This window comes from Cibotium barometz, chromosome 8, assembly GCF_041138505.1.
Source record: "Cibotium barometz isolate CiBa-2024 chromosome 8, ASM4113850v1, whole genome shotgun sequence".
NCBI classification, from domain to species: domain Eukaryota; kingdom Viridiplantae; phylum Streptophyta; class Polypodiopsida; order Cyatheales; family Cibotiaceae; genus Cibotium; species Cibotium barometz.
The window spans coordinates 42,582,195-42,654,283 of NC_141053.1; the positions used below are offsets into that span (position 1 = coordinate 42,582,195).

The 72,089-nt window shown below is 40.8% G+C and overlaps 1 protein-coding gene across 6 annotated transcripts; it reads left to right on the forward strand.

The window, feature by feature from the left end:
- The first annotated feature begins 18,059 nt into the window (after positions 1 to 18,059).
- On the forward strand, positions 18,060 to 31,022 carry LOC147636294 (PTI1-like tyrosine-protein kinase At3g15890). Of its 6 annotated transcripts, none has more exons than XM_086801739.1 (5): positions 18,060 to 18,245; positions 18,561 to 18,976; positions 29,085 to 29,226; positions 29,576 to 29,838; positions 29,969 to 31,022. In XM_086801739.1, the coding sequence occupies exons 2-5, from the start codon at positions 18,933 to 18,935 to the stop codon at positions 30,594 to 30,596; spliced, it is 1,077 nt and encodes a 358-aa protein (XP_086657865.1). In that variant the 5' UTR covers positions 18,060 to 18,245; positions 18,561 to 18,932; the 3' UTR covers positions 30,597 to 31,022. The 6 variants fall into 6 exon arrangements, with proteins under 6 accessions (XP_086657865.1, XP_086657866.1, XP_086657868.1 ...); XM_086801740.1 differs by having other exon boundaries at positions 18,610 to 18,976; XM_086801742.1 differs by having other exon boundaries at positions 18,060 to 18,976; positions 29,085 to 29,130.
- The last annotated feature ends 41,067 nt before the right edge of the window (positions 31,023 to 72,089 follow it).

A 72,089-nucleotide genomic window follows, 5' to 3' on the forward strand; every position in this document is an offset into this window, starting at 1 on the left:
TATACGTGTGCAGCTTGTGAGTACTGCTTTTGTGACCATTTGATGGACGGGCTTATGGAATTGTAAAAAGTCCTTCTATCTTTGTTGTATATGCTCCAAGAGTGAATAAAGTTGAAACCTTTGTTCTCGTCTTGAGTCTTGCTCTCTTTGAGACTTTCCTTGGTGGTTAATCTTAATTAGATTTTCTCTTAGTCTCATATTCGTGCATCTTGCGAAATTATCCCCAGTTTGCGAGATGAGGACATCTTGCGTTTTTCAAGTGGGAGAGAATGTAAGATTCCTCCCCAGCCTCTCAAGATGTCCATCATCTTTCCGTGTAATTAAATCCCTCTTCAGAAATATAAAAGACCTTGTTTCTAACTATTTTAACCTAGAGAGAGAATATTCAGATTTTTAATATTTTTGGATAGAAAATTATCTCATCTTATTAAAATAAGTTCTCCTGAAACATAAATTCAAAAAGAACTTTCCAATGTGCAATTGGAATTAATTGAAAATAGGTATAAAGAACCTTAGTCTAAGGGTCTAGATTTTCAAAAATCTTTGGATTATGGTCCAATTAAGGTTCCTGTGGGCCAATAGGATCAATCCATGTGTGGGAAGGAGATAAATCCAATTTTGTAAAAGAAGATACCCAAAAAATGAGTAAATGCTCACATAAGATGAAGAGTTGACTATGTACAAAGTTTATTAGTAAGAAACTATGAGTAATTTTAATAGTATGAGATATTTGGGTATAATGATTTCATTTTGACACATATGTAAGGAAGGGGAGTCCCTTCAATACTCACATAAGATAAAGAGTTGAAAATGTACAAGGTTTATTAGTAAAAAACTATGAGCAATATTAAAAATATGAGATATTTTGGGTATCCAATAATGAATAAATACTCACATAAGATGAAGAGTTGAAAATGTTATTAGTAAAAAACTATGAGCAATATTAAAAATATAAGATATTTTGGGTATAATCATTCCATTTTGGCACATATGTAAGGAAGGGGAGTCCATTAAAGGAGGTGCATATTTCACATGCTTGAATGAGTTTTAAACTCAAAGATAATGTAATATTTTTATCTCTCCTCTCTCTTGAACCAAACCAAATAAAAAAGCAACCAAACCGAATCAAAAAAGTAACCAAACTAGGTCCAAATCTAGTCCAAATTTAACCAAACTGAATCTGGAAAATTCTAGAAATCAAATAGCCTTGGTTAGAGCCTCCCTCTCCTATAAATAGAACATGAGTCCTTTGAAAAAAAGGAGGAGAATTTTACTATTCTAGAACTATGCTGAAATAATGCTAATATTTACTATTCTCTAAAATTCTCTCCAATTTGTAAGAAATTGGAGCTTCCCTCTTTCTTCAATCTCCATTGGTGGCTCCATCAACATACTAAACCAATTGATTGGTTGGGGGCCTCTACCGTGAAGAATCAAGCAATTTATAAAGTAAGTGGTGAATTTTGATCTTTTCTATAATTTCTCAATGTTTCTCTCTTCTCAACCCCTCTCAAGCTTGAGAAGCTTAATTGGAATGGTTTTTGAATGCTATTGAAGTTAATTGATGAATGATAATGCTATAGAAGTAATTAATGAATGTTAGTAAAGAATTACATAAATTTTCATTTATGCTTAATTCTAATGGTTTTTATGTAATATCTCTCTCTCACTCAAGAAATGGTCGTACTCATGACCTATTCTCAATCCAAATGAAGCTTTTCATAAAGCTTTTCCTTAATCCAAGATTAATCTATGCTTAAGACCAAATTAATGGCTTTTCCTATGCTTTTAGTTTATGTATTTCATGAATGTTGATGATTCAATCCATTATGGGTTAATGATCTAATTAGGGATCATTCTAATCATTTTCTTAATAATAAACTTTATCTTTTAAGATAATTGAGATTTATCAGTCATAGCAGCGGAGCTATGGTAAAATTTTTATAAAAATTACATATAAAATAATTTCATTCAAAGCATGAAAAGAGGACTTCCTACCCTATTCTAGGAATTATCATCCTAGATTAATTAAAAGAATTTTATTGTAATCATGGAGATGTGATGTATGCACGTAGATGTAGATGTAAAGATGTGGATGTGAATGTGGAGGTGGATGTATGCATGTAGATGTAGATGTATGGATGTGAATGTGAATGTGGATGTGGATGTATGCATGGAGATATAGATGTATAGATGTGGATGTGAATGTGGAGGTGGATGTATGCATGTAGATGTAGATGTATAGATGTGGATGTGAATGTGGAGGTGGATGTATGCATGTAGATGTAGATGTATGGATGTGAATGGGAATGTAGATGTAGATGTATAGATGTGGATGTCAATGTGGAGGTGGATGTATGCATGTAGATGTATATGTATGGATGTGAATGGGAATGTAGATGTCGATGTATGCATGGAGATGTGGATGTATGCATGTAGATATAGATGTATAGATGTGGATGTGAATGTGGAGGTGGATGTATGCATGTAGATGTAGATGTATGGATGTGAATGGGAATGTAGATGTAGATGTATAGATGTGGATGTGAATGTGGAGGTGGATGTATGCATGTAGATGTAGATGTATGGATGTGAATGTGAATGTGGATGTGGATGTATGCATGGAGATGTGATGTATGCATGTAGATATAGATGTATAGATGTGGATGTGAATGTAGAGGTGGATGTATGCATGTAGATGTAGATGTATAGATGTGAATGTGAATGTGGATGTGGATGTATGCATGGAGATATGGATGTATGCATGTAGATGTAGATGTATAGATGTGGATGTGAATGTGGAGGTGGATGTATGCATGTAGATGTAGATGTATGGATGTGGATGTGAATGTGGATGTGGATGTATGCATGGAGATGTGGATGTATGCATGTAGATGTAGATGTATGGATGTGAGTGTGAATGTGGATGTGGATGTATGCATGGAGATGTGGATGTATGCATGTAGATGTAGATGTATGGATGTGAGTGTGAATGTGGAAGTGGATGTATGCATGGAGATGTGGATGTATGCATGTAGATGTAGATGTATAGATGTGGATGGAGATGTGGATGTATGCATGTAGATGTAGACGTGTGGATGTGAGTGTGAATGTGGATGTGGATGTATGCATGGAGATGTGGATGTATGCACGTATGTAGATGTAGATGTATGGATGTGAATGTGAATGTGGATGTGGATGTATGCATGGAGATGTGGATGTATGATGGGGAAAAAAGCGTTCCCAATGATCCAAGTGCAAGTTTCTTCCTTGATCCGACCGAGTATCTTTATAGGTGCAGTCGGATCAGCGTGATCAGTAATAATCTTGACTACGTTAGAGTAAAAAGTTATCCTAGTGGAATCGCCCGTGTTTTCCGGGTAAGGAAAGTTTTTCCGGGTTCGGTTTTGGAAAAAGCCGACGGATTAGTCTCTTGTCCGAAAATCCGTGGACGAGGCCCCGAGTGTGGGATCCTTCCCCGCGCAAGATGTGCTACTTCCGTTGCTAGTACCCCGAATCCGTTGCGCGGTGGGAACAGGGATCTCACAATTGGTATCAGAGCCAGGTTGGCTAATAAAGATCAACTGAGAAGACAAATATGTCAAAAATTTATCAAGAAACACAAAAAGGTTGTAATTGTGTGATATAAGTCATACAATTTGATATTCAAACTGAAATTCGTAATTTGGTAATTGGGTCTTCAGATGGAAGTACCGCAATTATATAGAATCCCTGACTTGCTTGAGGCCTAGACATGATGGTATTTACCTTATAATTCCAAGGGCCGTGACTACCCGTATATACGAGAGTATAACTGCAGCTCTTTACTGACAGTATATACGAGTAAATCTAAGACTTGAAATTATAAGCATTAATGCTATCCAGATGATGATTTCGAATGTGGTTGATATGATTTTTAATTCTGTTTGAGAATTGAGGAATTGATTTGGATTCTGATTGAAAAATGATGATTTTTAAAATTTAGTTGAAATATAATAACCTGAGCGAAACCACAATGAGGATTAATGGGACGAGTCCCTATGATGATATTCATAACTGGAATGATGATAATGAATTCAGCAAATCACTATGAGATTAGTGGATTGTGCTGTCAGATTGCTACTGTTAACACTTGACCAGTAGATCAAGTTAAGGGATGACAAATTGAGAACTTGCTTGACTGAAATTCCCGTGGAGGAATGTTCAGAAGGAAATTTTTCGGTCTAATGGACCATTATCATGTTAAAGATATGAATGATATGATCTGAATGAATTGTTATTTAATGATGAGTTCTATATAAGGGATATTTATCCCAGTATTCTGTGGGGTTGACCAAAATATAAGGAACCCCAGAATAAAATTGGATCTTAAGAAAAAGAGTTGTCCTCTACCTTGCGAGATGAGGACATCTCACACTTTTTTAAGTGGGGTAGAATGTAAGATTCCTCCCCAGCCTTCGAGGTATACAGGAGTAAGAATCTCCTTTTTTGATCTTATAATTATTCCCTCTCTAAAATAAAAGAAAGATTCTGTTTAAAAAAGGAAGACCCTTTTCCTAGGATACTTCTCAGGAGTCCCACCTGTTTTAGGATTCAGAACAATGAGTTCAGAAGTAAAAATCGGTGTTTTGGATACCAAGGTTTTGGTCTTCATTCGAGTACGGCCCAAAAGAAGTTCTTTATCTCTTGGGGAGTATAAGAAGTTATCCCCCAGATATTGTGAGCCTTATCTGAATTCAAAGAAAGTAAGTAACTTAGCTTACGAGCTTCTTTTACCTCCTCATCTCAAAGTTCATAATGTATTTCATGTAAGCCTTCTATAGAAATATGTGCCAAACCCAAATCATGGAAAGACGGTAAAACTTCAGTGGCAAGATATCGTTCGCTTCTAGGTTACACTAACTCCTTTCTTTATATAAGTCATAACTTTTACTTGTCGCTCACAGTAATCTTACTTCCATCGATCCCCTTTCTTTCTTAATCTCCTTCATGGCTTGGCAGCAGGAATTGGTCAATACAATAGGTCAAACAGCAGGAATCCACCTCAATACAACAGGTCAAACAGCTGGCCACGTGCATTTATGCAACAAATGACCCAACACTAGAGAGAACCGACCAAGGCCGAGATCGGGTTTGTGAACCCCATCTCTACCCTAAGAGAGAGCTAGTGTGATGCTCGATTTGTTGAGCTAACCATACTAGCATGAATAAAGTGTCCACATCTGTGCGACCTCGTCCCACCCTCTACTACACATACTGCCAAAGATGGGGCAATCATGAAATCACAAATTGCTATCAGCAAAGGGCTACTCAAGCTCGTGCCCTGCCTCAACCCCTTCCAACAACCTACACTTCACAACGCACCTCAACCGCCTCAAACCCAACCGCTGGCCTTGCCAGCACCTACACTTCACAACGCACCTCAACCAAGCTAGGAAGTAGCCTAAAGAGGAATCCTTAGTGTACTAGAGATGCCCTTACCACCCCCAGTACTCCCACCTCAATCTCCATTACCACAAGTCACACCTGTTCGTCAGCTAACCCTGACGAAAATTTTCAAAGAAGGGGAGGAGGGGGAATTTGCTGAAGGTCCCACTTATAAGCCTCTAGAGCCAAATAGTCCACCCTCTCATATTTTAAGCCACTACATGATGGAGGGAAACCAAATGTTCCCTATATACTTAGCTACCCCAATTCCATGGGGACAGGACATGAATACTATAGCTAAACGACCACCCATGCAATGTTACCATTACACACAGGACCTCACCGAGTAGCTGAGTGTCCAATCAAAAAAGGGATGGCAAGCACCTATGTAGGCACTTCCACATTAACCCCTTTATGCGTTGGGTGTGGGATAGACCACATGTGTAAGGATTGTCCGCTAAGAGCAGGGATAGTAGGAAAAGCTCGTGAAGCTAATCCCAGCACCAACATTAACTTGCTAAGTGTAAGAGATGGCTTCATCCATATGGTCCCTCTCAATGCGCAGATTATTGAACAGACAGAGGGCCACAGCTCATGCTACAAAGGCATCAACCTCGTGAAACCCGGGACACGCAAAGGTTTTATCTTCAAAGAATGTCCCCAAATAAGCGCGCTAACTAGACACTCGCGAAAGAAAACCACAAAAATCGACAAAGGGGATAGCCAGGTAGTTATTAACAATGGTTCAGAAGATGGCACAACCACCCATGCATGAACCTCTTCATTACAAGAGGAACATCTGCTACCTTTAGCCACCTGCCAAGGATCCAATTAACACTAACCAATTCCCTAAAAAGCTAGCCGAATACCCTAATCCCATCGAGGAAAGGAAAAGGCTCTTGGCAACCCAAGAATTGGTCAAGGACTACTAAGCTCAGATAGAAGATGAGCCTCCAATAGCTTTAGAGCCATGTGCCTTGGTCTCCAACATGCAACCTACTAAAGAGGCTCAGGTATATAATAGATAGCTCCTAAACCAATCACCCCCTAATAGGCCAACACAAGTAGTAGCACCCACTGCTGCGACAGCTATCCCCCACTAGGGAAACCAAGTGGCTGAATATCTCAAAACCTAGGGGATGATCATCCCAAAAGAACAGATGCAGAGACCCAAATCCCAATACCCTATACGAATAAGAGCTTGAGGACAAGCCAAGGTGACCTTCCTCAAGGAATAGCATCTGCTCCTGGAGACATTGCAGGTCTCTCTACCTTCCTCTCTTCTCAGATCCAGATCCCCATTGGCACCTTGCTTCAAGGTAGCCCAAGCTTATGGAAGGATATAAAAGATTGGATGTAGAGATGCCTTGTGGCAGGAATGTAGGAATCCGTGGAGCTAGATAGCTCTGATGAGACTAAGGAAGATGAACTCATTGAAGCCCATGAGATCATTGGCACCCCCATGGTTTGAGTCAATAAACTCGGACAATATTTTGAAGGTGATAAACTCAATGCTGCATTGCCAATAACCTTCAAGACAGCCTCCGGGTTACTGCAATCTTGGATAGGGGGGGAGGAGTGAGCATTATCACCAAATAATGCTGGGAAAATGGAGGGGGGGGCACCAACCATGGATGACCCCACAAGGCGTAGTGCACATAGAGACACTCGACAACGTCAAGATAGCAGGATATTTCAATGGTAACAAATTAAAACGCTACTATGGCCCACTAACCAAAACCACCCTCGGGGCCATTCATGACAAAAAACAAAGAAAAAATGAACATGAAGAAATGAAAGGGGGAAAAACATTATGGTCAACATGGCCAAGTTATAGACCTTAAAGAAGAAGAGTAGGAGGTGAAGCGTACTCGGTTATGGTTAGGAATGACCACCCCAACAAGCTTCACCCAAAAATTAGCTCTTGTAGATATAGGGGATAATTACAACTTAATGTCTTATGACACGTGGCATTCCCTCGGGAATTAAAAGAGACTCCTACCACGATCACAACATTGGCCTCTCAAGAATTTCACTATTTAGGCACAATTGTAATCTTATTCCACATTGGAAATAATCCCTTGGAAGGGAAGTTTTATGTGATGCCTGCAGGAACTATGTGTGAGGAGATTCTTCTCGAAAGAGGTTGGATGATGGGACACAATCGGTGCAACATCAACTGGGATGCAAGGACTACCACCCTACAACTAGCCTCCGACCAAGTTATAATCCTAATGATGGACAAAGAACTTGTGCCCTTTGCTCCCTCATGCCAGAATGATACTCCTCCTTTCACCGCCGTTATTCTGCCCTCCATCACCGGTCCATACCACTCAAAAAGAGGCTGCTCCCCACTTTGGACACTCCACTGCCCCGTGTATCCTCTCAACTACCCCACTTGGCTGATAGCCCAATTTGAACTCTCAAAAGCCACCACCGCTGCTAAACCCCCCCCCCCCCAAAACTCTAACCAATGCACACAAGGCAAGCACTCTTGATGGTGGGTACCTAAAAGGCTTCTCACAACCCAAGGGTATTATGAAGGTACTACCACTCTGTGGATCCCCCACCAATCCACTTCCCATACTCATATACTGGCAAAACAAGGTTCTCATCCCTGTCGAAGGCAACCCATTCGACAACCCCAAGCTCATAGGGTATAGGACAATCATCGGCCCAAATGCTCCCCGAGGCCAAACCATCCTCACTCACAACCTAAGCCTTGCCCAACAACAAATTACCGGTGGATCCCAAAGCCTCTGCTTCAGGCTCAACATTACTATGAGGAAAATCGCCAAATTTGGGTCCCCAAATCACCAAGGTACCAACTCCCTTTTGCAGTTACCAACCCTCCAATGGCCAAAGCGGCCTCTACCCACTAATACTACACAAGAGAAAGGGAAGAAAAAACTTCACGACAACCCCTTGCCCCCCCAATAGAAGCCCACGGTCCATAACAATGATATACCCTCGACTTCAGCTCCTCCCCCACCCGTCATTATCAGCCTACCTTTGAGTACTCCCACCACTCCCTTAACCTCTACATTCTCAGCTAATCTCTTGTTATACAAGCCTCTGAACTCCCCAGGGAGATACCAACCTCGCCATCACCCAATTGGAACCGTCTTCTCCATTTGGCGAGCTGGTCACGGAGTCAATACAAAACCTGCAATGAGGTGCTGGCTACTTAGCTTGGGGGTACAAAACATGTTTGTAGGGTGCCCAAAAAAAATCTTGCCACGATCATACCAAATAGAAGCCACAACCGTACCAAAAAAATCTTGCCACAATCATACCAAACAGAAGCCACGGCCATACCAAAAGAAGCCACGATCGCACCATTCTCATTCAACTTTACCACGGCTATACCATTCTCATTAAACTTTGCCACGGTCGTCCCAAGCCACGGCCATACCATTTTGCACCTCAATTGTGCCACAACTATACCAAAAGAAGCCACGGTCATACCAACTTTGCCATGCCCATACCAATTTAGAAGCGTACGCCTGTTCCCTGGAGTTGCCATGGCCGTACCAACCTCTACCTCAACTACCAACGACTACCTCAACTACCAACGACTGTACCAACTTTGCCACACCCATACCAGTTCAGAAGCGTATGCCTTTTCCCTGGAGTTGCCACGGCCGTACCAACCTCTACCTCAACTACCAACGACTGTACCAACTTTGCCACACCCATACCAGTTCAAAAGTGTACGCCCATACCCTGGAGTTGCCACACCCATTCCAAATTTTGCCATGACCGTGTCCTTCTGAAAACCTATAAATATGGGCCCACCACTCCTTTTTCCTCACTTCTTGCTCTTAGCCTAGATAAACTCTAACAAATCTTTGTCCTGAGCCTGCACTTCATGTCCCCTATCCTTCACTCCATGGTAGAGACCTCTGACTCCTCCTTGGAGGTCGACAAGCACACCAACCAAAAAAAGAAGTGCCCAATAGGGGGACGCTTTGAGGAGTATGGACGCTATCCCACACAGTAGTCACACCTCGAGGACAACTTGATGAAGCAAATCAGTGGACACACTATCCACAGCTTGATGAAGAACAATCATAAGGTGGAGCATAAGTTCCTTTACTACATAGGGCCCTGTTATCGAGCTGTTTGCCGATCCAACCATAGTCGCATGCCTGGAGTAGATTGGGCTCGACGGGCTACCAATTTTGGAACCCTGGGGCCCTGACCTTTTTAATTGCCTCTATTTCACAGAGACTTACGATGCACATGATGCAACTCGTTAGGTGTTGGATGCCACAAGTCAAACCCAGACGCCAAACGACTAGAACAACCTTATGTGCGGCTCACCAATGCCAACCGATTGGACATGCGGCCTCTTCCGAGGCTTCACCACCAAAGATGGGGTGGAATGGGGCAACATCACACAAGAGGAGCTCTTAATTTCTAGCCAGGGCCTTATCATTTTTTCTCACAACCTAGTGGACTGATAGGTTCAGCAAGTGCAGTCTCTCCACATTGGCAAGGGTCCACCAGGGCACGCCCATGAACTAGGTAAAATATCTACATAGGGACCTGCATTCTATCTGTGCCAACCCCCAAGGAAAGCTCGCAACCGCATCCATATTAACTAAGGTACTATACCATGCTGCTGGATGGAGGGCAATTCAGCAACATGGCCCGATGTTGTGCCAATATCTCTCCCTCCACCCTAATCCTCTCCCACCTCTCCACCCCCAAAGCGCCATCACCCGAAAACAAAATAGCAAGAGAAAATTCCCAATCCAACCAGGGCCCGAACGCTGAGGAGATTGCTGCTAAAGCAGCCTAATGGAAATCTCATGAGGAGGAAGCCCACTGGATTTCCACTCCAAATGCCTTAACGACTCTAACTCAGGTAACAATAACACTGACGAGCGGAGGATCCCCAGGCACCCAACCACCTCAGCAACCCCCATCTTCATCTCCCCCCCATCAACCTACTCCTCCCAGCTCCTCTAACCCCAGCACAAGCACACAACCACCCGCACCCCCGCCTGGCACCACCGCCTGGCACCACAACACTAACTCTCTTCCCCTCATAGTCCCCTACACCCCCCCATCTCCCCACTCCACCTCCCTCACCTACCACTTTAACCCTCGACTTAGGCTTGCCCAAATCTATCACTGATTTACCCTCAACATCGGCCATGCCTCCCCCCATTACTTAGTCCAAGCCTCGCCCACCATCCCCTTGACATCAACCACCCCTCATTACTTAGTCCGAATCGCCACCCAAATCCCCTCCCCCCACCCTTGGAAGAAGGAGAATTCCCACTGCCACCACCAGGAGAGCAGGAGGAAATCAACCCTTCGCTCAACCCCCTCAATTGGCATGATCCACTCGATCGCACGGAGTTCGAGCATGCCATACGAATCTTGCTCAGTCGACAACTCCAAGTGGCGCCCATCACCAGAGATTCAGTGATCACATGGACCTCCACGTCCTGCGACCCTACCTCAATGCCAAAGCATTGCAATTGGAAGCGCGAGCACCCACCTCGACAAAACGACGGCTACCATAGGCCACCCGCCCGCTGCCGTCCCATCACGTTCGATCTCATGGGCGAGCAGTCGGCCTGGTGACATCCATTCCTTCTCAACCTCGGGCATCCTGCTGATCTGCCACCGCCCAATGGGCATGGAATCTTTTCTATGAGGAGTAGTCTAAGAACCCAAAACTCCTTTACAATTTCCCGTGGTTCGCTCCTCCGATGCCACTAAACCCATGCACCGAAGCCAACCTGCTCAAGCGCCTACATGACATAATTAGCAGATACAAGCAAGTGCCAGATCCCGATGTGGTCGCCACAATTAGATTCTTCAATTTGATCATCACACTATTAGACCTTCCCAGATTGGAGCCATTACCACGAAAGCAATCAAGGTTTGGCCTTCGACATCAACAAAGGCCCAACACTGAAGCAACTATTTGGTTACTCTACAAGCGCATCCAGTGGATGTTTCCTGGTGCCTCCAAACCTTTGAGGATATGATGGAGACAACCTTCTGGGACGAGTTACCGAGTCTTCCACATTGAGCCCCCCCACATCCTACCTTGTAATGCGACTTTTTCCACACGTACTCGATCTACTGCTATTTGCCCCAGCTACAAGGACGGGCCTGAATTAGGGAGGGAGGTATGTTACCCACTCCGATTAACATTATTTTTCAAGCGTGGCCATGCTTCTTGTAACCTATCATTTTGTAACCACACAAAGCGCTTATTGATAAAAGATATATGGGATGACCAAGCTTATGGCTTGTGTAATGCCGGTCGTAAGAATGAGCTAGATGCACATAGAGCTAGAAAGCCAATTTTGGGCCCCCACCAATAGTAAATGGGTGACCGACCATTGTAAAAGTAAGCTCATGTATATCATTTTATGGAATATAAAAAGGGACAATCCCATTTGTCTCAATTAACTCTCTCTCTCTCTCTCTCTCTCTCTCTCTCTCTCTCGCTTATGGTTGCATGCTTGTGTTGTGAATGCTTGCTTGCTTGATTGTTGTGTATGCATGGAGGGTATGGTGTTAATCTAGCTTCTCTTCTCCTCTCCCTTCTCTTGTGTCTCTCTCAAGATCCCTCTTGCATTCACATTGGCATTGAGTGGAGGTAGAGCTTTCCATAGCTCCCTTCTTCTTTGCTTATTACCTAGCTTGTGGATCTCCACTTGGGTGGCACAAGTGGTGGTGGAGTGAGCCCCTAGCGACCTCACATAGGGGAGTTAACCCTCATTAGGGTTGGCTAAATGCTATTCTCTGAATCAACCCTTGCATGGTTTCATTCTCTTCTTCTCTCCCTCTCTTGTGCAAGGTAGTATGTTTAGGTTAACATCGACCACTTCATCATTGCATCACTACATTATCGAGAGGATTGTTAGCTCGACCACTTCATCACTTGGAGAGGACTATCAACTCCACAAGCCTTGCCATGTTATGTTACTTTCAAAACCATTATATGAGGCAAGCCAATAACAAAGGGGCTTAACATTTTTACCTTTTAGACCAAGAGGATCCCCAACATCTTTAAGGGTGACATCCTCCCATTGTGTTAAAGGATGATCAACAGCACTGGGCCAAGAAGACACTAGGTTGGTGAGGTGGAGGCTAGAAGAACAATAGATGGCCTCTGGAAATATGCTAAAACTTAAGCCACCATCCACTCAAGGATGACAATGATTGGCCACAATAATGGGGGCAAGGAAGCACACTATATCCTCATTCCTCATTAGGTAATACACGTGTAGTGTCATGCCCACAACTATACACGTAGACTATGTGCATAAACTGCTGCCCACCACTACTAGAGGACGTTACTAAAGTATGGTGGGACCCCTAGAAATTTTAGAGAAGAGGCATGAAAACTAGATATACGTTGAAGGCTTGTCATGGGCAAGGACTAGCATGGGTTGAGGGTTTATTACAGTGAGTTGGAAGATGGGTATTGTTACCTCAAGGTAAGACAATAGGGTTATAGTGGGCAGGGAGCTACCATGGCTTGAGGTTCATTACACAAAGGTGGGAGAGGGATATTGTTACCTCCAACTAAGATAACAAGGATTCCCATACAAATGCAGCCCATGAAGTGTTGGGCCTAGCTCCATCAGTAGGAGTAAGGGGAAGAGGCATGGGGGTGGTGGAGGAGAAGGGGAAAGGCATGAGGGGTGGTTAAGGATCAAGAGCTAGCTCCATGATAGTCATGAGCTCCTAGATGGTAGCCTCACATCCTAAATGCATCTTCTAACTTCATCCTAATATAAAACTAGAGAAAAAGGAGCCATGCTAGTGGATGCCTCATTGAGAGAAAAAGGAGATCATGAGAGGAGTCATGCTAGCAGCATCAACAAATGCCTCACTGAGATAAAGGGGATCATGAGATGCCAAGTTTTGCAAGGGAAAATCATCACCCATGGTCAACTCTCCAACCAAGTTTTGCAAGGGAAAATCATCACCCATGGTCAACTCTCCAACCAAGTTTTGCAAGGGAAAATCATCACCCATGGTCAACTCTCCAACCAAACTAATGGTAGTATTTGACAAGGCTTCTTCCTTATTTTAGTGTCATAGTAAGCAAGGGGATATGGTAAGGGGATGGAGTAGGGTAGGTCATTTTGTTGATAATTCTTCTTGCAAGTTCAGCTCCTAACCCCCATGACGTGCATGTGATATCTAAGACAAAAAATTCATTAGTGCCTCATCGCCCCATCACCCCATGATCTACATGTGACCTCTAAGACAAAATTAATCAGTGCCTCATCACCCCATTAGCATCTCTTTATTTGTTCCAAAACTACTCCATCTAAAACAATGCAAAACAATGATTACCCATGGCTACATTGCCCTCATGTAAAGCTTACAAGCTTGGGTACATACTAGCATAAACCCTGAGAAGTACCTTGACCAACACACATCATGGTTGAATTATGTCCATCATCCCATCATCAAAGCTTATAGCTGATTGTGGAGTTTTCTCCTCCACATTCTTGAGGGTCTTTAATTGAGCCTCCCTTAGGCTTGACAAAAGACCCATAACATCATCACAAAGCTCTACCTTGGGTTTTGCAAACCTTTATCATGTGACACTCTATGAATACACGATCTAGAAGACACACACACACCTATATCTTTTTCAAAGTTAATCTAGTGTTAACACACCTGAGGATCCTACATCTATAACCATTGGGTGCACCACCTCTGCGGGGCTATCTCTTCTGACAAGTTGGGATGGTTGCTTAATATTTAGGGTTCATTTAATAAGGTCATTTACTTCACAGGCCTTGATCCCTCAATGATTAGAATTATGTGGTGAACAACCTATGGGCGGCACCTTTCATATTATTATAGGTCCAAGTTCAACCTGTGGTAGCAAGGGGGGTGTTGAGAAAAGTGGTGCCAAGCGTATCACTAGGAAATTTTCATAAAATGAAGGTCCTCCATCACCTTAAGGTTTTAGGGTCTGAATGGCTAGACCAACTTGTGGAAACATCTAGTTAAGCATGTATTGATGTGCACACAAATGGGATGGGTGACCTCCCAAGACTTGGACCCCTACCTAATTTCCAACAAAATATAAGTTAAGCACGCATTGATGTGAACACAACTAGGATGGGTGACCTCCTATGGGGATTGGCCCCCCACCCAATTTCCAACATGGTATTAAAGCCATGGGTTGAAGTGTAACCTTTGAGCCATGAAAGAAGGCAAGCCAAGTCTCTAAGATAAGAAAATATGGACATGTTCAACCTCTGAGCTAAGAAAAAGTGGACAAGTTGGAACCAAGGGAGGGTGTTGAGAAACGTGGTGCCAAGTGTAATACTAGGAGATTTCCACCAAATGGATAGACTGGAGTTAAGCACACATTAGTGTGAACATAACTGTGATGGGGGTGACCTCTTGGGACTTGGCCCTCCACCCAAAACTCAAAACTCTAAATCCTAAACCTTGGATGGTGTCCAATTCAAACTACACATCTACAGAGGAGAAGACTCCAACCAAGCAGAAGACCAGGCTCGCCCATAAAATAGAAGATAATTGGCAAAGTGCATCAAAGTGCATGAAAGTATACTCCTAGATAAAGAAAAGTACAAAATAAGAAAGTCTACTTGCACTATCACTCACTAAAGTGTATGCAAACACTAAAGAACGAGGATGTCTAGGAAAAGTTATAGTAAAAAGTGAGTATGAAAAGGTACATCGAGACTATTGAATACCATGTCAATACAAAGCTGTACATAGAATTCTTGGCCACATACAATTAAGATATCAAAAGGGGTATGGTAACTTGTCCTAATGATAAGAAAGTACCAATTTTGTCACTGAACAGCTAATCAGAGATGCTTTGCAATTCCCAAAAGGGGGAAAGCCCACTCATTTCAATAAAAAGGGCATGGATTGCAAGGATGACCTGACAAAGTCAACAGCAACAAGGTAGAGTTCACCTTCATTAAAGACAAGAAGCTAGAGAAGGCCTGTGGGTCAATCACAATAATAATGTAGGTAAAGCCTTTTGATAAGTATAACTGTGTAGACCTGTACTACTTGCACATGGTCAAAAAGGATGATTGGGCACAAATGCTCCATAAGGATTTCAATGCATGGATGCAAGGGCATAAACCCTTACTTGATGACCAAAATTCTTAGTCATGTTAGATATACCATTATTGGCTGAACCATTGAGGGCCCCTTTTCCTCAACCCATAGACGATGTCAAGGAGATGTATCAAGATATTGGTACATGTGAAGTAATCCTTGTAGACATAAAGGATTTGTTGAAAAAGATGAGTGTGGTTGAGAGACATGCATAGTTGTAGTAGAAACTCCAAGAGAAGCAAACGAAGAAGGAAGGACAAGAGTCAAAATCCATATAACAACGGATGAAGTACACACATGTAAGGCCCCAACAACTACCACCTAACACACATCATCAATGCAGGTGTCTGTTCCACCACATAAGAAATAGCTACCACAAAAGAATAGGATGAAACCACTTTACCACCTCTTTCATCTTTAACATAATTGTAACAATTGAAAAGTGCTGATGTGGACACCTACTCACCCACCAAGGAGAACTGAAAACATGCGTGTGGTAGCCCAGTGGACAAGGTGAAGAAATAGATGCGTTGCGTGATATGCCTAGCCCCCTCATAGAAGGGAAAGTGAGATGTTGGTAATAAATATATCTGGTGAGACACTACCTATGCATGATATACCAAAGCGAATGCAAACAGTGGTTTCAGGTGTGGAGGGTATGGAAGTGGAACCCATATCGAGTGCACTACTCGATCTAGATCCTAGTGTATGAGTATAATTGAAGCAACATGAACATAGAAAAAATAATATAACAAGAATTATATTATACAAAATATCTCGCTCTTAAGTTGCAAAACCTCTAGTTGAGCTAATAGAGAAATCCAACCAAGAAGACCCACAATGGTTTATTGAGAATCAGAACAAAATAAGTTTATGAAATAAGTGGGCAAATGCCATTAGTTTTTGTAACTTTGGTTTGCAACAGTAATTTAGTATTATTTTCCATCTCTCTTGTATCAAGTTCTTTTATCTTAAGATCAAGTTCCGCAAAGTGTATTTTCTTACAAGAACATATTACCTTGGGAGGACATAATTTTTTTTCATTTCCCACTACCAAAAACAACAAGACCTTGTTTGTCTAATGTAGGCACAAGAATCAAGTTCTTTTTCAATCACGAAACATAAAAAACTTCCTTCAAGTGTTGAGTACTCTCGTTAAGAACTTTGAAGCAACAAAACCCCTTTGTATTTTTTGCACATTGAACTTGCCTTCCATTTGGTACACAATTAAGGCTACTAAAACACGCCTTTTGAGGAGTTGCATGTATGCATGTATGCTTGGAAGCACCACTATGGACATATTATGTGTACGATGCATTATTCATACACATGAGCTAAATTATGTGCATGCGAACTTCTAATGGAAGTGGAAACATCTTGGGCATCATGTCCACTGTATAGAATTACATAATCCAAATTCGATGACCCATAAATTGCACTATTGAACTCTTCCAGGATGGGAAAGTCCACTAATTTCTTATGCAGACTAGCCTTCTGCTACACCCACACCCTCATCTACCTTCTTTGTATTGTTTGCCGCATAGCCCTTGATCACTTGTTTATGCATCTCACACTCCTCCTTGCTACCTGCAAGGACCCACTTAGCTCTCGCCCCATGTCCCATTTGTAGACATAGAAATAGAGAGGAAAACCTACATGCCCTCATTATATATATATATATATAAAGAGAGAGAGAGAGAGAGAGAGACATTTATGTCCCATCCATAGAGAGAGAAGACCTGCATGAGTGCAAACGTTGGAAAGCACGGCAAAGCTATGTGTCCAATAACAAAACTAGAAAGATTTCTCTTGCTTTGTTTCTAAAAAAAAAAGAACTTTATACCTTAGAAAACGAAAGAAAAAATAAGTAAAACCTTGACGCATATGGATTAGTTGATTAATTCTACCAAACAAAACGTTTGGGTGCCTTATTAATGAAACCTAAGGTTTAAGGTTTAAACCTTAGCCGAAGGCTTAAATAGAGGTTCGACTCTCTCGCGGCGGGCCGCCTGCCAGCCCTCCATTCTCTTGCGGGCCGGGGCTTCAACCACATAGTTTTTATAACCTTCTCGGAAGACTCGAGAAGCTCGAAGCCTCCAGAAGCTCCAAGCCTAAGTAAAAAATTTTAAAAAATTAATGTGCTAGAGGCCGAACATGTTAGACCTTAGGAATTTTTTTTAAAAACCCAACTCGTAAGGTTCCTCTCTACCAACTAATTAATTAATAGGAAAGAAATATTTTGGTCCCATATTATGTATTCATGTGTGCATAGAAAACCCACAAGGGCTTTTAAAGTTAGTGTTTAGCATGTAAATATTCCATTGTCTATTTCCTAAACCTTCAAGAAGCTTATGAGATTTGAAGTAATGTGAGTTGATGTGAACATACTTTTAAAATCTTACTAATCACCTTTAAAAATTATGATTGGAGTCTTAAAAACAATAAAATTTGGTAGGTTGTAGATAAAAAAACTTTAAATTTGGAACCTTTTTTAATTTTAAAAAGCATTTTTTGAAGTTGCAATTTTCAAGGCAGGCTCATAAGAGAGCTTGATATGACTAAATTTTAAATAGATAGAGGCGCCATGGCGTGTGCCAAGCAGCCCTGCTCGTTGCCAGAAGACAAATGGCCCACTGTATACGGTGGAGATTCTCTGCCTGCCGTCCCTCCATGGATGCTCTGCTCACATGTACACCACACCACACCACACGGTACTTCGGCCGGCCATGATCTTTTCGATAGTAGCTCGCCTGTCTTACCTAAAATACAAAGCAGAAATAATAATTAGATCCTTTCTCTACTCCTATCATCTAAAGTAATTTTTGTTAATCTGTAATTTACCTGAAAATGTACATACACAAATGCTTTGTAATACATCATGGTTCATACCCCTATTGTATGGCATGCATGCATCACAAACATATATGCATCCTTGTGCAGCACTTATTCTTGGATTATGCTCTTATCTGCTATGCATTCATCACATACTTACATGCATATCTGCGCTTGTTTTGCAACCCTACTAGTTGTCTTACAGATTGCATCCAATGTGTTTCTGGGCCCATTACATTCCAGCGCATATGGGTGGACTGTGTCTTTGAGCAACAAATATAACCCGGAAGGTAGGTGTGACAGGGCCTGTACAGGACATTGAACTTGCCATTTGGGTATATAACATGCTCTTGGAAATCCCTTGAGAAAATTTGTCAGATTTTGTGAACAACTTTGATCTAAAGACATCCGCAGAGGAGCGTCGTGAGTGGCATATCGGGTTGAGGCATCACATATCTTCCCCCATCCCCTTGAAGCGTTCTATCAAAAAGCATAGGGAGAAAAGCAAACCAAGTGCAAAAAGCTTGTTTGGTTCAACACAGAAGTTGGCTCTAGGCACAAATTCAATGGCCTTTTTCGCCAAATGGTGTTGTTCGGGAGCTGAAGTCAAGTAGGTACCACTTCCTTCCCCATTTCATAAGCGATAAATGTACCTTGGTTTTGCTCCTTCATATCACTGACATGTGCATTCAAGGGTTTGTGGGTTGTGTATATATGATTTTACAATTCACCTTAGGTTTATATTCCATCCCTTTCTGTAGTTAATTAGCAAAGGCAAAAAAGGATCAGATTGCACCACTCCGCTATCATGTTCAAACCTTCTGGCCAGATAAGCAGGTTTGAAGAAAGCATTGTCTGCAGCATTGGGCTGTAGGACCTAAATTTTATGTGTTTGTGAATGCTCATCACATGGAAAGTAAGGGGGAGGGGAAGAGGAAAAACACATGGAGATGTAAGAATATAGAAGAGTAAGCGAAGGGAGACTTGGAGAAAGGAGATTGGTGAGAAGAAAGAACAAACAGAAGCTAATGTCAGCCTGAAATTGTAGGATCTGCAGGGGAAACAGCTGAAACAGCAGGGGGATCAGCTGAAATGTGTTCAGACTCCAGAGCTTTGGGCCCCCCAAAAGGGCTGAAATGGGACCAGACCTTTGGGGCCTGGGCCCCCCAAAGGGCTGAAATGGGATAAAAACCAAGTGTTCCAGTGGTTTTCCGTATCTATGATTCATGTGCTTGTTTCTGCTTTCACCCTTGCGATCTGGTTCTCATACTGTAGGTATTTTGTCATTTTGATGATGCATTTAGTTGTGTTTTTCACTTGTAGAGAGTTTGCCTTAAGGGTGTGGTGACACCCCTTTTGGAAATTCTTAGGAGAAATCGTTCTGGATCTGGAGCTGGAGCTGGTGGGTGGAGAGAGTGAGAGAGAGAGAGAGAGATTCACACGTTATAAAATCAGCATTATATTTTGACGTTTCTTGGCTCAAGACCAAAAAGGATGATGTAGACTCAAAAAGAAGGAGATTTATGAAGGTTGTAGACCTGGAGTTGTCACTTGGTGGGTGGATTTCTTACTAGATAGCCTATTCATGTCCTTTGGGGAGTCTTTGTTTCAGCAAATAATCGGAATCCCTATGGGTACTAATTGTGTTGTGTTCCTTGCAAACTTCTATCTTTTAACATTTGAATTTAAATTTAGAGAACGTTTAATTACCTCTTGAGTCGTGACACTTATCATTCTTCATAAACTATATCAAGTGTGACACTATATATAACTTATTTGTCGTTGACATTCAAGATTTCCATTAATTCATATACAAAGGTCACGACTCTTTTAGTGGTAGAATTTAACTCGTGAAACTTGTGAGCTTGTTCTTATATTTAGTGAAGATTGTTGTTTGTTCTTGGATCTTAAAATATCTCAATCTGGTATAGATTTCATAGTCGGTATTTATGACAAATGTCTCAATACCGAGTATGCTTATATAGACATGGTAAGCTGCCTTGCATTACCTTGAATATTTTTTATAAGGCTAAATATGGACTAATCACATCTTAATCTAATAGATTTTCTCATCTTCGCACAAGTAAAAATATTTTAATCACTCAGTTGTATTCGATTCTTTTACTTCTTGGCAAGGCCTACAATTGTAGGACGATCATGAACAAGGTTTGATGTGCTATTAAATAATAGTCATTATGTTTTTTGGATTTCAAAATTCGGATTCCGGAATGTTTAGGACTTTAGAAAAGAAGATTTACAGACAATGTCGGGAGCTTGTTAGAATTTTCCGGTTGTATGTTTGCAATAATGAGTTTTTCACATCTATACATATGTGCACGTTGCATTTTATGTTTTACATAGCTTTTTTCTTGCTTGCTCCATTAGTCTCTCTCTCTCTCTCTCTCTCAGAGTAATCTCGAGGAATGGCTCCGAGTCTCCAAGAGAAGCTTGAGGCCCTCGAGACGGCAATGAAGGCACTAATCAAGGAGAACAAGAAGACATCCGATTCCAACCTCAATGAGGTGGAGAACAAACTACACCGGCACATCATGGCCCTAGAAGCACGGGTCACGGACCTTGAACAAGAGAACATGGCACTCAAGGAGGAGGTGAGTGCATTGAAAGTGGAACTGGTAGCCGTCAAGAACACCGAGAAGGAAGAAGGGGAGATCAATGACAACACTCTCACGGCCATCAAAGAAGAGATCTCCAAGGAGATCACAAAGGACATGGAGGGAAAACTCGAAGCCAAGCAGTCAGGATGGGTTGAGGTGGTGAAGAAGAACATCCGTAAAGAAGTGAGGGAGGAGACTCAAAGGGAAGAACACCAAATCATTCACACCACCATTGAGGAGGAGAAGATGAGGCATGCCCGCCGCCTCAACATTCGAGTCACAGGTATAGCCGAGACACCCGACTCCACTCCCGAGAAAGATGGACAGCTTCTATGCATGAAGCTCGGCTACAGGGAAGAGGACCCTCTCCCCTTCACCAAAGCATGGAGAGCCAGGAAAGACTCAACATGCAAGCGAGCCCTCATCCTACAGTTTGCAAGAGAGACGGAGAGGGTCACCTTCATGAGGAAGAGGGTGATTCTACGAGGATTACAGGGAGATCCCATTTATTTGGATCACGACCTTACAAGGATGCAGATAGAACATAGGAAAACATGCATGCCGAGAGTCCTATAGGCCCGGAAAGAGGGCAAGAGAGCATTCTATCGTGATGGCCGTGTCATCATCGATGGCAAGGCCATCGATTAGTGCCAGACGGCCTATGGGACATCGGCTATGGAGGATCGAGATTCACACATTACTGCTTTGTGGATTTCCGCAAAGCATTTGACACGGTGCCACGAGAGACTCTTCCAGCGCCTATAGTCATTGGGGATCCCATCAGAGATGGTTTGGGGCATCTATGCTTTATATGAGCATGTCTTCGGGTGCATACGATGCCCCGGGGGGCTATCTGATGTTATTGCTAGCACCATAGGTGTGAAGCAAGGATGCCCACTCCCTCCTACACTATTTGGGCTATACATCGATGAGGTGGCTGACTTCATTGGTCATGGTGGTGGGGACGGGGTAGACATCTCAGGTACCACAGTCCACATTATGCTATATGCAGATGATATTATTTTGGTCTCTGAGTCGCGGATGGGACTACAGCACCATCTCCATGCACTCCATGACTTCTGCACACAGAGGGGGCTTACAGTGAACCTTGGGAAAACCAAGGCCATGATTTTCCACACCTCAAGGCCGGTTCGACGCGACAGGCCATCTTCACACCAGCAGGAGGATAGGTAGAGGCGGTAGACTCATATGTGTACCTGGGGATTACATTTACGACTCTGCCAGGAAGATTTACTATGGCACAGGCAGCCAGGGATAGACTCACATGAGGGTATGCAGCTCTGGCCATGCTGGAGAGACAGTGTCACCCGGCACACTTCCAGGAGCCCCGCACGAAGGGGTGGTTGTTTGACACACTAGTCACCCCTGCTTTGATGTATGTTGTAGCAGTATGGGCACTTGGGCTCGCCACCTCCACATGGTTTGAGATGGAGAGGCCTCAGATTTTCATGCTCTCACGAATGATCCGCAGCAAACCCTCCGTCCCACATGACATTGTCCGGACGAAGTTTGCTGCACCTCCTATGCTAGTAGAGGCCCTCTTCCAGACGATTTGCTTCATACAGAGGATCAGAGATGCCATCAGATCGACTCTCACATAGAGCTTTTGAGACGTCCAGGCAGCTCGCAGAGAGTGGAGATAGGAGATCATGGTATTCACAGATGATAAAGTGGCTCACTCAGCATGGTCTTGACATAGATCACCTGCCACCTTTCCAGTATGATATACATGCACCACACATCCAGCTCTCTCACAGTGAGAGGAACAGAGTCCTTCGGCAGGATTTATGGCAGCGATACACTCAAGAGACTTGGATTACTGTCACCAATTGGCCGACTTTGGTCCATCTCCAGTTTTTGTGTCTCGTTCACTTGAGGCCAGGCCGGTGTCTCATGTGAAGAGGCCAGTATTTTGCTGACATGGATGGGAGCCAGACTGGTGCCACCCGTGTGTTAGCAGGAAGGTGTCGTATGGACGGGAGCCAGACTGGTGCCACCCGTGTATGACCTGGACTGTGTTCGACCCATGGGATTGTCACGCCATGGAAGAACCAGTATTCGTGCCGTGTCTCACCTATGGGAGTGTCACTCCATAGGGAGGCTTGTGCCTGGAACTGTGTCTTACCTATGGGACTGTCACTCCATAGGAAGACCAGGATTTATGTTTTACGTCGTGCCATTTTTGTGCCGACAGATATTTTGTACTTGTTCCATGAACGGGAGATATGTCCATGATACTATTTGCACATGCACTCATGTTCTGCATGTTTGAAACTGTTTTCGCATTACTTGTATTTTTGTGTTTGCCTGCTTGACGTGTTACTTACTGAGCGGGGACGCCTGCCAGTGAGTCATGAAGTTTGCTCTGTCTTCTGACGAGTTTTGGTGCATGTGAACAGGTGGTAAGTATATTGCACATGTTAGTTTAATAGTTTATTTTCTAACCTTTTGTTTTATAAGGTTATATGTTCACACTCACTTAAAAGTGGGCACCCACTTAGGGGCCAAGGTGGGGAGCCACACTTGACTTGAGTGTGTGTGGGGGTGGGTGCATGGTCACCTACCCAACCCACCATGGAACTGGCCGCCCACATGCAAACGTGGGTAGCCAGCCAAATCACAATAGTGCAACTCCCTCTCCAAACCTTACAAAAAGGAAGCCACCACCTCCATCGTGGAGAATCAGCAATCGTTTTCCACCATCTTCGTAAAAGAGATCAGCCGGCGTTCATCCTCTGCGCGTTTTCACCAGCAGGCTGCCCTTTTTCATCTCCAACAGGTGGTTCCCTCCCCTGCACAGCGGCTGCTCTACTTCCCATACAGGCGACTGTACTTGCAGCAGGCGGCTGCACCTGTTTCCCAGCAGGCTGCGTGATCTTCTGCAGGCGGCCAAAACAGGCTGCAACCAGGCGTCTCCTCCCCTGCACAGCGGCTGCACTTCCTCACATACAGGTGGCTGCGCCTGTTTTCCTGCAGGCTGCTCTGCCTACTCAGCAGGCGGCTGCCACCACCTGAAGGCTACGTATCTGCTCTTCTATAGTCGGCTGCTCCTCCACGCCATCTTCTCTTCAGGCTACAGCCAGGCGGCTGTGTACTGCAACCAGGCGACTACAGCAACACAGGAGGAGAGGCGGCTGCTGCTCCTGCCCTGCAAGCGGCTGTTTCACCTTTGTCCATACAGGCTGCACCTGTTACTACAGGCGCCTACACCACCTGCTCTCCTGCAGGCGATGGCTGTACCCAGTACAAAAACAGCTCTTGCTTCTTCTCCCTCAGGCGACTGAACTTTTCATGCGTAGCTGCTGTACCTCCTGTTGGTAGTTGTGCTTCTGCAGCCAGGAGGCCATACCTTTCTTCAGGCAGCTACTCCTTTCGACATGCTGCTGCATCATGGTGTTTCTCTCAAGTAACTGCGTACTGACACCATGAATTTTGGTCTTCCGACTACCATCCACAAGTAAGTGAATTTTCAGATTTAAGTAAAGTTTTGTGATAAATCTGATAAGGGACTCTCTCCACGGCAACACCCGTTCGGTGCCGGGTAGTCCAAGCTATTGGAGAACCTCGGTCCAAAGGTGTTGAGATCGGGAGAGCCAGGCGTTAGTACGAGAGCGCCTGTTTGTGCGTGGTCTTGGAACACCAGTGGGGCGCTCTCCGCGGAGTCCAGTGAAAGCACAGGACCGTAGAGACTGGACCACGCTAGTGGTCGTTCTGCTTCGAATATCTACTTCGAGCCTTTTGTTTGGTATTGTATTCATTTGTACATGGACATCATCTGGTACTTGGAACCCACGGAGCATTGTATTTGTTAAATACTCCCAATAAATATATCATATATTGAGGGGGGGGGGGGGGGTCGGCCCGTTCCGGCCCCAGTGCTGGTGTCCATTTATCTTATTTCATTTCATTTCAATTTCAAGTTGTAATTAAGTTGTCCATTTCAAATTGTGGTATTAAGTTGTGCTATTACGCGTGTGGGTGTCCAACGGAGTCTTTCCCACTTGACGGGATCGGTTTCAATTACACCCAGTCAGCCTCTACCGCCGAAGATGCTATACTACAGAGATCAGTTTATGCGTATCTTAGCGGATGGATTCATACAGAGACTTGGATACATGGATGTGTACATGCCTCACAGAGCCCAAGTGGTGATTGGCCAGCTCAGAGTGTCATCACACTAGCTTGAGATTGAGGCAGGTAGGGCAGCACGGATCCCTAGAGCAGAGAGGATATGCAGACTATGCCAGGACGAGGTTGAGAGTGAGGAACATTATGTATGCAAATGCAGAGCATATAGTGTCATTAGAGAGAGATACACCACCATCTTCAATGGACATCCCTCACTCCGCCAGATCATGGAGTCCGCAGACCAGCTCAGATTTGGCCAGTTCTTGCTAGAGACAGCGCCACAGAGAGACTGCTACGGACTCATACCACATGGAGAGGTGGGCGACAGCTCCAGCTCCAGCTCACTGATTTCTTCTAGAGATCTATGCCAGTGCCTACCCTGACACAGGAGGGGGTTACACTTCAGCGCGCTGCGGACCTCGGAGCCAGATGGAGACCGAGAGCACCAGGCTCCCAGACTCCCAGACTACATCAGAGGGAGATCATAGAGATACGGGCTCGACATCAGCACCATATCCAGGAGCGGCTAGCTCACTTACACTCACACCCGGAGATCATGCTCCAAGGTATTTTTGCCTCGCCATCGCCTATGTATCACATATTACACCCCCATTATGGTACTGGTTGGAGCTAGACAGATGTGCATTGCATTCTTGTATACCCTGCGCATATAGGTTGCATACTGAGCCTCTAGCAGTAGTGCTCCATCCATCACACCCCCCCACTAGCTCAGTACTTTCATAGTTTATTTCATGTTCATTTTGTCCCTTTTTTTTTTTGGACATCCAGAAGACATTGATAGTTGTACATGGATTTGTCTCATAGGTCGAGTTCGGCCTCTAGTAGACGTTAATACAGCTTTCTTTCTTTCTTTCTCTCTCTCTCTCTCTCTCTGCACCCCCTCCCCCCTCCCCCACCTTCTTCCCCCTCTTTAAAATCTTATTTATTTACTTCTATCTTTGACTCTTTGATTTTACTTCTTAGTAAACATTGGGTCCACCAAAGTGTTGGACTCTTTCAAAACCTAGTGAACAACTTATGCTTGGGTGCTAATGAGAACCCTAGTTTCGATGAGGCACATTTCATACTTACTGGAAAGTAGGAAACATTTCAAACGTTTCATGCTGAATTTTTTCGCCGGTTTTTTTTTGGTAATGTTTAGTGGGGGCGTCATTTGATAATGACCCATCATGCTTGCATCTTGGTTTGCATAGCACCACCAGCTGCAATTATCTGGTTGTGTTTATTTTTGTACAGAAACTTCCACAAAGGTCCTCTTGGGCCTTGTGCACCCTGTTTGCGAGGTTGGTAGCCTCAGTTTTGGCTGATTTGATTTAATTTTGGCATCATAGCAATTCATATTTGGGTGCGGTTTGTTAATGTTTGAGGTTGTAACATGTGTAAAGAGTGCTAAATGATGCATTTTGTGGTGCTCCTCTATACTTCTATAGGGTTTGCTAAATGTTTAAGGGCCAAAATTGGCGTTTTTTTGGGACGTGTAGCCTTCACATACAAAAGGGAATGTATGAAATGTTCTTGAAACTTTTATGAAACATGTTTCATGAAACACTTGGCAACTATGATGAGAACATAAGTGTTTCTTGGCTCACTAAGGGGCGTTCTCTCTCTCTCTCTCTCTCTCTCTCTCTCTCTCTCTCATGTTGACGTACAATTTACTCATAGATCAAGTGTAACATTTTTTGGTCTCATAGATTGTTTGGGTCTTTTGTGTAGACGTCGATATAATCTCTCTCTCCTCTCCCTCTCTCTCTCTCTCTCTCTCTCTCCCCCCCCCCCCCCCCCCCCCCCCCCGCCCCCCCTCCCCCCTCCTTTCTCTCTCGTTTTTATAGACTAGTTTTTGTATTCTTTGCATAACGTTTTCTAGTGCTTTCCTTTTTGTGTTTGCCTGTTGCTAAATTAATGCAAATATTTTCTCAATTTTTAGGGTGGGATCTTATATATATATGTATGTACATACATACATACATATATATATGTATTCCATGCTGTACGTGTCAAAGTCTTTCACTTACCCACTTGGAGAACATTCAAGCATATAGGTTACCCTAGCATAAATGGCATTTAGGAGCATGTCTAGCAAAGAGATTAAGGCTCTAGGCCAGCCCTTGGGGGCCAGCCTATGAACCTTGCCTTGTGGGTCACCATGGGCCACACAGCAGGTATTCAGAGGGGCTAAAGAGCGAGTCGGCAGCCCTGCATCAGCAACAGCAGCCAATTGGCCAGTATTTGCAACATGGGACAATAGTCCGCCAGCAGATGCACCACACGTGTTAAGCAAGACCCGAATATTAGCATTTTTTATTTTCAGCAGTCTCTTCTTACGAGGATGGTGTCACCCCCATAATTGGAGGCCAACAAGACCACATAGACATTCTCAGAGATTATTGAGTCCGTGAAGGAGCACCTAACCAAAGCAGAGGAAGCATACATCAGGCAAGCCAACAAGTCTAGACAGATGTCAACTACAAGAAGGGAGATTGGGTATTTCTCCACATCATGAAGCAACAGTTAAAGCAAGTGGGCAAGCTCTGTCCCAAGCTATCTTTCTGAAGCTTTGGTCTCTTTCCTATTATAAAGAAGCACAACAATGTGTCCATGAAGTGCACTGAGGTGTCGTGTGACACACTGGCTCATCATTAGTGCTATACTTGTACAGAAGTCGTACCTTTTTAGGGATATTTGTCATACACCATAACCCCATTGTGAGCCCTAGTCCAGAGACATGTCAAGCACGAGCTACTCAAGCCATAGGTGTCAGCGTCTGTCACTTAACCCACTTGGAGAACATTCAAGCATATAGGGTACCCTAGCATAAATGGCATTTAGGAGCATGTCTAGCAAAGAGACTAAGGCTCTAGGCCAGCCCTTGGGGGCCAGCCTATGAACCTTGCCCTGTGGGCCACCCAACACGGTATTGAGAGAGGGGCTAACATCTAGATAGCACGACCAAGCTGTGGATTTAGGAAGTTCCTTTGTAAGCACAGTAGGTTAGGATGCATGAACCGGATCTAAGTCTAGATCCAAGAACTGTTGTAACTTGTACATATTCATGTTTTGGAATATATAGTAGATTAGGGCTACGTCTTGTCTTCTGTGTGTTTGCTAAATAGCAGGATCAGCGTTAATCTTTGTTGCTTAGCATTAATCAAGATCATGCTTCTGCAACGTATGTAACAGAAAATGCTTCAAAATATTGTTCTCAACTATGACGGTTAAGCTATTGAAAAGGCGACTAATGCAAAAAACACCAAGTGATGACCTATCCAATTCTCTCTGTCTGCTTGCAGATCTGTTTAACCTGGCCGATTGGTGCCCAACCCTGTTTGGTGCCGTGAATGCTGCCTCTTTTTGCTGTGCAGCCCATCCTTAACATAAGCTACTAATCCTGATTGTCACAGTGCAGGTGCATCACTATTTTTTTACAAGAGACTGACACCCCTGAGTATCACAAGGGGGTACCACCATTCCAAAAATTTGGTAGAGCAGAATGCTTGAGAAATTTGGGGGCTGCTACTCTGGCCGATCTGCAGGGGGAGGATCCTCTCAAACAAGGATCCAAAGTTCACAAGAATAGATTGGATGGCCTTGTTTAACAATCTGAGAAAAGATTATAATTAACCTCGAGGATCCTACTAAGGGCATCAGCAACCCGATTAGTTGCTCCCTTACGGTAACGGATCTCAATGTGCTGCCAGCCTATGCCCTTTCATTGGGCTAATTAAGGACCCCACTAGCTGTAGACATCTCTACTTTTTGCTTTATCTCCTTCTTCTTGTGCTGTGACCACGTACATGCTGGCTGTATTATGCTTCCTTTTTGTAATTTCTTTTCTTCCTTTTGTCTTTCCTTTAAAGTCATGTAGCATATTTTGGAACAATGAGAAGGCTAAGATCGGCATCTGTGTTGAGCTTATTCTCATCTGGTCCCTTGCAGTGATGACTCAGATAAGCAGAATTGGCGTCTGTTCTCATTGAAAGAGGTACTCGCAGCCACGAATAGTTTCAGTAATGCTAACAAACTGGGTGAGGGTAGTTTTGGAAGCGTTTACTGGGGTCAGCTTCCAGACGGCTCACAAGTAAGAGATAAATGTTGCATTTACCTTTCCATTGTTCACACCCTTAGTCCGTGTTGGCAAGTCAACCTACTCTTTGGGGGTATTCTGGGCACTTCGGGGTTTTACAGACATTTCCCGTGCTTAAAAGGGGAGATCTTGCCACCCACCATCCTTCATGGTTGGGAGATCTTCCCCTGCCTCTGTCGGATGGGCCGGGCGATAACTGTAAAGACCTTTAGTCTATTTTAATATATTCAAGTGTGCTAATATATATCCTATGCTCGATGAGAAGTCAAAGTTTTACTAAGAAATTTTCATCCAAAGTGAATTTGATGATAGAATCTACCTTCTTTTCCCACCTTTAATGCAGATTGCTGTCAAAAGATTGAAAGTGCTGAGCTCTAAAGCTGAGATGGAGTTTGCCGTGGAAGTAGAGATACTTGGACGAGTTCGACACAAGAACCTGCTGAGCTTGCGTGGCTACTGTGCAGAAGGGCAAGATCGTCTCATTATCTATAATTATATGCCGAATTTGAGCCTTCTGTCTCACTTACATGGGCAATACGCAGAAAATGATCACTTGAGTTGGCAAAGAAGGATGAGAATCGCCATTGGCTCTGCAGAGGGCCTAGCGTATGCCTCCACACTTAATGTCACCACACTCGATGTCAAATTGCTTCAAACTTTTTTGGAGCATCTTTTGAACCAGCTAGTTATTTTTTGCTTTCAATATTAACTCCACGCTTGGCTTTTCCCTGTTCAGATACCTACATCATCATGCCACTCCCCATATCATCCATAGGGACGTGAAAGCAAGTAACGTCCTATTGGATTCAGATTTTGAGGCGCAGGTGGCTGATTTTGGTTTTGCAAAGCTCATCCCGGAAGGTGTGTCCCATGTGACAACCCGAGTCAAAGGAACATTGGGATACCTCGCTCCAGAATATGCTCTATGGGGAAAAGTCTCCGAGAGTTGTGATGTGTATAGTTTTGGTATCTTGCTTCTAGAGCTTGTTAGCGGTAAAAAGCCACTAGAGAAGCTTTTGACAGGTAAAAAACGCACTATTGTTGAATGGGCAACACCATTGCTATCACAGGGAATGCTGAAAGAGATGGTTGACCCAAGGCTAAAAGGCATTTATAATGAACCTGAGTTACGGAGAGTGGTACGTGCAGCCACTATGTGTGCTCAAAATGAACCAGGAGGAAGACCCACTATGCTAGAGGTGGTTAAGTACTTAAAAGGAGAAGATAAGGGTGAGTTGGTGCTTATGGAAAAGAAGAATACCTTGACACTAGAAGCTGCTAACAATGATGAAGATGAGCAACTTGCAGAAGATGGTGATTCTGCTCTATTATCCAATGCTAGTGATCATGGATGGAAGCAGTGATTGCAAGGTCAATCTGCAGTGAGAGGCAGTTTTACAGTTGTGTTTTGAGTGAAGTTTTTGCATGTCGGAGAAGCCATATTTTAGTTCACACAGAGGCTGAAAGTTGACAAGGGAAAAATATCCTAGCTTTTTTGTGAGCCATCTTTTATTTTTGCATCATCCTGCATAAAAAGTTCACCATGCTAGTTATGGCAATGCTTGTGTGCAAGCAAGCATGCACGCACTTGTGCGCGTGCGCGCACACGTGTGCACATGCTGAGAGAGTCTCATTTTGCATGGCAAACTTGAACTATTCCTTCAGAAATGAGGGCTATAACTGAATCAATCTTTTTCAAGTGGCAAGCTATCATTGTAAGGATCTCCAACTCGGAGGGGAATCTTGCAGATATTTTCAGAATATTCAATATTTAGAAAAACCCCTTAAAATTTCTACATCGCTGTTAAGGAAAATCCTGTTGGGCACGACTCTACCATGATGGTATTGTTATGCGAAGACAAAATGTGATGACGTTTGTCTGGATGGTGGTGTTTGATAAATGAAATAAACATGGAGGGTATGATTTGAGAAATTGCAATACAATTTTGTTTAGAGATTTGAGAGGAGGTGCTTTGGAAAGAGAGTGGAATGCTAATTTACTATGAGCACTAAAAAATATTGGCTGAAAGATGAGATGTGGGTGGTCCTTGAGATTTCTTGAATAGGCCAAAATAGTGTAACATGAGTGTGCTTGACTCAGCTGTATAATGATGCCATTAGTAATATTATCATTATGAAATCATTCTAACCTAGCCACTCCATTCAATGTTCTTTGAATTATGAACATTGAAGCATTTTAGAAGACAATTCAATGGCAACTCGTTGCATAAAGATATTTAGCACCGAAAAACTAGAAACTAGTCAAGAAATGGATGAAGGAAGTTTCAATGATAGAGGTTTATTCTCTACAAACGACGTAATTCTAGCCAAGCACTTCAACCATGGCTGAGATGAGCATTATATCAATTGCAAGCTTATGATTGACCAAGTTTGTTAGCATTAAAAAAAACGTTAATGTACAAAAATATACCTTAGCTTATGATCTACATGTAAGATTTCATAAAGTAAAAATTTCCCAAAAATGATAAATTAAAAAACCTTAATGTACAAAAATATATCGTAACTTCATGTCAAACCATAGTAAATCCTCACTTATTGCTATGCCATGTGGACCTAGGTGATTGTAGTGCTCCCAATTTGTAACCTATTTCCACTCTCTAGCCCCTATACCTAAGTCTTAGACCCTAGTATAAAAATTACAAATATTATGTATAATTCAAGAACCTTTTAAACTTGTTCAACATCGAATGGTTTTTTTGTTTTGTTTTTTTTTTCTCTTGCGAGTCAAAATAAATTTAAACCCCTACTAACCTTATCTTTTATTTTTCAAGGTCAATTTTTCACATTTACCAACATTGTACCTTAGTTGTAACAAACATTGCCTTTAGAAAAGGGCCCCTTGATAATGGTAGCCTTTAATGGGGAAAAAAAAATCAGCTACAAACTTCAGCAACATGGACAACCTTGCCATCATGAAAGATGAGAATAAGAGTAATTTAAATATGTGAGTTGTCTTTCTTTGTTGATTGAGGGATATTATTGAGAATAATGCAATTGCCAAACACTTTTTTTTTGGGGGGTTATGTGTGTTAACTTGATCAGATTATGGCACCATATATGATGAAAATTAACATGTGGCAAACAAGAAGATATTGAGCTTTTAACTACAACTTTAAAAATCTAAAATCATGTGTCACAAAGGAAGGTCCTTAGGGTTGAATTCTCAAATGAAGCCATCCAAACCATGAAATACATAAGAACATAGCTCATAATATATATTGGGTTTGAAGGCTTTAAAAAATTCAACCAATTGTTAACCATGTTGAAGGACCATAATGACTTTTGTGTTATCTTACTTGTTGGGGTTCCATGAATGAGAAGTTTGGGCAATTGTATCATAGATTATTGTTACTTGACTGAGGTGTGGTTAGTGCCAACAGTGAGATTTATCATGTTAAGGATGTGTGATTAAGTCTCAAACTTCTTTATATTACAAAGACATTTAATGTTGGCATTTAGCCACGTGGAGGAGGTAATTAACATAAATCCATGGGGTATTCTATCAATGTGTTAACGGTTTAGGATTGTAATATGCCAAAGTGGTGTCAGTCTTGATGTGTATATGCTTTAGTGCTACATGGTCTTATGATGTGGACGATCATAGAACCTCCCCCTTTTTTTTAAGAAAAAAAATATGGACAGTTGATTTGGACTTTTGTCATTGTATAGGCTATGCAATAAGGTGGTAAAAATTAACGATCTTATGATGAGATGACGTTGCAGTGTTTGAGAGGGATTGCAATAGTTATTTCATCAAGCAACACTAGACATAAAAGCTTAGAAAGATTACTCCCATAGTGTTTAGTTTCTGATATATGTCCATTTTGATCATGAATATGTCTCGGATGATTCACATATGCAACAATCAGTTTATTTGGTGTGTTTATGATAGAGGGAGATTAACTTGCAATTAGGACACATATGAATATATTCATGATAAGTATGTGTTTTTTTGTACATAGTACTTGCTTTATATGTCCATTTTGATCATGAATATGTCTCGGATGATTCACATATGCAATAATCGATAGTTTATTTGGTGTGAGTTTATATTAGAAGGAGATTAATTTGTAATTAGGACACACGAATATATTCATGATGATAAGTATGTGTTCTTTACATAGCTAATTTATTTGTTAAGTGTTAAATCGGTTCGGTTAGGTGTTACATTATAATTTTTGGAATTTTATTCAAGTTTAATTAAATAAAGTTTATTCAATTCCACTTGATTTTTATTAAAGCTTATTCAATTCTAATTAAATTTGATTAAATCTTATTGAATTCTAATTGGTCTAACTTGAGAGACTTAAGTAGAAATACCTTACTTTTTTTAAGTGACATTGGGTAACATCTCCATTGGCTCTTAGTGGCATCTGGGCCCAATGGAGGGTTACCCAATGCTAGACCTTATGCCAACTAGGACATGAGATTTTTTAGTATGTTGCTATTATAGAGTAGGCCATAACATTGATTGTCCATGAAATGAGTGATAATTCTCCATAGTCTAGCTTTCTCGAATCTATTGGAACATAAGTTTTGGATGAATTCACAAATGGTAGTATTGGTGTGATTTGGTTGATTAGTCAAAAATATGCAATTGGTCTTATTAGAGATAATATGACCTTGTGCGCCCACATATAGAAGGTACGTTCCTTGAACGATGAATATATTTGGTTGGACAAAATGCAAGTGTAGGATAACTCTTATCGTGTAATAAATTAACATGGGATATTGCTTTTTTATAGTGCATATTCTAGAGAGCGACTATAAATGCAAGGAGAGGTGTTCAATTAATGAGGAAAGCTCAAGACCTTGAGAAAATAAAATTAGATAAATAGCGGGGTTAATTTTAAGTAAATTGGATTGGATTCAGATGATGAGTGCACGATTTTATCAAGACCCTCCCATGTGCACATGTGCACCCCCCAACACATTAACCGGGTTAAAGAGAGAAAATATCTTTAGAAAGTGTTATGAAAAATTTAATGAGTAAATTATAAAGCAAAAAAAGAAAAAAGAAAAATTGAATATTTCCCATACACATTAAAAATTAAACCTATGCTTGGATGTAAAATATTGGTCCTGGTAATTGTAAATAGGAATGTGTACAATGATTTGCCTAAGGTCAAATGGGTAAGTCATTAGGCTAAGGTTAAATTTTAAGGCTAAGGAAATTAAATAGATGAAGAAATAGAGGTCAACACTATTAGTTGAAGTGAACTGTACATGAGAAGGGCCAGTTTACTAAGTGTAAGAGTTAGTTGCATGAAAATTGGATGGTTACATGCATAGCTAGCTCCAATTGCATGAGATATGGTTGGCTACCAAGCATGAGTTAAATAGAGAAGTGCCTTTAGTTGCCATTTTCAACTATAAAAAGACCCCCTAGCCCTCTGGAACTACACAAAACTTTTTAGGAGGAGGAAATAATACTTTTGCATAATTTTATTGCCCATACTTGCATTTTACCTAGGAAGCTATACATCACATCTACCTTACCCTTGGCTCTACTCCAACTCTCAAAGCTAAAAGCTAAACTAAGAGGTACACTCAACATGTATATTCAAATTTTACTATTCCTTGCATATGAATGGGTTTGATTATTTTAGTTCAATTTGAATAAATAGATGAATAATTCTTAGTCTAGTTAATATACAACACCCTACGTAGGACCATTAACACACCTTAGGATATGATCTTATTAAGGCTGTGTGATCAGAAAGGCATAAATAGTCCAAATCGACCATTTTTCTTAAGGTAATCTTAATTAGATTAAGGCTTGAGTATTTTATTAAATTTTGAGAAGGGATAAGATCTGTGCACAAATCCCAAAATAGAGAATTAATTGGCCTTTATCCAACATATTAAGCTTAGATTTATTGAAGAGTTATTATTTTAGGATACCATATAAAAGTATGTGTTTTATTTTTCACCTAGATTAATCCAAGTTAGGGTTAGGCTAAGATGATTGATCCAACCTTAGGATTGGGATTAATAGTCTAGATTTGAATCTATAATTATAGAGAGAAAATCCTAATGCACATACACATGCAGATTAATAATACTTTAGGGTTTAAAATGGATTAATATTACAAAGAAAAATATAATTTAAAGTGGCCTGAAATAGTTGATTTTTAATTGATAGATTAAAAATTATGCAAGATTTTAGAGAGAGAAAACTATTAATAATTATGCAAGATTTTAGAGAGAAAGCTATTAACTATCTCATTAATCAAGGATACGAATGCATAAAATATTATTTAAGGAGATGTATAAATTTTGACCTTATTTTTTGAAAAGAAATAACGAATGAAAGACCCATGTGAAACCAATTATTATTAGTAAACCTTGTCCAATTTCACATTTTATCTCTCTAAAAATTAGTGAAGGAAATAGTCAAAACTTGCGAAAAATGGGAAATAGGCAATTAGAGTTAGTTAAATCCGATGTAGGACTTTACCAACTTAAGTAGAATGAATTTAGAGAGAAAATATTAAAGGAAATTAAGCTAGGACCTTAAGGAAGCTAAGTTTGAGAAGTGCTTGTGTGAAAAATGCATAGATATGGTGAACAATTGGAAATCAAGTTTACGGTGTAAACCATTAATAAGACTAAGATAAATTAAGGCTAAGAATATAATCTAATGAAGTTTTGAACCTAAATGGAGTGAAGTGCTAGCATAAAGTTGCAACCTATAGTAATTATGATTTATGTCCACATAACGGTTTTCTATCCTAATGTGACCTTAGAAAAATTTATGACAAGGAGTCTAGATCAAGGGGCTTAGGGATAAAAGATCATTAAGGTTATGAAATTGGATCAAAAATTGCCACAAAAGATAATAAATTGACTTTAGGTAGAAATTATGATGACCCTAGAAGACCATAGAGAAAAAAGAGTTGTAATCTCTTGAAAAATTGGGTGTGATCCTAAGAATGTTAAAAAGAAAGTGTCTTGAAAAGACCTCACCATGATACATGCAATTGGAGGAATTTGACTTATTTGGAGTTTTGGCTAGAGAGCTGTTGTTAAACTTGCGATGGCTTGCCTCGATTATGTGTATGATGCATGTTTCTTGAAATCATGTCTTGAAACAACTGTTTGGATACTGTATTCATGTAATATATATGTGTTGTTTATTTGTGGAAGCCTGTGAGATAGAGGTCCATGAATTGCCATGTGGATGTCATCCCGCAGGTTGTGTCACACTTGACCCCTCTCAGCCGAATGTGGGTGCACTCCTAGGATGTTGGTGTGATGGGTATGAAGCACCTTTAGGTGATTCGGCCAAGGTGGTGCCTGGTGGCTAGGTATGGGAGTAGACATATGTGGCCCCTGACGTGATGCCGGTACACTAAAGTGTTAGATTTTGGGACAGGTGATGATGACTAGTAGAAAACAACTCCTAGGATAGTGGGATTTTAGATTTTGGTGGATGTGAGACATGTGGTATCCTCCATACAACACTGGTCCGCACATTCATCAAAAAAGAACTATGTTCAAAGGAATGTGTATGTTAAGTGGTGTGTGTGTGTGAGTTTAATGGCAATTTGAGTCATGGGTGTGTGAGTTCACACCAACTCCATAGGCCCAAAGGCTAGATCCCTGGAATTGGATGGGAATAGGCCAAGTATATGAATTTGTTCTAAGTAGAAAATGATCAGACATTGAAAAGTGGATTATAGGGTTCGGAGTTTGCAAGTATATGAATTTGTTCTAAGTAGAAAATGATCAGACATTGAAAAGTGGATTATAGGGTTCGGAGTTTGCAAGTACTTTCCAAATGGAAACCGAATTGTATCTTAGAAGAATGAGTTAACTTGGGAAGAATAAATTAGATTAGAAGTTATGAAAAGGATAGAGAGTTGTCTTCATAATGGAGGAGTCAAGATATCTTAGAATGAGTTAACGTGGGGAGAAAAAAACAGATTAAAAGTTATGTAAAGCATAGAGAATTTTCTTTCATTATTGAAGAGTTAGGACATCTTGTTGAGCCTTGGGGAGCTGCTCGATTATTACGGGCTACCACACCTCCCAAAAGGGAACTCCACACAACCACAAACGGGAGAAGCAATAGACACAAAAATTGTTGGGTACCTACCAATGCTTCGAGTCCACAAGCTTGCTTTGGAAGCTCCACTCCTCACTATCACCGCGGTGTCGCTCGCACCACAATGCAAGAAGGTAATCTACCTCACTCTCTCACACATGCATGAAAGATGAACATGCACTTGAGTACACACACACACACACTCTCTCTCTCTCTCTCAAGACAAAGACAAGAGCTCTCATAGCACAAAGGGGGATTGTGTCATTTTATTATGAGAATTTTCCGTTTATACAACTGGCCCTTATTCATACTTAGGTGCCCAAAACTTACTAACTAAGACCTTGGGTGGCCAATATCTCAATACAACTTTGATAGTGCCTTTACACGACACTTATTAATGTCCTCAATTTGAGGAGCATCTTTGTTAATCCAAAATGGGATTAACATCCCTCCCTACTTGATGTACGTTCTGTCCTCAGGAACCTTTACCTAGGTCGAAAGACTTGGTCGCCGAACTCATGTATATAGAAGTTGCGGCAGGACTGAAGATTTTTAAGGGTTCTTCGAAATGCTGAGTGGGAAGTCCAGAAGTCGGTGTCGACCATGTCTTCGAACATGACATGCATGTATCCTAGAAGATACCTTAGGCGATGATAGTATAACATCATGTCTCTTTCAGATGGCCCTCAGTTCATGTCAAAGCAAAGTTGATCCGTATTAAATCTATCACGTCTTTCATTTGGTTGATCCATGAAGACTACGATCAACTTCAAAAATCTCACAGTAGCTACTATATCTGGATCCGAGATTCTGCGCCATGCTCTTATCCATGTGAGAAATTGCTGTCTTTGACTTGTTATATCTTGGAATGTTGATGGGCGAGAAATGTGGGAAGTTGTAGAAAATATGAGAATCCCGTTTCTTTGCCTCTTGGAATTGTAGTGGAGTCAGGCGCCTTTTGAGTGGCCTGAATAAAGGATCTACTCTTTGTTTTGGTGGTGGCAGGGAGCTCTAGTACACTGATATAACTAAACTCGGGCATTGTTAGGTACTCCTTTCACCATTCTGATGCTGGATGCCAAAATCTGCCAGACGCGCGGGTTGGTATCATCTGTGTGGATAGCCGTGTAGCCTCCCCTTGTATGAACTGGGTGTTACTTCCACCATCTTCAGAAATAGTAGAGCTGATCATAAATGTGACAATTCTAATTTCCAGCAAATCAGCCAACAAACTGCAGATTGGCCAGCTTTGTGAGCCACATTTTCCCATAATGTCCCTTCTCCACCCATCGGTAATAGCTCCTCTAAATCTGGCATTGGTGCTCGGAGAGCGTATGGAATGTAAGGCTACCTCCTTAACTCCATGGTCGCCGACATGATTCTTTTGGTAGGCTCGAAGGGTGTGATTGCATCAACACCTTAAACATGAGTTTCGGTTTCAATATTGGGTTTCCTGCATGGATGAAGCCCTCATATTCTGCACCTGTCAAAGACTCAAGAATATTATCATCAGAAAAAGCCTGGATATCATCGTGAGGGTGATGGCCACATACCTCATCGAGCAGCCTTGGTGGAGATAGTGTTGGTGTCAGCAACTCCTCGGGGGCAAGAGTGTTAGTGGGAAAATCAATTAGGAGAGAAGAGAAGCGAGATAAGATGCAATCTGCCACATCAGTTTTGTTAGTTAGAGATACATTAGGAAACGGGTTTAATAACTTACTGGCCATGGATGAGAACACTGGATAAGTATAAGATGATGAGGGTCCTTGTGTTTCTTCTTCACCCTCTCTGGAGCTTGGGGGTGGGAGGCTGGACTTGTTAGTTTTCAATTATATCATCGGTGGTTATATGAGGATATTCTATATGCTCTTTATCAAAATTAAAAATCACATTAGTGAGCATAGCCTCTAAATGTTTATGGATATTTTGATAAAGCTTTATAATACCAAAAGGATGATATAATGTAGATTGATGGGTATTATATACTTCAGTCCATACATGGCTAATAACCCATTGATAACTTCGTGCAACCACCTTGTAGTTGGCCGGTGTCATTGGGATATCATTTGGGATAAACAAGTCGAGTTTATCGACACTGTCATGTAAGATGTCTGACTATTGTAACACCCAACACCAACATTAGGGGGATTTTGGACTCAACTTTGAGCCCTCTAAGAAGTGCCAACAACTAAGCTTAAAGAGAGAGAATCCAAAAAGCCTAAAAAATAAGGTGAAATTGATTTTGGCGTATTTTCTCTTGGAATTTTCTTGAGATATAGAAGATATATTTCTATTCTTAAATGTACATAAAAATGATAGAATATTGCCAGTTCTTGAAGTCTTGAATCTGTTCATGTACTATATGTACTATATGTACTATATTGCCAGTTCTTGAAGTCTTGAATCTGTTCATGTACTATATGTACTACATGAACAACGAATTGGTCAATTCTCCAAGTTTATATCTCAAAATCTCTACGTACAAGCTGAAATAGAATATTTCTTGAAATTTGAACCAAGGATCATCCAAAAATAGTTTGAGTTCCCTCCCTGCAAGAAATTTCACCTCAAATTTCGAAGGTTTTTGACTTCCCTCCCTACAACCCTCCCTACAAGAAACTTTACCTCAAATTTCAAAGTTATTACATATCAAAGTTTGCAGGTATTGGTACCTTTAAAATCAAGGCTTTTCTTGCAAATTAGTTGGACTCTTTACTTCTTTTTACTATATTGGCACCTTTCCTTTCCATTCAAATTTTTCTACTAATCAAGAGCAAGGAGGAACATAGAGAGAATCAAGAGGATGGTAGAGGGATCAAGAGCAAGGAGGAATACAGAGAAAAGAGGCATTTACAACCTGCACATCGAGCTTGAACATGAATATGAACCTCTAAGTAAGAGAAATAAACCTAATACTTTGTGTGCTGCTTCTAAAGAAATGTTGATGATGCAAGGGAAGAAAAACATAGATTTATGGATTGATGGGAGGTTATATCCAAAAGACCCTTTTACGAACTCCACACCCCCATTTAGGAATATGACATCTCTTCTTAACTTTATTAGAGATGGCTATAATGGGCTCCTAGGATATACACATCATTTGGAAGCAACAAGCAATGTTCTTAAATTAGAAAGAGATTTGTTTGAGAAGGAGAAAATTCATTTGAAGAAAACCATGGAGCATTTTGTGCAGAAGTTATTAAGCAATAAGGAAACCATTTCAGGGGGATTGAAAAACAAATGTGTGAATTAAGACATAAGCAAACCTCATTAGGTCTCCGTAAACGACAAAAAAAACTAAGGGATATTGAGCAAATGAAGCTAGGAGGTGGTGGCATCAAGAAGAGAATACATGTAATCAAGTAAGCTCCTTTCTATTAACTGGTTTATTGTTTCTATTGTGATATTTTATGAATAGCAATCATTATTGCATATGTTCATGTATATCAATTTTTGCATTTCAATATGATATCAGATCATTATTGCACCCTGATAAAGAATCAACGACATAACCTTCTGGCGCACATGTAAGTCTTCTTTTAAATTGCCAGTATGTAGAAGCAGTATGTAGAAGCACTGATGATGAACGAGAAGAAATATAAGAAGGTCTCAGAAAAGCAAATAGATAACTTTTTCAAAGATAATCAACTCAATCCATAGGATTTGATGAGGCTGGTATATCACACAGAGGGGTACTCAGCCATTTATACGACTTTGCAGAGGAAAAGATGAAGGATTCTAGTATGAAAGGATCATTATTGCCAAATCCTTCTTTGGTAAAAAAAAATTGGTAAAAAAAATGCGTAAATAAGTAAACAAAGAGGTACTGCAAGCACTAGGAACCCCATTTCATATTCAAGACACCTATGCTGCACCAACAGGAGATGTGGTCTACAATAGATACAATAACATTTTCTACTACGACTTGGAGGCCTTACAATAACATTTTCTACTACGACTTGGAGGCCTTACAATCATATGCTATTCAATTGTTTGACGTTACTCTGAAGAATGTGATGGTGTCCTCAAATTTGTGCTAAAGCTTGATGAGTGTCAAATTGTGAAGGAGAGAAAGTTAGAAAGGGTTACCATCACACTGATGAATAGAGCACTTGATACATCTATTCTAAAAGATGATCCTAGATGGTTTAGTGTTCAATCTGAAAACAATATATTATCGTTGGGATCGTTTGAGGTAAATTTTATTAGACTCGTGAAAAAAGAATTACATATAAAAAACACTAATGGGTGATGCATTCCTATGTTTCTTATGTATTACAGGTAGAATCAGAGAATTTTGATGTTCTGCGTTGGGTCTTTCATAAGACATCGATACCCGAGATCATCAGCTAGCAGAGAAATGGTAAAATCTTGGATGTGGAAGGCATGGGACAATATAAGGTGGAGTGGCATATGGCGGGTGATCTTAAAACTCTGAAAAATGTATGCACAATGTGTCAAAGGGTGCCAATTCAAAAAGTCCCTGCTTATATTGCATGTGCAGTACAAAGATGTTTGATAAGAGGTATTGGAAGAAGGCACTGGATAAGACAATTCTTGATATTCCATTGTCAAGTGTCCACATTTGTACAATGCATGCTCTTTGCAAAATCATTGAAAAACTCTTGTTTTTATACATATGTTTTGCATGGACTCTACAGCCCAATACATCCATCAAAGCACTTTAGAGAAAGTTCTATTCGACATTGGTTTGCATGGTGGACATGCAAAAATTAAACAAGATGAAAAAAGGTCTAAGGATGGGAAGAATGTACCTAAGAAACCTTCCATTGGGGGTGTTAAAGCAAGAAGGTTTCTAGTTGAACCAACACCAGAAGGTCGTAGAAGAAGATGATCAGTGCAGATCATAAAATACAACAGATGGAAGTGCATTCACAATGCAGTAGTAGACCATGCAGACAATGTTCAAGCAAGAACACCGAAAGCCAAAGTGTGGAAATCTCTAGACACTATGTTTAAGTTCTGTGACAAGAAAGTGTGGACGAAGGAGGACCATGAGATATTTCAAACAGTGCTAGATGAGTTCAAGAGATCAATGATTGATGCATGGATGGATCAACACATCACCCACTATATGGTATTAGATTGATTATGCATTGAACTAGTTTTTATATTGTATATTAAAAAATATACTAATTAATGTATTCTTTTATTCTCTTGAAGCATATTATATACCATCATACCCCTTGGTTTACAAAGAAGTTGGTAGTTTATCAATATGGTCAACCTAGGGAATGGAGAAAACACATTATCAAGCACGCTTCGGGTATTTCAATCATACAAGACATGGTGGAGGAGTAGAAAAAGCTAACAGTTTAGAGGAATTACATCAATGGACATATAGGAAGCTTGTACTACACAAAGCCAAAAAGAAGTAGCATTTCAAAGCATCCCAAATTAATCAAGCAGTAAAACTTGTGAATAAAGAAAGAAAACAAGATATATGGAGGAGATCTAATGCAAGTATTAAGCATGCAGAATGGCGAGTAACAAAACAAAGAAATGGGAAGATTTGGACACCCATAGATCCATGATTAACATTTCAAATTCAGAAATGATCATATGCAAAACTGTCTCATGACATTACACGAGAGAATATTATTACAAGAGATAGGAATATACTACTACTCCTTAACTTGCTCACTAACATCCTCGGGTGCATGAAGCCTTGCCCTTTTTGAAGATGGCTCTCCAACATCATGTAACTGGTAAAGTGGAGGAACCCTCGGTTTTGTGAATCTCAGAAGCTCCCTTTTGCCATAATCACTTAGCATATTGGGATCCTTAATCCCACACGCCAATCTATAAGCAGTATAGGCTAAGTAATATTTACTCCTTAGTGCATAGACTCCAGGGCCCTGCCCAAAGATTCGCAATGCTAACTGCTTCTCCAAAAGCATGGCTTTGTCTGCATTCCACCTGACGGGATATGCCCCAAGGTATTTGGATAATGTCTTGATTGTTGCAAACAAAGGAAATTTTGCATTGTCTTTTGAGAATTTCTTGTGGAAACTTCAATCAGTTTATGTACTCTCCCAGTGCTGAGTCCATTCCGAGTCCTCTCATGCGTTTGCCTGCTCTGTGTGACCGAGAAACTCATCCTCAAACACAACCAGCTGCAAAACAATATTGTCGATGAGCCAACATAACAAATAGAATAAACTACTCAGCAACAACGATAAAAAGTAATTAACAAGTAAACACACCTTTTGATTTTTGTCAATAACAAGTAAATCATTTGTCCATATATTGATTGTTGAGTTAGTGTCTTGGACCGTCGATGAGGACGCCCCTTCCCTTCCCATGTGTGAAATATTAAGTCTTTGCTGAATAGCCTGAAATTACCCTTTAGTGGGAAGGTTGGATTCATAGCTTTTTGCATCCTTGTACATCATGGATAATGTGTTGGTAGCAGAATGGAACTCACTGTCCTTGACATTTGAATCCAATAAGAGATACTTATCCAAATTTGGATAAGTATCCAAATAAGAGATACTTATCCAATAAGAGATACTTATCCAATAAGAGATACTTATCCAAATCTGGATCCACAAAATCTTCATCTTCCTCAAGATTCTGTGCAATGATGGCCAGATAGTAGTCTTCCCTTATGTCAAAGAGAGCTTGAATATCTGTAATTAACGAATATTCTTTGTTACCAATAAGAAATGTGGGGAGTAGTGGGGTTGGAATGTCCCCTGCTTCCTCTATCATAGAGGGCTTCTTGTCACCTGTAACCACTAAGGTGTCTTCTCTTCTGAGCGCATCAATATCTAACTGCTCACTTAAGTCCCTCTCCTGCAGCCAAGTTTATCTCCTCCATAATCTCTTGAACTTCATCTTCTACTCTTGGAGGTTCCTCTGGCTTCTCCTCAATTTTTTCATTTGCAACTTCTTCATCCTCAAGCAGCACATGTAGGTAGCAGATAAATCCATAGTGGTTTGCAAAACGAGATGACACTTGCGATTGTGAATGGGGCACTTACTGTGTGTCTTCTTCTTATCATCTGGCACCTTTAAAACATCCCTCTTCAACTTTTGTCTCAGGGTTGTTGAAGGCATGATATCATTCATGTGCATGTACTGGACGCCGTCAAACATGACTGTACCACTCAAAGTGGTCTACTGAAATTGCTGCCCTTTCTCCTCAAGATACAAACAAGCAGAAACAATCATGTCTTTGATGGAGGAATTGAAATTAAACATGCGTGAGATTTCAGGATGGCGATGATGCTGTCAAACTTTATACAGGAAGTTGAACAACTTTTCATCTAGGGTTTCTTGAAGGCCAGCATCAGACTCAACCTTAATCCCGAAAGGTTCCATCTACAACCCAGGAAATATGTCAGAACGATGAAAGTTTTGTGTAAGATAATAAAGGATTAGCCAAGATCAGTATGACGCGATAAGCGTTAGAGAAATCTCACCAACATCTCTAGTCACGTTGTAGTAATTTGATGAAATATTAGTGAGAAAATGAAATTACAAGGAAAAATGTGCCAAAATCACTGCAACACGATACGTGTGGGAGAATTTCCAAGGAGCCCTCTCTTCATGTTATAGTGATTTGATGCAATATTTCAAAGGTAATGACGATTGTAAGAAAAATCACAAGAACGACAGTAGGACAAATCACTATAACGCAATATGGGTGGGAGAGTTCTCACTGACTCCCCTCTTCGTGCTGTAGTAATTTGATCAATTATTTGTAAGGAAAAAATTAATTTCTTAAAAATCTAAACGATGAAATCTTTGAAAAAGTAAAAAAAGAACGCAAATCACCATTGTGGGCAAAATCACTACAACACGCGATATGGGTACGTTAGTTCTCACACACCGAGATCCCTCTTTGCGTTGTAGTGATTTGATGAAATATTTGGGAGAAATAAATTAAATTCTTAAAAATCTAAAAGTAGCAATCTTTGATGGAATATTTATAAAACAATTATACAACTTTGGCCAAATTGAAACACAGAAATATTCAAAAACATACCGCGAAATTCACTAGGAGAGCAAGAAGTAACCAACGAAGTTGATTGTAGGAGAGCAAGAAGCAGGGTGAAGGTGATGACTGCGAGAAAAATTGCACGAGATGACTGCGAGAAAAATTACGCGAGAGCAACGAATAATGAATGTTGGTCACCTGTATCCATGAAAACTAATGGTCTGTACACGTGGGACAGACATGCATGATGGCACACCACGTGCTCTGCGCACATATGATGACACGTGTCAAAATTTGATTGATCATAATCATCACGAGTACAGTCCCATGTCCTCCTTGGCACGTGTGGACACACTCTTTTGCATGCGTGTCATGCTTGTCCTCAGTAAATGTGGTACTCGTCCTCGATAAATGTCAAGTGTCCTTGCCTTTTGTCGTCGTTTTCTTCTGCCTTCTTCAGTTGCGTGTATTCCTCCGCCGTGCCTCATCTACGCCATCTCTGCGATTTATCAAAGCAAGCGTCCATCACTTCAACATTTTCCCTGCGTAATTCTTTGGTAAGTTATCAAATGGTAAGTTATCAAGCAGTCACTCTAGGTCTTAAATGTTATATTCAATCATATATATTAGGTTTTACCTACGTTCATTAGATATTGGGCAAACGAAAGGCAATGTCTGACAAGTCACCACGATGTGAAGAATGAATTATGAATTTTTCTGATGTAGCCATATCGCGCGTTATAGTGTTTTGGACATACTTTCTTGTCCTATACATTGTTCTGTGTCATGTATGTTATCTATTACTTATTTCCATGACCTACTTTGTGAAATGAAATGCTCTGTGTAAGAAATCACTACAGCATGTTGAGGGTATGACGATTAGGTCTGATATGCCTCTATCGCAATGTAGTGACTTGGACCTATTTTATCGTCATAGGTGTTGTTAGGTTATATTGGATCAAATGAAAGGCAATGTCTTAAATGTTATATTCAATCATATATATCATGTTTTACCTACGTTCATTAGATATTGGGTCAAACGAAAGGCAATGTCTGACAAGTCACCACGACGTAAAGAATGAATTACAATTTTTTTTGATGTAGCCATATCGCATTATAGTGTTTTGGACATACTTTCTTGTCCTATACATTGTTCTGTGTCGTGTATTTCCATGACCTACTTTGTGAAATGAAATGCTCTGTGCAAGAAATCACTACAGCGCTTTGAGGGTATGATGATTAGGTCTGATATGCCTCTATCGCGATGTAGTGATTTGGACTTATTTTATCGTCATAGGTGTTGTTAGGTGTATTGTTCTTGTGTTATTTTGTTGAATGAAAGGGTCGGGAAATGCATAAGTGGAATGTAAGAGCTTTGAGTTATTTTGTCCCCTCGTTTCACGTTAAACATACGGGTGCGAGGCACCGCACAATTTTTCCCTTTCGAGATTGTCATAGCATGCCACCTAATATCCTTGTTGTGTTTGTGCCCCCTCCACCATGGCCGCCAGGACCACCGCCACACGGCAGTACCCCCGAACACAAGTCGACAGGTTTGTTGTCGAGCTTCCAAAATCTGATGAATCTAAAGACGTCAATTTTGAAGCTAATGTGTTGTTGCAACTGCACAAGTTTTGAGTGAGAACTTTTGATTTTTTCGTCCATCCAGTGGAGGAGTACATCCATCGAATCCTGGTGAACCTGTTTTGCTTCTTGTGCCTGTGAGTGCACGTCTTTCTCATCCTGGTCCACAGCCTGTTTCAGCTTTTCCTCCTTGGTGGATGTCATTGGCGGTCGTGCTCTCCCTTGATTACTTTGTTGAACTTGCTTCTTTTTCTAGATCAACTTTGGTATTTCCTTAGCGTTTGATTTTGCTAGGACTTGGCCCTATCTATGTTTATGGCACTCTTCTATTTCTTTGGAAGTCCATATAGAATTGAGTTTTGGATTTGTTTTTGGTACCCATACCATCTCATTTCCTTGATAGTAACCCTGTGGTGCCACTAGTCCTTTCGAACCCACCACTGTTGAATGGTGAGTTGTGTGCGAGCTTTCCTGGAATAGAGCTTCCTGTGTCCTTGTCTATTTTCCCTTGTCCCTTGCTTGTAGCATGTGTGTTTTTCTTTGCTACCCATGAGGCTTTGTCCGTGTCTCATAGTATCCTTGTGCTTGAAGTTGGGCCTTGGGAACCCATTGTTTTTGGCATGGATACTTTTATGACCTTTGCTTCGATTCTCTTGAAGCGGGAGACCTTTGGATGTGGATGCTTGTTCTATTAGGTCTTCTATTTTTTTATGGCATTGGAGATTCCATCTTGCATGTCACTGCTTGTTTCCCTTTATTCAATGGACTCCACCATGGCACGGTGATGTTGTCTTTACCATCATTGAGTTGTACCTCTCATTTTTCCCATTGGATGTGGTAGTTGCTGGCGCAAATCCACGTTTATCCGACCACAAGAAGCATTTCCTCTTCCATTGTTCCTACAGGAATAACAAGCACCTCAAGGGATTATTTCTGACAGAGATGTTCACATTCAAAAGTCATATTGCATGTGTAATAGATGGATGCACACTTCAAACCTTGGCATTAGTTGCCTCTAGGGGGGGTTTCTTTAAAGCTACCCATGTCTCATAGGAAATCAAGTTATGACTTGACCCCGTATCAATGAGTGCGATGCTTGTCGTGTGGCCCTCCTTTGCATAGAACCTTACACTGAGTTGTGCAGGTTCAATATCCAAGTCATCCTTGTCAAGAAAGGTGAGTGAAGCCATGTCGACATGTAGCGTTCTCCCTTGGAGTCTTTGTTTGGCTTGAACTTCCCTCACCTTGGATTCCTCCCCTCAGCTTTTTTGATCTTTTCCTTGACTAGATCTTTTTTTGTTTTAGGAGATGCTCTTGTGTGAGCATTTCCTAGGTCAGGGATTCATAATATTTCTTGAGTTTTCTCCCATTGATGTACCCTTCCATTTCTACCCCTTCGATAGTTTCAATGTGGACTGACCCTTAGAGGGGTGATTTTGGACACTCTAAAAGGCCCTAACCCTCTCTATTTTAGTTTCTATTTCTTGGTGCTTCCCACACCATACATGAGGATGAGGTCCCCCCCCGTTTCTAGTTATTTGTGTTTCAAGTTATGGTCAAACCAGTGTTTTCTTTGTAGTTTCTTGACCATAAGCCCATGTGAGGCAATTAGTCGGTTTTCATCAAGTTTTTCCAAGTCAACCAACCTTTTGGTGAATGCATTTTCAGTGCACCTTTCCTGTACATCAATTCACATGCTTGGAACTAAAAATTCTATAGGCATTACCGCATCAATGCCATAAGATAGAGGGAAGGGAGTGTATCCTATCGCTACCTTATACGATGTGCGATGGGCCCATAGTGTTGCAATCAGCTTGTGTTCCCAATCCATGCGATTGGCTTCCAAGGTTTTAGTCAAGATAGCACATAATATCTTGTTTGTGCTCTCAGCTTAGCCATTTGCTTGTGGGTAATAAGGTGATGATTTGCGGTGTACTACAAGGAATCCTGTAAATAATTGTTCAATCACCTCATTAATGAAATGTGAACCCCAATCATTGACTAATTCAAGTGGGTAGCCAAATCTAGAAATAATTTTTTCATATAAGAACTTGGCCGTAGTCCGAGCATCAACTCTTTTAGAGGCTCTCACCTATGCCCACTTAGTGAAATAATCTATAGCCACGATCACATAACGGGCTTGTGATGGATGCACTATTGGACTAATAGGTCCAACAAAATCAATACCCCATTTCTTAAAGGGTTGTCTCAATTACAGGGGTGTGTGGCATCTTGTCCTTTTGTTGTGGAATAGCGAATCGTTTGACATTCCTCACATCTCTTTACAAATTCTATGGTGTCTCCGAATAACATAGGCCACCGCATTCCTCCTTGAAGTACTTTGTGAGCTGTAACTTCTCCTGCAAAATGTCCTCCAGTTACTCCTGCATGTGCTTCTTCTAAGATCGTGACAAAATCATCTTCTTGCACACATCTCCTGAGGATATCGTCTTTGCCTAGCTTATATAATTCTTTGGCAATCAATTGATAATGTGCGGCCAGCTTAATAAGCTGACGCATCTTATCCTTGTTCAAGGGTCAATCTTGTGGGAACCCATGGGCTAGATAGTCGGATATTTCCTCACTCCACTCAGGTGCCATGTCAAGTATGAATAGACAAGCATCTGGAAGGTCATCGTCTTGTCAATACCTATTGCTGGTTCTCCATTAGAAATTCTACACATATGGTGTGAGATCCCTGTCCCCACCGCACAACAATTCAGGGGTGCTAGTAGAGCGGAAGTAGCACTTCTTGCGCGGGGCAAGGTCCCACACTACTGGGGGCGTCACCCACGGATATCCGGACAAGAGACTAATCCATTGGTTTTTCCAAAACCAAACTTGGAAAAACTTCCTTTGCCCGGAAAGCACGGGCGATTCCACCAGGACAACTTTTCCCTAACATAGTCAAAAGCCTTAACTAACTGAGTTCATCTGACCGAACCCGTAAGTCCCATAGTCAGATGAGGAAAAAAGATTGTACTTGGATCATAGAGACCAACGCTTTTTTCCTCATTGAGAGGCACAGCCGTTGATTCTTTTCCATAGAACAATTTTTGTCTGGAATTTAATTCATATATGGAACTAAACAGAAATTGAGTCTCGATTTACGGATCCATCAGTCCAGCCTAACCCCATCTAGTCCCATGGGTTAGCTAACCACCCAACCACTGTAGTGATGGGATCCAATTAGGAATTTGGTTAGGTTTTGTCTCGGGTACCAGGGAAAAGAGTTCCCATGCCCCCTAGCCAGATGTTCATGCAAACATAAAACTAGTCACACCACTTACACACCCAATATGAAATTGCCTTTTTCTCGGCATCAGCTATCTTTAAAATAATCCTTTAATGAAACCATTGTGTCACTTATCGTAATCCTAAAAATCTCTGGTTGAATCCTTGTTTCCAATCATTCCTTCATCGGTGTACTTATGGCATCATTGGTAACCACAACGCTCACCACCTGCTCACACAAGGGCCTTTTCGATAGTTCCTAGCTCATAGTAACCGATAATATATTGGCATAACAAAATGGAATCTCCGTGGAAGATCCGCAAGATCAATCAACAGATCGATATAAAAGAGTCATGGACTCTTTCGTTGAGGGACCAGCAAGGTCAATCAACCAGATTCATGCCCGGTTTCAGAAAACAACTCTTACTCCTTGATTCAATATCTTCCACGAGGCACGTGTGGGTATCTTCGGTGACCCACAGCCCGAGCACCGTATGGTCAGCACTCTCTAGGATCCTTCGTAGGTCACCTAGCACTTCACTCATAGGCTGCTTCCTTGGTCCCTCATCCACCGTACCGGAAGCTCACCATTTCTCGACCGACCATGCTACGCGAGACGTCCTCCGTTGACTCTCCGTCAGCAGCTGTTGCAACTTTATCAGTTAGGTCTCCACGACCTTAATCACAAGACGGTCAAAATGCTTCCCCAACATTCTTGACATAAAACAGTCATTTACAAACAGGTGTCACAAATATAGTTTCTATAATGAACTCTCGTCTTTCCACATTATCCCTCATCAGTCCACACTCATCAGTCCACATTACTTATTCCGCATTCCATTCATATGTGTACTCATTGTCATCCAGTCACATCATTTTCCATCTCATCACCTCCGATTCATTCACATCACATATCATTTATTCACATCCCAATTCACATGTCATCACATCTCATCCATTCACTCATATCGACGTCACATCATTTCACATACACATTCACATTCATTATTCTACATACACATCCACATCCATACATCCACTTCCACATCCGTATTCATACATACACATCCATACATCCACGTCCACATTCATACATCCACATCCACATCCACATCCTTACATCCATTTCCACATCCACATCCACATCCATACATTTATTTTCACATCCACATTCATACATCCACATCCACATTCACATCCACATCCACATCTACATTCATACATCCACACATCCCCATTCACATTCATACATCCACATCCACATCCACATCCACATTCATACATCCACATCCACATTCACATTCATACATCCACATCCACATCTACGTTCATACATCCACATCTACGTTCATACATCCACACATCCATTTCCACATCCACATTCATCCATCCACATCCACATCTACATCCATACTTCCACATCCTTCAACCCACATCATTCACACATCAAACCACATCATCTATACATCCATCCACATTAATCTACATCATTCACACATCAAACCACATCATCCATATATCCATCCACATTAATCTACATCATTCACACATCAAACCACATCATCTATACATCCATCCACATTAACCTACATCATTCACACATCAAACCACATCCATTCATGCATTTACATTTATCTAATTCATATCACTTCCATCCATCCATTCATAGAATGTAAGAGAATTCTAAATTTTTTGATATAAAGATTCTTTACGCATCTAATTAGGCATAAAGATTACTTTAGTAGGAATAACACTTTTATAAAAATCCTTTTATGCATCTATTTATGCATAAATTTAAATTTAAGGAAAATAACATTTTCGAATTAAAAATAAACCTTTTATACATTTTACTATGCATAAATTCCATTTTAATAAGAATAACACTTTCAAAATAAAAATAAATCTTTTATGTATTTATCTATGTATAAATTCAATTTCAATGAAAATAATAATTTCAAAATAAAAATAAATCTTTTATGTATCTATCTATGCATAAATTCAATTTCAATGAAAATAATACTTTCAAAATAAAAATAAATCTTTTATGCATCTTTCTATGCATAAAATCAAAATTGATAAGAATAACTCTTTTGGATAAAAAGTAAAATTCTTTATGCATCTATTTATGCATAAAATCAACATTGATGAAAATAACTCTTTTGAATCGAAAAAAAAATTCTTTATGCATCTTTCTATGCATAAAATTAAAAGAGTATTTAAAGCATTCTAATGTAACATTTTCTACTTATTTAAGAAAAACATTATGAAAAACTTGATTTTATCCATTAATCATTTATCTAGGATAAAGAATGGTTGGATTTACTAAAGAAGAGAGGGGAATGCCTTTTTTCAATGAGGCATAACATCATATTCAATTTAGAGAAGACAAAAATAAAAAAAAATCGTAAAAAATGAATAGAAAAGAGAAGAATCTCCAACTTACGAAGGAATTTGAGAGCTTTCCTTTGGCTTGAGGGTTCTACTCTTGTTTGAAACAAGAGTGGCCACCAATCTTTAGAAGAGGGAAGGTCAAAAAACTAATGAATTATGAGTAAATTCATAGTTTTTTGGCTCTTGGGAGAAGTAGGGTAACAGTGCAAAAACACTATTAAGCTTCAACAAAGGGGGAGGCTTCTATTTGTAGGAAAAAGTGAGCTCTTAACCAAGCAAACTGATTCTAGAATTTTCTGGATCAGTTTGGTCAATTTTTGACCATTTTTAGGTCAGTTTTGCTCACTTTTTGGATCTAGTTGAAATAGGAGAGAGGAGAGATAAAAATATCTCATTATTTGGGAGTTTAAAACTCATTCAAGCATGTGAAATAGGAGCCTCCTTCATGAGGGGAATTCCCCCATACTGAGGTGTCAAAAATGCATCATTTCTTCCAAATATCTCTCTTTTTTAACTATTAACCTTGTCCTTAAAGTCAACTCTTCATCTTATGTGAGTATTTACTCATTTTTGGGGGATTTTTCTTTTATTCTTCCATTTATATCCTCCCTAAATTTGGATGAATCTTATTGGTCCATAGGAATCTTAATTTAAAATTTCAAAAAAATCTTGACTCCTAGGATAAGTCCTCTTGAACAGATTATACTTGATTTCTAATGCACCTTCTGAAAATCTTTTTGAACTTCTGTTTCAGGGGAACTTATTTAAATACAAAGAGATATTTTTTCATCCAAAAATACCAAAATTTAAATAACCTCTCTCTAGAATATTTTCTCTCTCTAGGCCAAAATAGGTAGAAACAAGATCTTTTATATTTTTGAAGAGGGGATTGATTACAAGGAAAGATTCTAGACATCTTGAGAGGCTGGGGAGGAATCTTACATTCTACGCCACTTAAAAAACGCGAGATGTCCTCATCTTGCAGGTGGAGTCTTGCAGGTGGAGTATGATCTCTTTCATCTTCTTCTTCTTCAATCACTTCTAGCGTTTACTGCCATGGAAGTGGATGGCCGATTTGGGAACAACTCTTTTTGACTTTCGCTATTCTGAGGTGGAGGTCTTGCATTACTTTTGATTGAAACTACAGGTTGGATGGAGGGACTACCTCTGGGATTTTCCTGATTTTGACGGATAGAACCCTGAAGGAAGGGGCTGGAGTCTTGAATCTTGATCCCTGATTTCCCTACCCTGAAAACCTTGATCCAAAAGGAGTTGGGCAATCCATACTGCAATGTCCAATTCCTTGACAGTTATAGCATTTCACTCTCTTATTCAAGGGTGGAACTTATGAGGTTGAAATCCAGGGGATTGAGTTTCGGGAAAAGGACATTTCTTCCATTTTGGAACTTCCCATATCCTCGGTTTCACCCTAATATCTCTTAGGCGGAGGAAGGTTGGAATCACCTTCTGGGAATAAAAACCTTTTGAAAGGTGATGGTGCTGGCTTTGGCGGGATTTAGAAATCAAAGGCTTTGGCAAAATCCTTCGCCATCCGAACTGCTTCGGCCATGGAAATAGGTTTGGCATTCTTGACTAAAGTATCCAATGGCTCGTTCATTCCCCGAATGAACCTAGCCACCATCAGTTGCTCTTCATCCAATTGAGGGGAATATTTAAGGAGAAGGGAAAAAGCCTGATGGTACTCTTCAATTGTCTGGTTTTTCTGCTTTAGTTCTAAGAACTCATTCATCTTAGTTTCTGTTAGATATCCGTAACGCCACTACGGGCATTACCACAGGAGGGGACGGCCTCTGGCGCCTCACCACCTAGCCATAGAGGAAGAATGAGGATTGCCCCTCATCCCCTAGGCTATATAGTGTGTGACCTGCCGTCCACGCTAGCCTGGCCGCCCATGACTCTGCATGGGCATCCTCTCCCACCACTGAACCTCGGACATGGCCATCCCGGTCTGCTGCCGGTCACACAGGCATTACAGCCTACGTGACATTACCCCCCCTTTAAGAAGAGTTTTCGTCCTCGAAAACAAACTGGGGAAACCTTTTGGAAATTGCACTACGACATTCCCAGGTTGCCACCTCCTCATCCCTATCTGTCCATTTAACAAGTATCTCCTGGTACACTTTATGTCGGGTTTGTCTGTCACACGATACTGTAGAATCTTTTCAGGTTCATGTGGTATCTTTGGTGGCTCTATCAAGTCCACCAAAATCTCTGGAGAAACTGCGTTCTCTAACCCGTGAATTGATTTCTTCAGTTTACTGACATGGAAGACAGGATGGACTTGAGAACTCTCCGGTAACTCAAGTTTATATGCTACGTCCCCAATCTTCTTAAGGATTTTAAAAGGACCACAATATCTCGGAGAAAGTTTATCACACTTTCCCGTTTTCATGGTTTCAGACTGCGCAGGAACCTTGAGGAATACAAAGTCACCTTCTGCAAAGGTCACCTTTCTACGTCCTTTATCCGCATAAGTTTTAGCGCGATCCTGAGCGCTACGAATGCTCTCACGTGCGGCTCTTAGCATATCATTCATATCTTCAAGGAAATCCTTGACAGATTGAATCTTCTCCTTTTCTAGGCCTACAGTCGTCGGAGATCTCGGTTGGAATCCATACATTAACATGAATGGTGTAAATCCGCTGAGTGTTTGGAGCTGTTATAGGCAAACTCCAATAAGGGCAAGTACTCTTCCCAATAAGATTGCTTCTTACTAACATAAGAACGCAACATATCTTCTAGAATTTGGTTAACTCTTTCAGTTTGACCATCAGACTCCGGATGATCTACCGTACTCATACTCAGAGTAGTATCCAACTTTTTGAAGACTTCCCTCCAAAAATGACTGTTGAACTTTCTATCTATACCCGTCGACACTATATCTGCAGGCAGACCATATAGCTTGTAGAGATGTTCAATAAAGAGTTTTGCCAACTCTGGCATTTTAACAGTTTTCTTCGTGGCGATAAACTTTGCCATTTTAGTTGACTTGTCCACTACCACCCACACCGAGTCATTCCCTCGACTCGTCCTGGGGAAACCGGTAATGAAATCCATGGAAATGCTTTCCCATTTCCCTTGAGGAATCTCTAGCGGATGGAGTAGTCCTCCAACCTTAAGACGTTCATGTTTATTGACCTAGCACTTATTGCATTTTAGCACATAAGTCTGGACGTCCTTAAACAAACTAGGCCAATAAAACTGTCTTTTTACTAGTGCATAGGTCTTCTGAATATCCCAGGATGACCCGCACTTGGACTATCATGACTTTCTTTAAGAATTTGGGCCCAAAAGTCACCAATAGTTGGTACACATACTCTACCCTTGTAGAGTAAGTACCCATCGTCAATGGAGTAATTAGCATATTTTTCCCCCCGACGACGAAGTTTATCACTCCCCTTTGAAGCTGTGGTAGTCAAAGGTAATGAAGGGCCTACGTCAGAGCTCTCCGGCTCCAAACTATACCCAGAAGACACGGCTAGTCTCTCCGGACTAACTCTCGCTTCCCTTCCCATTGCACCTTCAGCCAGTCTCTCCGGATTAGCAACATGTGCCAACGAGGGAGGTGGCCGTGTCTGTGAAGAAGTGTGTACGCGTACAGCGCGCCAGACCTCTGTAATAGATGGATCATGCTCACATAAACCACGTAGTGACTCCAGGAAATCATTCTTGAAGACTGTGAAACTAAGTTCATTAATTTGTGGCATGCGACTAAGTGCATCTGCCACTACGTTATACTTACCTTTCTGGTAACGTATCTGAAGGTCAAACTCCTGTAGAATCTCCGCCCATTGAGCTTTTCTACCCTTCAGTTCATTTTGACTTGAAAGCCATTTCAGACTTTCATGGTCCGTCCGGACCTCAAAAGTAGCACCATATAAATAGTGTCTCCACTTTTTTAGTGCATGAACTATCGCTAGTAACTCTCGCTCGTAAGCCGAGTAGTTACGCTGTGCACGATCTAACTTTTTACTCTCAAATGCAATTGGGCGTCCCCTTTGCATAAGTACGGCCCCAATGGCCTCATTACTAGCGTCTGTTTCCAAAACAAACGGCTCATTTGGATCGACAATAGTCAAAACAGGTGCAGCTGCTACGGTCACCTTGAGCTTATCAAAGCTCTTCTGTTGGGATTCCCCCCACCAACTAATGTTTTTAGTTTTTGACCGTAATAACTGGTCAGTCAATGCGACTGTAATAACTGGTCAGTCAATGTTTTTAGTTTTTGACCGTAATAACTGGTCAGTCAATGCGATTGCGATCTTCGTGTAGTCCTTTACATACTGTCGGTAGAACCCGGACATGCCAAGAAAAATCTGCAGTTCCTCGAGATTCTTTGGCGCTGGCCATTTAAGAATAGCCTCTACTTTTTCTGGCTCCATCCGCGTACCATCGGCAGATATAATATGGCCAAGATAGTGAATTTCTGTTTCAAAAAATTCACATTTGCTCTTCTTTGCAAATAGTTTGTGCTTTTGCAACAACTCGAACACTAGACGCAAATGCTCTATGTGTTCTTTCTGTGTCTTACTGTACACAAGAATATCATCTAGGAAAACTACTACGAATTTTCCCAGATATGGACGTAAAATACTGTCCATCAGCGTCATAAATGTCGCTGGAGCATTGGTTAGCCCAAATGGCATAACCAAAAACTCAAAATGCTCGAAACGGGTCCTAAATGCTGTCTTCGCAACATCTTCTGCTTTTATTCTAACCTGATGATACCCAGATCTCAGGTCTATTTTTGTAAAGTATCTCGATCCATAGAGTTGATCAAACAACTTATCCATGCGTGGCCTTGGATACTTGTTCTTAATCGTTATCTGATTATTAAGAGCCCTATAGTCTATGCACATCCACATAGATCCGTCTTTCTTCTTTACCAGAAGAATAGGCGATGCCCACGGACTCAAACTAGGCCGAATGAAGCCTTTGTTCAAATATTCCGTCAATTGTTTTTCCATCTCCTGTGCCTCCTCGGAGTGGCTTAATCTATAAGCAGGTTTGCTTATAGGTTTTGATCCTGGCGCATAACTTCGATGCCATGGTCTACTTCTCTAGATGGTCGTAAACCATCTGGTAAATCATCAGGAAAAGCATCCTGAAATTCCTCTAATAAATTCATTAAAGTATCTACATACTTTTTCTTTAATGTTTCATTCACCTTGGATTTTTTCTTGTTTGAATCACATGCATGCCAAACAGGGTTTTCAAACAGTGGGTCTCGTCCAAGGTTATTTTGTTTTCCTTGTTTGTCTACGCAAACATCATTTATCGTTTCATCTATGGAAACAGAATTCAAAAGAGGGTAACAAGCATATATCTTTGCTATCTGGTCTCTGCGGACCGCTGTACACAGCTCCATGGAGGAAATAAGTGGTGTGGCACAGGGACAGTACGGTTGCCCTCTGCAGGGTGATGACTCTACCTCCGTGCTCAAAACATAGCGTATTATGTAAGTAATTCCGAGAGCTAGACTAGGGCCCAAGCCATACAGCCACTCCCTGCCTAGATATATGTCTGCTCTAGCTAAGTGCATGACCTGAAAGTCAAGCGGAGCCTCGTAGTCCTGCATAGATAATGGGACCCCCAATACTACGGTATTCCATACCGTTTTGTCATATGCGTTGGCTAGGCCAACAGTATACTCATGATCACTGCGGGTCTCAGTCAACCCCAACTTCTTGACTAACGAGTAGTTCAAGAAGTTGTGGCTAGCTCCATCATCAATAAAAATAGTGACTCTATGGCCACCTATGGTGCCATACATGCGCACCATGTCATGCGGAAATCTGTAATGCCGCTATGGGCGTTACCACAGGAGGGGACGGCCTCTGGCTCACCACCCAGCCATAGAGGAAGAATGAGGACTGCCCCTCATCCCCTAGGCTATATAGTGTGTGACCTACCGTCCACACTAGCCTGGCCGCCCATGACTCCGCATGGGCGTCCTCTCCCACCACTGAACCCCGGACATGGCCATCCGGTTTGCCGTCTCGGTCACACAGGCATTACAGCCTACGTGACAGTTTCAAGAAAGCCTGGGGGACAAAACCTCTTTCTGAGGTAAGCCTTGAGATCGGTCCAGGTTTGGGTATTTCGGTCGAGACAGTTTGTCTTGTAGTGATTCCTCCACGCAACCCTGGCCGTTTCCACAATCTTTAACCTGGCGAGAGCCATCTTGCTTCTCTCATTGTAGCCAGTTACATCAAAATATTCCTCCATGGCCTAAATCCACTTTTCTACAACTTCACCTAACTGTTCCCCTTCACCCTTGAAAGGTCTAGGCTGCGAACTATGAAGAGTTTTACGAACATCCAGGTCAAGCTCTTCTTCATCGAGTTGGGGGTTAACATTTCTACCACGATGACCTCGATCCATGTTCCTATCAATAAGAAAATTCTTGTTAAGTCTCTTTGTTTATGATTCAATCCGATTTTTGATTCAACTGATTCCAGGGTTCTCTAAATAGGTCCGCTCCCCACAGAATCAAGGGATAAAGATACTCATATAGAACGAATTATGAGTTAATAATTCATTCAGAATATCTCATTCATATCTTTAACACAATAATGGTCCATCAGACTGAATTTTTCCACCTCCATGGGAATTTTAATTTTTCAGATTTTTAATTTATCATCCCTTAACTTGATCCACTGATCAAAAGTTAACAGTAGTAATCTGCCAGCACAATCTACTAATCTCATAGTGATTTGCTGAATTCATTAACGTCATTCCAGTTATGAACATCATCACAGGGACTCGTCCCATTCATCCTCATTGTGGTTTTGCTCAGCTTATTGTTGAGAGGTAGCGATTGCGTTTGTGCAATGCTACATTGATATGGGTGATGGATGATGGGTGAGTTGTGGAACACCTCGATTAAGAGGGGGTGTTGAGAGATATAATCGTGGTGTTGTGTTGTGTGGGAAAGCACCCTAGAGGTGCAAGATATTGTGGTGAGATAGGAATGCCACATGTAATATTGTATGGTGTGTGAGTGTTGACCAAAAGAGTGAAAAAGGAGTGCCACATGGATGATGATGTGTAAAGTGGGATAAGGCTAGAGAGCCTATATCATTGTATGGTTCATTGTGATATGCAATACAAGGGAATATAGTGTTGAGTGTGCAATCTCCCTCTCTCTCTCCTCATGGAGTTTTTAGTGTGGTTTAATCCACCTTAATTATCTTGCTTAATCTATGTCTATCACCACCATGATCAATCCCATTTGTAGATTGTTAACATGGTATCAGAGCCAAATGGGCTCTTGGTCATGGTGTTTATTATGTATATTAGCTTGTTTGTGTGTTTGTTTGATTAAGCATAATTTTTAGCTTATTATGAAAAAAATAATTTATGCACACTCTATTATTGTTCTCTATTCGCATTTGAGAGAGGAGTTCAAAGCTGCCTATGCATTAGGAACTCAATGGAGTCTTCTTGGGCCCTTTAATTTGCCATGAGGTTATGGAAACGTTTAACTTTTTGACAAATAGGAGCCCGCCATGTAAGCAAAAACCATTGGTTTGTAAGAGAGGTGTAAGAATGGTCAAAGGGTGCACTTTTTCCCCCAAGGGGGGGGGGGGGGGGGGGGGGGGCAATTTTACAATTTTCGGACCTCCATAACTTCTACATACAAGCTCCGATCTGAGCGGAGATTACAGATCCGTGATCTACGCATCAAGAGCTTTCTATAGATATGTTACATGATATGGTTTTATCCGCTAGATTTTAAATTCCATTTTTCCCCCCAAATTCAAATTCGAATAAAGTAGCCGTTTTGAAGCTTCAAATTAGAAAACGTTCGTTTCTTCTTAAGAGAAAAGGTTTGACTCCCTTAAACTGCCAAATAAAAGGGCCCAAGAAGACTCCATTGAGTTCCTAATGAAGCTGAAAACTAAGATTTCAGCATTATGAAGACTATGGAGTCTTCATCATCGTCACAAGAAGAAGTTGCCAAGAGAAGATATGCTGCTGATTATGTCTCAAGAAGGTTGGTTTTGTGAAGTTTTGCCTCAAAGTTTTGTGGTTAAGCATGGAAGAATGCTCTATGAAGGGTTGCTATGTATGGGATTTGTGTATCCCATGAATCTTGGATTCTTGTGTGGAGGTGCATGCTTGTCAAGATGATGGCAAGTGAGATGGTGAACTCAATGGAGTTCACATGTGTGTGCATCAAGAAGAGGATGCACTTGTTGATGTTTGCTCAATGAAGGAGAGCAAAGACGGGGATGGAAACCTTGGCAGTTTCCACATGTTTATGCACCTTGGTTTCTTGTGGGAAACCTTAAGTGAAGCACCCTTGAGTGGTTGCATGCACAAAGGAGGAGCATGCAAAGGCCATGTTGATGGCTATGGGAAAAGCCTCAATGAGAGAGGTTTAGAAGAGGCAAAGAGACTGAAACTTGAATGGATGCATGCATGTTAGAGCTCAAATCGGGGAGCTCTTGAAGGCCATTTGGATGGCTATGTGTGAACCTCATTGAAGAGGTAGAGGAGGCAAAGTGACAGTAACAAGTGCAAATGGCAACTCTCAACACCCACTGCTGAGAGATTGAGAGGTGGATCTCAATGAGCCAAGCAAAGAGCTCATATCAGGTAGTTTGCAGGACAGGCAGTTGTTGCGCACACAACGTTAAGCAGCTTGGTTATAGAGAGGGGCAACACAACAGCTAAGCGTGCATGCGCAGGGGTTGGTTCCCACCCGAACTTCTACGTTCAAATCGGACTTAGTGGTTTCACTGTGAGCGAGTCGGCTCAAAATGGACTAGGTGTCTAAGATGGGGCACACATGTTTGGTTGATGGACACTCTAATGTATCATTGAGGGGGAGTGTTGAGAGGTAGCGATTGCGTTTGTGCAATGCTACATGGATATGGGTGATGGATGATGGGTGAGTTGTGGAACACCTCGATTAAGAGGGGGTGTTGAGAGATATAATCGTGGTGTTGTGTTGTGTGGGAAGCACCCTAGAGGTGCAAGATATTGTGGTGAGATAGGAATGCCACATGTAATATTGTATAGTGTGTGAGTGTTGACCACAAGAGTGGAAAAGGAGTGCCACATGGATGATGATGTGTAAAGTGGGATAAGGCTAGAGAGCCTATATCATTGTATGGTTCATTGTGATATGCAATACAAGGGAATAGTGTTGAGTGTGCAATCTCCCTCTCTCTCTCATGGAGTTTTTAGTGTGGTTTAATCCACCTTAATTATCTTGCTTAATCTATGTCTATCACCATGATCAAGCCCATTTGTAGATTGTTAACACTTATTACAATTCAACCAAATTTTAGGGATCATCATTTTTCAATCAGAATCCAAATCAACTCATTAGTTCTCAATCAAAATTTAAAATCATATCAACCACATTCGAATTCATCATCTAGATAGTATTAATACTTATAACTTCAAGTCTTAGATATACTCGTATAAAGAGCTGCAGTTATACCCTCGGTATATATGGGTAGTCACGGTTCTTGGAACTATAAGGTTAATACCATCATATCTAGGTCTCAAGCAAGTCACGGATTCCATACAATTGCGGTACTTCCATCTGAAGACCCAATTATCAATTTACGAATTTCAGTTTGAATATTAAATTGTATGAATTTTATCACACAATTACAACCTTTTAGTGCTTCTTGATAAATTTTTGACATATTTGGCTTCTCAGTTGATCCTCATTAGCCAAATAGCTCTGATACCAATTGTGAGATCCCCGTCTCCCCATCGCGCAACAATCTAGGGGTGCTAGCAGCGGAAGTAGCACTTCTTGTGCGGGGTAGGGTCCCACACTCGGGGCCTGGCCCACAGATATTCGGACAAGAGACTAATCCATCGGTTTTTCCAAAACCAAACTTGGAAAAACTTCCTTTGCCCGAAAAGCACGGGCGATTCCACCAGGATAACTTTTCCCTAATGTAGTCAAAAGCCTTAACTAACTGAGTTCATTTGACCGAACTCGTAAGTCCCATAGTTAGATCAGGGAAAAAGATTGTACTTGGATCATAGAGACCAATGCTTTTTTCCTCATTGAGAGGCACAGCCGTTGATTCTTTTCCATAGAACAATTTTTGTCCGGAATTTAATTCATCTATCGAACTATACAGAAATTGAGCCTCGATTTACGGATCCATCAATCCAGCCTAACCCCATCCAGTCCCATGGGTTAGCCAACCGCCCAACCACTGTAGTGATGGGATCCAATTAGGAATTTGGTTAGGTTTTGTCTCGGGTACCAGGGAAAAGAGTTCCCAAGCCCCCTAGCTGGATGTTCATGCAAACATAAAACTAGTCACACCACTTACACACCCAATATGAAATTGCCTTTTTCTCAGCATCAGCTATCTTTAAAACAATCCTTTAATATGAAATTGTCTTTTTTTCAGCATCAGCATCAGCTATCTTTAAAACAATCCTTTAATGAAATTGCCTTTTTCTCAGCATCAGCTATCTTTAAAACAATCCTTTAATGAAACCATTGTGTCACTTATCACAATCCTCAAAATCTCTAGTTGAATCCTTGTTTCCAATCATTCCTTCATTGGTGTACTTATGGCATCATTGGCAACCAGAACGCTCACCACCTGCTCACACAAGGGCCTTTTTGATAGTTCCTAGCTCATAGTAACCGACAATATATTCACATAACAAAATAGAATCTCCGTGGAAGATCAGCAAGATCAACCAATAGATCCATATAAAAGAGTCATGGACTCATCCGTTGAGGACCAGCAATGTCAATCAACCAGATCCATGCCCGGTTTCAGAAAATAACTCTTACTCCTTAATTCAATATCTTCCACGACGCACGTGTGGGTATCTTCGGCGACCCATAGCCCGAGCACCGTATGGTCAGCACCCTCTAGGATCCTTCGCAGGTCACCTAGCGCTTCACTCATAGGCCGCTTCCTTGGTCCCTCATCCACCGTACCGGAAGCTCACCATTTCTCGGCTGACCATGCTACGCGAGACGTCTTCCGTTGACTCTCCATTGACTCTCCATCAGCTGTTGCAACTTTATAAGTTAGGTCTCCACGACCTTAATCACAAGACGGTCAAAATGCTTCCCCAGCATTCTTGACATAAAACAGTCATTTACAAACAGGTGTCACAAATACAGTTTCTATAATGAACTCTCGTCTTTCCACATTATCCCTCATCAGTCCACATTACTTATTCCGCAGTCCATTCATATGTGTACTCATTGTCATCCAATCACATCATTTTCCATCTCATCACTTCCAATTCATTCACATCACATATCATTTATTCACATCCCAATTCACATGTCATCACATCTCATCCATTCACTCATATCGACGTCACATCATTTCACATACACATTCGCATTCATTATTCTACATACACATCCACATTCGTACATCCACATCCATACATCCACTTCCACATCCGCATTCATACACATACACATCTATATATCCACATCCACATTCATACATCCACATCCACATCCATACATCCATTTCCACATCCACATCCACATCCATACATCCATTTCCACATCCATACATCCATTTTCACATCCACATTCATACATCCACATCCACATTCGCATCCACATCCACATCCACATCCACATCCACATCCCCATTCATACATCCACACATCCCCATTCACATTCATATATCCACATCCACATCCACATCCACATCCACATCCACATCCACATTCACATTCATACATCCACATCCACATATATGTTCATACATCCACACATCCATTGCCACATTCACATTCATACATCCACATCCACATCTACATCCATACTTCCACATCCTTCAACCCACATCATTCACACATCAAACCACATCATCTATACATCCATCCACATTAATCTACATCATTCACACATCAAACCACATCATCTATACATCCATCCACATTAATCTACATCATTCACACATCAAACCACATCCATTCATCCATTTACATTTATCTGATTCATATCACTTCCATCCATCCATTCATAGAATGTAAGAGAATTCTAAAATTTTTGATATAAAGATTCTTTACGCATCTAATTAGGCATAAAGACAACTTTAGTAAGAATAACACTTTTATAAAAATCCTTTTATGCATAAATTCGAATTTAAGGAAAATAACACTTTCGAATTAAAAATAAACCTTTTATACATTTTACTATGCATAAATTCCATTTTATTGAGAATAACACTTTCAAAATAAAAATAAATATTTTATGTATCTATCTATGCATAAATTTAATTTCATAAATCTTTTATGTATCTATCTATGCATAAATAAATCTATCTATGCATAAATTTAATTTCAATGAAAATAATACTTTTGAAATAAAAATAAATCTTTTATGTATCTATCTATGCATAAATTCAATTTCAATGAAAATAATACTTTCGAAATAAAAATAAATATTTTATGCATCTTTCTATGCATAAAATCAAAATTGATAAGAATAAGTCTTTTGGATAAAAAATAAAATTCTTTATACATTTATTTATGCATAAAATCAAAATTGATGAAAATAACTCTTTTGAATCGAAAATAAAATTCTTTATGCATCTTTCTATGCATAAAATCAAAATTGATGAAAATAACTCTTTTGAAATAAAAATGGATTTCTTTACGCATCCTTCTATGCATAAAATCAAATTTGATGAGAATAACCCTTTTGGATTAAAATAAATTCTTTATGCATCTTTCCATGCATAAATCCAATTTAGTAGGAATTATACTTTTAGAATAAAAGAATTTCTCTTATGCATCTTCCCATGCATAAAAACTAAATCCAATGAAAAATAATTCTTTTAAAATAAAAACTTTCTTTTATGCATCTATTTATGCATAAATTCAATTCTGATGAAAGTCACACTTTTATAGTAAAACAATTTCTTTTATGCATCTAATTTATGCATAAAATCCATTTATTATGAAAATCACCCTTTTAATATAAAAAAAATCTTTTATGCATATGTTTATGCATACAAATCATTTATGATAAAAATCACTCTTTTAATATAAAAAATCTTTTATGCATATGTTTATGCATACAAATCATTTATGATGAAAATCACTGTTTTAATAAATTGTTTTTAATGCATATGTTTATGCATACAAATCATTTATGATGAAAATCACTCTTTTAATATAAAAAAATCTTTTATGCATATGTTTATGCATACAAATCATTTATGATGAAAATCACTCTTTTAATATAAAAAAATATATCTTTTATGCATACAAATCATTTATGATGAAAATCACTCTGTATTACACAATTCTGTTTCATGTGCCATTTGCAAATAAGAGAAACCACACCACTGATACATGCAACACTTAGAATAGGTGATCAAAATAAAAATTTCAATATGCTTCCTTCTATGCATAGAATTTAATTCTAAAGAAAGTAACACTTTTTTAATAAAATATTTTTAGTATGCATTTTTCTATACCTAGGATGAAAAATAACACTTTAAGAATACATATACGATGGGAATTACTCTTTTTAAATAAAAAAAGTAAAACTTATTTTTTACAATTTTAGAAAATTTTGCCATAACCTCCTTTGTATGGCTGCCTAGTTTTCAAATTTTAACTCTTTAAAATCAACTAGAATTTCACCAAGAGTATTTAAATCATTCTAATGTAACATTTTCTACTTATTTAAGAAAAACATTATGAAAAACTTGATTTTATCCATTAATCATTTATCTAGGATAAAGAATGGTTGGATTTACTAAAGAAGAGAGGGGAATGCCTTTTTTCAATGAGGCATAACATCATATTCAATTTAGAGAAGACAAAAATAAAAAAAAAACCGGAGTTTAAAACTCATTTAAGCATGTGAAATAGGCGCCTCCTTCATGAGGGGAATTCAAAAATGCATCATTTCTTCCTAATATCTCTTTTTTAACTATTAACCTTGTCCTTAGTCAACTCTTCATCTTATGTGAGTATTTACTCATTTTTGGGGGATTTTCCTTTTATTCTTCCATTTATCTCCTTCCTACATTTGGGTGAATCTTATTGGTCCATAGGAACCTTAATTTAAAATTTTAAAAAAATCTTGACCCCTAGGATAAGTCCTCTTGAATAGATTATACTTGATTTCTAATGCACCTTCTGAAAATCTTTTTGAACTTTTGTTTTGGGGGAACTTATTTAAATACAAAGAGATATTTTTCCATCCAAAAATATCCAAAATCTGAATAACATCTCTCTAGAACATAATCTCTCTCTAGGCCAAAATACGTAGAAACAAGATCTTTTATATTTCTGAAGAGGGGATTGATTACAGGGGAAGATTCTGGACATCCTGAGAGGCTAGGGAGGAATCTTACATATGGTCTGCCAAAACATGTTGTGTTCCTTTTCTTACCCCGTGACCGTGAAATCAAATTCCAAGAGTAGAAGCAACCATCGTGTGATTCTTCCTGTGGTGCAAGCCTTGAAGGCCATGCACATCAGTTGTTGGAAAGTTGCTGGGGCATTGGTGAGGCCAAAAGGCATAACCTTATAGAAATATGTCCCTTAGATCATATTGAAGGCCGTCTTGTGCTAGTGTGCTATGGACACTTGATTATAGCCTGAAAACTCATCTACAAAGCTGTAGGCTTCTTCACCTGCTACCCTTTCTAATACACGTTCTGTATATGGCAGCGGGTAGTAGTGGTCCTTCCTGGTGGCTGTATTGACCTTTTTGAGATTGACATAGACCCTCAATTTTTCTCATTTTTCTTTAGCACAATTACGATTTCATATTTCATTTTTTGCTTGGATGGTCTCGATCGTTCCATGATCGGGATAGTGTGTTGGACCACCTTGGATGGTACATCCTTCTTTTTTGTGTATTTCCAAGCAAAAAAGTCCTTGAATTCTTTTAAGAGAGTTATGAGCTCTTCTTCTTTAGCCGCATTTAAGTCTTTAGCAATGTAAACAGGTTTGGTGTCCTCTCCTGCATTTGCAATATCAACCTCCTTAACTTTAGATAGGCCGTAAGATGTGGATTGGCCATCTTCCTTTACTCTTTTTGCCGCGTCAATTAGACTACCTTTCGTTCATCAATGGCGTACATTTTGAAATGGTCCCGGCAATGAAAGCAGGACTTGCTGCTCCTCCTCCTCATCCTTCGCCCAAGCCATCGCCTTCTTTGCCTCGCATTTGGATTCAGCTAGAGCTTTATTTTGTTTTCTAAGTCCTACCTTAGTGAGTTTAGGCATTTTTCGCTCTATAGCCTTTTTGTCTTGTTTTCCTTCCAGAGTTACCTTACTCAACTCCTCACCCAATTCTTAGAAAACTCCTCATGCATCTTAGTCAACTCCTCACCCCAATTCTTAGAAAACTCCTCATGCATCTTAGTGACCTCAAGATATCATAGCCATTGGGCGTCCATGGGTTTACTTCGTAGTAGGGTAGTTCAGCGAGAGTGATATATCTCTTTTGTTTACGCCATCTCTTGAGGCATTGTGTGCTGTTATGGCCTTGGGACCTAGACCCCTCTATGTTGGAGGCTTCATCCTCTGTTTCCTCTTCTATTGGTTGCACATCTACCATGCACACTCAGGTGGTAGGAATGTTTCTCGATTCAACGTACTGGGTTCCTCTAGGGGGGCAACACATCTATAGTGGCAACCACGTGCATCTAGTTTTCACTAAAATTCGGAGGTGGAAGCGACGCATACATTGTGGCCTCTTCCTCTTCCCATGAATTCTTCTCAACTGGTTTGGCAGACTTGTAAGGATGTGGTTCACTCTATGATGATGAATCATTTCCAAACAATTTCCCTTCCATGGGTTGTGCCTTCTATGTATGTAGACCGATTTTTAGAATGTGCGAATCCTTTTGAACATACGCATGATCTAATGCCCAATCATGCACCAATTTGGCTTTCCTCATGAAGGGTGTTGCCCAAGATAATGTCATATGAATCCGGTTGGCATAGAAAGTCCATTACAACAAATGTATGATGGTAGCAAAATGAAAAGACCTTAAGCTTAATATTTTTCAATAGCCCCATTGGTCTTGTGGATGTTCTATCTTCCATCTTGACGATTAGATCTACGCTTTCCAATTCAGGTTTTCGCCAATTTTCCCAACATTATTTGGTAATAATGCTCACACTCGCACCTCCATCCAGGATAGCCAGTGCTTGGTACCCGTGTGGTGGATTGGAATTGTGGCATTCATATCATCACTCTCATAATACCGGCCCAATTGGTTGATAGGTATTTTGATGAATCTCGGTGTTCCTTCTTCTTTGTGCACTAGGTTTTTCTCTGCCAGAGGTGACAAGCTCCCTTCTATAGTGGAAATTGGGTTCAATATTCCTTCTACCCAGTCCTTGACATCTGCCCACAATTCCGGTGTGTTGCGTAGCAATGGTCCTAACGACATTTTGACAGTTTACACATGTTTGTCGCATATTCAATCCTAGGGAATGAATGGATTGACAAATATTGATATGCTTCCTCAAACATTCTTGCCATGAGGTCACTTTGAGTCCCTTCTGTTATGGGCTACCACACCTCCAAGAAGGAACTCTATGCATTCACCTTTAGAAGAAGCAATAGAACACAACTGTCATAGGGGAACTTACCAATGCTTTGAATTTGTGTCCCTTGAGGTCTCCATGCTCACTTGAGAAGCTCCAATCCTCCAAGCTCCACCTCCATGCTATCATCGTAGAATCACTCGCACCACCACACAAGGCAATCACTCTCTCTTACTCCTCCATACACAAGCATACAAGTATAGAGAAGACACATGTGCTAGAGTACTCTCTTTCACTCACTCTCTCAAAAAACAGAAGCAAGAACTTTCATAGCACAATGGGGGATTATGTCCATTCATTTATGAGAAAATACCTTATATACAATTGGCCCTTATTCACACTTAGGCACCCAAAACTTATATACAATTGGCCCTTATTCACACTTAGGCACCTAAAACTTACTAACTAAGGCCTTGGGTGGCTAATATCTCATAATGAACAACTTTTATAGTGCCTTTGCATGACACTTATTAATGTCCTCAAATGGAGGAGCATATTTGTTAATCCAAAATGGGATTAACATCCCCCCTACCTAATGTAGATTCTGTCCTCATTCAGAACCTATCACCGAGGTCTAAAGACCTAGTTGCCGAACTCGACGATAAAGACCTAGTTGCCGAACTCGACGATAGAAGTTCCGACATGACTGAAGCTTTTTTAGGTTCTTTTGAATGCATAGTGTGATCTCCAAAACCCGGTGTTAACCGTATCTTCGAATGTTACATGCATGCATGTGGGTAGACACCTTAGGCGATGATAATATAACTTCATGCCTCTATCACTAGGGCCTTGATTCATGTCGAATTGTATAACTGATCAGCATCATATCCATCATATCTTTCTGTAGGTTGATCTATGAGGACCACGATCAATTTCAAAAATCGGATACTGGCTACAATGGCAGGATTTTGGGGATGCGGCGCCATGCATGTATCCAAGTCAGCATTTGCTATCCTATATCTGTAAATGTTGCTAGGGCAAGAATAAAGGAAAGTTGTAGTAGAGATGCGAATCCCTTTCTTTGCCTCTTGGAATTCCAATGGTGTCCACCTTCTTTTCACTGGCATATACAAAGGGTCCACTCTTTGTGTTGCGGCGCACACATATACTGATGACTATATTCTGGAATAGTCAAATAATCCTTCCGCCATGCTTGCTGTATACCAAAATCTTCCAGTTTGGGGTTGGCATCATCTATGACAATGGCTGTATATCTCCCTCGTGTATGGACTGGATTTGCCTTTCTCCACCTATGGAATATGAATATAACAATTTTGACTTTAAGTAGATCTGCCAAGTGCGGGTTTGCCAGCTTTGTATGTCGTGTCACATTTGCCCATAATGTGTCCTCTCCGGCCAAGGGCAATAACTCTTCTAATTCTGGTTTTGTTGCTCGGAGAGGGTATGATACATAAGGCTGCTTCATTGGAGTAGCATCAGAATATGCCTCTGGTAGGATCCATCGAGTAGGTTCAAAAGGTGTTATTTACATTAACACTTTGAACATTAACTTTGGCTTGAGTAGAGGATTTCCTGCTTTGATTAATCCCTTGTATTCTACACAGTAGACAAAGACTCAAGAATAGTATTATTAATAAATGGCTCAAGAATATCTTGGGGTAGAGTGTGACTAACCTCTTGAGTTGGCCGTGGTGGAGATGGTTCGGGTGCTGAAAACTCCTCGGGGGTGAGAGTGTTAGTGGTGGAAAAATCTAAGGGTTGAACAAGAAGTCTAGAAAATATACAATCGGCCTGAGATTTGTGAGTAGGAGGAGCACTTGGGTATGGATTAAGTAATTTACTTTTGACATTTGAAAATATAGGGTAAGTTGGATTAGGTGATGAACTTGATGCTTCCTCTTGATCCTCTCTGGCACTAGGGGGTGGTAGCTAGGTTTGTTGAGCTTCATAAATTCTTGTAGCTCAATGATATCCTCTAAAGATTTTGATAATATAATTTAGATTATGTATGTGTACCCAAGAATAAAAATTGGGCCGCATTTTGAAACTTTGGTAACTTAATAGGGTTTCATTGTTGCACCCTTGGGTGAATTTGCAAGCATCATTTGAAGCCCAAAAAGGCATCTGAAACCCAAAATGGACCTGAAATTTAATTACCACTGCTTCAACCTCAACATGTTTTTATTGAGCTTCTCGTAGGGCCCCGATCACCTCGACCTTCTTTCAAATCCTTTAGAACTGTAAACCCAATGGTTTCAGAATATTGTCGCACATTGGAGCTCCAAGTGTGGGAAATTATATGTCACTGCAAACTTCTTGCGAAAAAGATGCCCCCTTGTGTACTGCTGTTCTCGATGGTAGTAGTAACACCACCTCTCCCCTCACAATTAAGCTGCCATCGCCTCTCACCTCCCTCACCCTTGCTGCACCCACAAACCTCTCCAAGTAATCCAAGGGCATCCACCGCTCTGCTAGATTCGTGATGCCCTCCACCAGGCATAACCTCAGAAGAATCTCTTGTTGCTGCTTGATCCCCAGTACTAAGCTTTTGGCCAAGCCGATGACCTGCTGTTTCAGGCTCTTCCGTGTCCTCACCTGGACTGCATCTTCCACCGCCAGCAACTTCAATATGGACAGCACCCGATCCTCTTCATTCGAAGCGTCACGACGGAAGACCTCCTCGATAGCCATGGGAGCATGCATGTCAATGAAAAAGGAGAGAGAAAAAAACAAAAAAAACCACCTACAGTCGAATCAGAATGAATGTCATGAGTGACGAGCTGCTCTCTAGCTTAGAAGCGATTACATTTCCAATGTTATGTTGCTTTTGGCATCTGCTGTTAATTAAAACGCAGGAGTTTTATATCTTAAACCAAATAATTAGTAGTCGAATGCTTCGAGCTTCGAATTAAACTCATGAGTACCTATAGTGCATCTTCTGTCCGTCGTATATTGGAGGAACCGTTGCTTCAGCTGCAATCGATCTAGAAGGTGCTGCAGCTGATCATCGATTTGCATCTGTAACTTCAGCAGAAATACGTAGGCCAGATCGTCCACCAAATAGCGACCT

Coding starts and splice junctions, on each gene's coding strand:
- LOC147636294 (XM_086801738.1), top strand. CDS start 18,160: ATGGCCCACTGTATACGGTGGAGATTCTCTGCCTGCCGTCCCTCCATG. Junction 18,246..29,084: donor ACACCACACCACACCACACG/GTACTTCGGCCG, acceptor GGTCCCTTGCAG/TGATGACTCAGATAAGCAGA. Junction 29,839..29,968: donor GGCTCTGCAGAGGGCCTAGC/GTATGCCTCCAC, acceptor TTCCCTGTTCAG/ATACCTACATCATCATGCCA.